Genomic DNA, 70137 nt, shown 5'->3' on the forward strand with positions numbered 1-70137 from the left:
CTTAAAATTTATATTATAACTTTAATCGACAAAGTCGCCATCTCTAACATTCTTCGTCTGGTAGACATAAACCCACGTTCTTCGCCCGCCACAAGGCAACTTTTTTAATTCAATTTTGAAGAAAGTAGGCACTAGGCAGGCATATATGACCAAAACAAATAAAAAAAGGCATAAAGATATTAAAACATGTTTTTGTTGGTAGGAACGGGACTAAATGATTATGTTATGTTCCACAGCAACTAATCAATACTTAGGTTGTCTCTAAAAATAAAAGAGAGAACCAATTTATCCTCCCATAAAATGAATCTCCGTCTGTGGGGTCTTGGTTTGGTCGTCGTCTTCTTCTTCCCCATCAAGTTCTGAAAGTAAGTGATGAGAGCCAAAGAGGATTGGAGCCGCTGAAACTGCAAAAGAAGCTAGCTTGGATTTCATTTTCTACCCAGAATCCAGAAGGCCAATGTAAATGCCATTTTTGTAAGCCTTTTCACCCATTGAATTTTCTCTATTTGATTTTTCTTTTAGTATTTCTCAATTTTTATGAATTTATCAAAGGGTATTGGGTCTTAACCATTTCCTTTTAATTTTTCAGGTTGGTTTTTTTATTTATGTAGGGGAGTTGCAGGTGCCCATTTCAGATTCATAAGAAAAAGGAACCAGTTTTCTTTTCTGGATATATTGATTCATGTAAGAAATTGCTTCTCTCAGCTCCCAACTAACATATCAATTTTGTTCAGTAAGAATGCCATGCTTAAAATTTTGTAGAAATGGTGTATGGGTCAATCCGAAATTTCGAATTTTACCTGATGGATGAACCCTTATACGACTGTTTCTTGGTAAATGCAATTGTTGGTTTTGCAAAGAACTGACCTTTATATTATAGCTCTATATGCGTGTAGATTTTCGGTTTTTCATTTTTCGTTCTCAAGGATTTGGTTGGTTTAATTTGTCAATCCTTTGGAATATAGGGAATCTCTGCACCAGTGTATTATTCCTGGATTGCCTGATGATTTGGCATTGAGATGCTTGGCAATGGTGTCTCACGGGTACCATGGATTGCTCGAAACTGTCTCCAAGACGTGGAGAGATTTATTGCACAGCTCGGACTATGCCAACTATAAAGCTAGAGAAGAATGGTGCGGCAACTGGCTGTTTGTTCTTACAGAAGGATCTAACAATGAGTGGGTTGCTTATGATCCTGAAGCTGATAGGTGGCATCCTTTGCCAAAGATTCCCACCGTTCATGGTGACTGGAAACACACTGGATTTTCAAGTATTAGTGTCTGCAACCAATTTTTCGTTATTGGAGGGTCCTATGCGCAGAATGATCCACCAGTTCCCCACAAAAAGCCTTTGATAACAAATGAGGTGATGCAGTTTGATCCGTTTAAGAAACAATGGACTAGTGTAGCAAGCATGATCACACCCCGTACTCATTTTGCATGTAGTGTTGTTTCTGATAAAATTTACGTTGCTGGGGGCCGCAACTTATCTTGCACCAGAGGGCTTGCTCTTGCCGAGGTTTATGATCCAGTGGCTAATAAGTATGTTCCTATATTTGGCACTTCAAATATGTCTGAGAACTGATGTTACTATCACTGCTTCTTTCATATTTACATATGGAAAAGTTTTTCAGTCTTCATTTCTTGCTATACTATCTTTCGCTGTTTCTTTTTTAGCAAACTACATCAGTCTTCCTTGTGGTTTGGTAAATTACCGACTTTCCTTATAGTTATCTTTACCGCTATTGTTTAAAGTGAGGCCCAACGGTATTAATAGCAGATAACATAATGTGTATGTGTGGATGCGTGTTTGTGATAATATTATAGCGAACTGATTCGATTGTGTTTCTTTCTTCTGTTGTCTTTCTTAATATGGTAATTCTTTACTGGAGTTATAACTGTTTGAAATTTTCAGATGGGAGGAGTTGCCTCCAATGCTTAATCCTCAGATGGACTGCTTAGGTTTATCATACAAGGGCAGATTTCATGTTCTCAGTGACCAAGTAGGCCTGCCGGACCAAAATACCTCCGAGGTTTTTACTCCATCCGAGGGAACATGGTGCACCGTGGAAGACATCTGGCCTTTTTCTAGGGCAATGCAATTTGCAGTTCAGGTGATCGGAGATAATCGAATTTATACTGTTGTAGACTGGGGCGAGAGCTTGATTAAAACAAGGGATACTGAAAAGGGAGAGTGGTACAACATAGGCTCAGTTCCATCGGTGATTTTTCATGATCACCCTCGGCAGCTGGAGGCTTTTGGCTACGGTTTTGCTGCCTTAAGACACGAACTTTATGTTCTGGGAGGGAAGGCTCTCAAGTGGGAACAATCTGGTGCCGGGAGGTTTGACATTGTGAAGCTGGGTGTGGTGAGGGTTTGCAACCCCTCGGTTAAGCCATTAAAATGGAGGGAAACTAAACCGATGATTGGGTCAGCTCGTGGCACCGTTATAGGGTGTGCATCCATGGAAGAAGAATCTTCAGTTTTAACACGGTAAAGTTGCATGCCGACAAGAAAAGCCTTGCCGGAAGAATGTATTCAAATTTGCCAAAGGAAGCTGCTTTGGCTTTGATTCTGTATTGCTACAAAACTGTGTACCACCAATGTGTTTTGAAACTATATAATTTAATTAAATTGAGATTTATTTTTTAACACAAATGATTATAAGTCAAAACAAGGTGATTACTGTTATGAAGTTGAAAACCTTATCAAACCAACACAAGGGAGAGTAACTACTTGAATTCACAATAAAAGTTAGTAAATACTTGAATTACGTAAATTTGAGTATGAGAAATATATTAAGCGGAATTAAAATTTACCCATCTGCACCAAATTCAGAGGCTCTATATCTTACAAACGGAATAAAAATAAATCTTAGCCAGACTTGTGGTCAGGGAAAGACTGAAATACCTACGTGAGTGTTTTTGGCCTTAAAAAATGATAGATAACCGTATCTTATTACCAGTTGTCATTCTTTTCAAAAAAAAAAATCTCAATTTGACAAAATAATTGACATAATTAATAGAACTATCCACGAGTCTGTTTTTGGAAAGAATAAAAAAACAGAAATATCCACGAGAAAGACGTTACTAAAAAATTAAAAATTAATTTCCAAATTTTCCACTTTAGACAACTTCTTGTTTGTTGGATTATTTAGACAAATTGAAAAGAGGTGTTTATTGGAAATAAATTATAAAAAAAAAATGCCAAAAGAAGGGAGCGCGAGAAGGAGTAGCCGGAGCAAGAAAAAATGCAAACGCCAGTGTTGCAAGATGGAAGTCATGCACTGAATCAAACGCCATCAACGCGCGGCAATCACTGCCCTTAAAATTCAAGATCCCACAAGAAACACAGAAACCAGCATCCCTTTTCTTCTTCTTCTTCTTTTTTCCTGCAATTACTTGCAAGATGGGAAAACGAATATGGATTCCCTGGGCGATCATGGTGCTCCACGTCGTCGCCATTCTCTTATTCACCAGAGGCTTTCTTCTCACCCGGACGGAGCTTCCATTTTACAGCAACTGCTCCGATGTTTCGCAGTCGCCTTGCTCCTACTCCGTTCCAGAAACCCAGAACCGAAACGACACCGTTGACCCGAATCAGCAGCGTTGCTGGAGCAAGCCTGCTGTTGGGCGCCTTGTAATCATCGTTTTCGACGCTCTCAGGTAAACCCCATTTCAAATTTATCAAATTTATCCAAGAAAATAATGTGGGCAATCTCAGTTTTGTTAATCTCTTTGCTTTTTTCAGGTTTGATTTTGTGGCTCCCAGTACTTTCTTTCAAGGTTAGCATTTTCAATTCTCACTCCATTAGTTGTTGCCTGCAATGCGATTGCGATTGTAAAGTCGAGTGCTTGATAAATGTTGTTGCAGAATCAAAACCATGGATGGACAAATTAAAATTTGTTCAAGACATGGCAGCCAGAAATGCGTCGTCTGCTCGGATTTTTAAAGCCATTGCTGATCCGCCAACGACGAGTTTGCAGCGTTTGAAGGTTAGCCTTTTCACTTGCTTGTTTGAAATTGCTAGAACTTCAAGATGGTTGCTTTGCACAATGCTTCATGCACCTTTTAAGTTTAGTCTTTCATGGATTATGATTCGATGTTCCATGCTTTTGTGTTTGCTTTTCTAGTCTAGCAGCAACGCATGCTTTGATATTCCGAATTTGGTGAATTTAGAGCCTGTTTGCTGGCCTCATGCCAAGGATGAATTTTAACTATATCAGTTGCTTACCTTCCAATGTTTTGTAGGGCCTGACAACCGGTGGATTGCCGACTTTTATTGATGTTGGGAACAGCTTTGGTGCTCCAGCAATAGTGGAAGATAACTTGATACATCAGGTTGCTCTCCCCCTCCCTCTCTTTCTCTCTCCCCGCCATGATTTACCTGGCATAGTTATTCCTTTTTTCAAGTTTTAGAACTTATTGTCGTAAGTCTGAAATGGGGACCAACCTGCAGTTGGCTAAAAATGGAAAGCGAGTTGTAATGATGGGGGATGATACATGGACACAGTTGTTTCCTCGTCATTTTGAAAAATCTTTTCCTTACCCCTCTTTCAATGTTAGAGATCTTGATACGGTATGCCTAACAAAAACATTTCAATTTTTAACCTTTTTCTTGAATTTAGTCGTATTTTGAATTTGATCATGGATTGAAGCAATTTGTCTTTCTGTTCCAGGTGGACAATGGCTGCATTGAGCACCTTCTTCCATTCTTGTACCAAGAAGATTGGGATGTTCTTATTGCACACTTTCTTGGTGTGGTATGGTTTGTGTGCTTGATTTTTTCAGTGATAAATAGATTTGGATATTGTGTCTATTGTCCCTCTCTGAAGAACTGCTCAAGTAACCAAGGGTTCCGTATGAGAAGCAGATTATGTTCTTCCACTGAAAGCTGTGCAGGCTCTATATAATTTATTTATTTATTTAAAACTATCTCAATTGTCAGGATCATGCTGGGCACATATTTGGGGTTGATTCTATGCAAATGATAGAAAAGTTGGAGCAATACAACAACGTCTTACTGGTAATTCTTCAAACTCACATATGGAAATTGCTTTTAGAAAGTATTCTTCATTGGATGCTTTGCTTCTATGGATATTTAATTATTGGTTACTTACTAGTTGGCTGTTACTTGGCTCCCTATGATAAATTACCCATTTTTTAATATTTTTTATGTGTTTTTTCCCTTTTCTTCCAAGATAAGTAATACAAGTATAATTTTGAACCCCGAACACGTGGGAAATATTATTGAAAATATTTTCTTTCCCCAACTTTCTGAAACCTTTGGGTCATTGTTTCAAAGTATTGAATAGTTTTAGCCTTTTAGGAACATACATTTGCTTGGTGCCCTTTGTCTTGTTCACCTAATGCAATAGGTCTAGCCCTTTATCTATCCTTCCCTAATTTCCTCACAAACTGATCAGTTTGCTTTAGAAAGTAGTTGAAGCACTGGAGAGGCAGTCTGCGCCAGGGGGCTTACATGAGAATACTCTTTTGCTTGTGATGGGCGATCATGGTCAGACTGTGAATGGAGATCATGGTGGGGGGAGTTCTGAAGAGGTACGAATTAAATGTGTTTTTCTTAAACGTTTTTGTTTGTCTTTTTGTTTTACTCATGCTAACTCAATAAAACACAATGCAGGTTGAGACATCATTATTTGCTGTGAGCTTTAAGAATCCTCCATCTCCCATACCATCAGAGTTTGATACTTCATCTTGTGAACTTGATTTGGTACCCCCTCTCTCCCAAAGCACATATATATGCTTGTGGCTTATAAATTACGTAGAAATCGTCCACCTACGAATGAGTTAATTCCTTTGCCACTCTTCTCTTATATTTTATGGAGGCTCAAGTTATTCCTTGAAAATGAAAAGAGAAACATTCAAAATGGTTGGACAAGTAAAACAGTTTAAATTTGCAAAATCTAATTTTGCCTCTTACTTACAGGGATTGATGAAACTTGATTAGATAGGTCATAAAACTAATTTGTCTTTCAGACTCTCTATAGGGTAGGAGTCCTATAAGCCTTAAGAGAATTTTAAAGAAGGTCTCTATGTTCAAATGGCATTTTTAATTAGGTTTGTATGGGTCATAATAACTCATAAGTTAATTTTTTGTTCTGAATAAATTATTTATTGTTTGGCTCCAGGATGGGAGGAATATTTGTGCAAGTACCATCCAGCAGGTTAGAATGGGTTAATATATTTGATTTGTGCGAGTTCCATCCAGCAGGTTAGAATGGGTTAATATACTTGATTTTGTCTTACTTGCCAATCACCCATCCTAAGTCAAGTCACTCTCTGCAGCTTGACTTTGCGGTGACAATATCAGCGCTGCTTGGTATCCCTTTTCCTTTTGGAAGGTGTAGTGTAAGCATCCTATCAATTTAATTTATGCCATTATGCATGCCATTGCTTATTGATTATATTGATCATGACATGACTACCTCAGCTCCTTATTCTCTTCTACAATCAATAATACCATGGGCAAGCCACAAGCCGGTACTTGATGAAAATAAAATGAAACATTCAGCGATCATGAAGTCAACATTTGTTTCCTTTATTTGAGCCAGTTCTTATATATGGACAACATTTGACCAGTTTGGTCATTTCCAGACCAAAAAATAAAAAATAAAAGACCCTAAGGTAATCTATTGGATGAAGCTGCCACTGTAGCGCAAAATGCCATGCAAACTGGGCTTTTTGTTTTTATCTTTGTGTGAGGTCAAATGATCACGTGGTTGGATTATCTGGGTTTGTTATGCATTGTTATCATGGTAGTTGGTACTCAGTTTGTAACAGCATTGCACACTGAAAATGCATTTACTTTCTGTCCAGTTGACAATGCCCGGTGATCCTTCTCAAAGCTTAACTAGCTTGAAAACTTGGATTTCTTATATCTATGTCGTCTTATATCTGTTTCAGTCCCGTTACCCGTATTGTGGAACAGCTTTCTGCATTTCCAATTTATTTTATGTAGATCTCACAATAATCAATGTACATTGGATAGTTCACCTCTATACCACTGTGTCATACTTTAGCTTTTTGTTATATGCTAGCTGTTTCACATATATTGGTTTTCCTTTCAGTATTGGGCGTGTTAATCCTCAGCTTTATGCTTTAGGAGCTGGAACATGGAATTTTGAAGATAGTGTGGGCAATTCCCAAAATCAGTCAAAGTTGGAACAATGGATGTTGAATTATGCCAATGTACTCTGCACCAATTCTTGGCAGGTATTACTTTAGCAGTTTATCTTATGTCAATGTACTGCATAAATTCTTAGATGAAAGCTTTAACCGTCCATCAGTTTATATTAAATAATTGTTGGATTCTTCTTGTTTAGGTAAAAAGATATATAGATATATATTCTGCTTTATCAGTTATTGGATTTTCCCATGAAGATTTGTTGCACATAGCAGACATGTATGCTAAAGCAGAGGAGAGATGGTCACATACTACAAAGAAGTTGCTGTCACATGAAAAGAAAAGCCACAATGAATTATTGCCTGCTCTTAAGAGGCAAATTAATTTGTTTTCTGATTTCCTAGCAAGTGTTGCCGAACTTGCACGTTCTAAATGGACTGAGTTTAATTTAAAGATGATGGGTGCTGGACTTGGCATTATGCTGATATCACTTCTTGTCCATTTCCTTGCAATTAAGAAAGTGAAGGAGGAATATGGTTTTTCTTTTACTTCATCTGGAGATTCTGGGATTTCCTTCAGTTTAATTTTTTCTTGTTTTATGGTGGTGATGCGTGCATGCAGCTTCCTCTCGAATAGTTTTATCTGTAAGTATTAGATACTGTTTATTTATGTATGGATGCACAAAATCCATGGTTAATGCTCATGTTGGCAAACTAACTTTTACTCATTGTTTTTTTCTTTAATGCAAACCTTGTGAGCAGTGGAAGAAGGAAAAGTGGCATGCTTTCTTTTGGCCACAACTGGACTAATTAAGATGCGATATTCAATCATGAAGAAGAAGATGATATTAGAAGTGAGTAGTTGTTTACCTCAGGTTTCTATTACCGTGCCCTCACTCAAGGCCCCAATTCTTTTTAATCAAATATTGCGGAAATACTGTTACAAATTTGTTATTGTATTTCTGATAGAACCATATCAAATATAGTTTCTTGTAATGATCATTTTTCGCTGATGTAATTGCAGGCATTTGTTTTCCTTCTTCTGATCACCATTTGCAGATTTACTATTGAAGTTGGATTGTCAAAGCAGGGTCCTAGTTCTGAAATTATTAATGCATATCCTTCATGGATGCTCAGGATCACTGCAGGGTTTCCAGTTTGGAATATTGTTGCTGAAGTTATACCGGCAGTTTCCCTGATTTTATTGGCATTTTTGCTGCGCAAGGCCATTACTGGAAGCTCTTCTGAGGGGATTTGGAAGTATATTATCATGGGAACTAATATAAGTTATATACTAATAGCAGTGCATTGGGCTTCAGAAAGTAACATATTCAATCTGGCCGAGGTGCTTAAGGGCATTGGAAGAAATTACATTCCTCGTCTGATATATGCCATTGGATTTGGACAATTGTTATTACTGGCATTTAATCAGCTTTTCAATAAGGGGAAATCCTCGGATTGCAGCAAAGTCTTATATATTAAAACAGTGGCCATGTTTTCTGCCTGGAGCTCAACAGTCATTCTTCTGTTGGGAAAGCAGGGGCCTTGGATTGCTTTAGCATTCATTATTGGAGGTGCGTGCTTTAGTTATTTATAGTGTCGGTGCTTTATTTTCTCTTGAATGGTTTGTTTTGGCCAATAAAATTTCCCTTGGTACTTTTGCATCCACCTTTTGGCCTTTGTTATATTATCCTTTTTTATTTCAATATTTGCTCTTTTTCTTAAAGTTTTGGTACCTGTAATAATTTTTCTTTTTACTTTTGACAGGTTATTGCATAATGAGGCTGGATAACATAGAGCTGGATGCCAAAGATGGAGGCAGTTGGAATACAATGCTTGATCCTATTCCTGTAACGCAGTGGAGCCTTTTTGCTGTGTGCCTGTTTTTCTGCACCGGTCATTGGTTTGTTGCTTGCTTCCTACTTTGTGACTTTCATGTTTTCTGATTTCTCTTATCAGCACACATTGCGTTAGTTTTGGAATCGTTTTGGTTTGGTGCCTACAAAAATAACTTTTATGATTTAATTAAGAGTTGATTTCTATATTATATTTGCATTGTTTTCAACATTTTTCGCCCTCTTATGTTTCATAACCCAAGACAAACTTTTCTTCAGGTGTGCTTTTGACGGCCTCCGATATGGTGCTGCATTTATCGGGTGAGTCACGGGTATTGGATAAGTAGTCACTTTTGACTACTTATCTTTTGAAAACGAAAGAATCCAGTAGTGATTGGCTCCCGCTTTTGCCCTAGTTAGTGTTCATAGTGCCCTGTGGTAGATTATTAAAACCCTGTGTTATTTTCAGGTTCGATGATTTCATCCTAGTTCCCCAAGCAATCCTCCTTACAATGGATACATTTGGTTTTTCTCTCATCCTTCCAATATTTGGACTTCCATTTCTTGTTGCACGCCTGGGTCAGACCGAGAAAGGGAAGAAATTTGTGCTCACACGACTATCTCTAGTAAGTTAATTGTGTTGCATATAGGTCATGTGTTTGCTATCTTTATAAGTTTTATCCTCGTAAAAGGGATTCTTTCAGTAAGATCATAGGGCTCGTGGATTGTCTAGCCAGTTTGAAAGTTAATTGGTCGTGATCGATGTCTTAGGTGTACATGATTTATGGGCTCATCATGGCTACTTCGGTCACAGCAACTATAATATGCGTTACAATGCACAGGCGGCATCTAATGGTAAGGTCGTCTTTCCAAAACAACTTACGTTAATTTTCAACGATTATTGGACACCCATAACCATATGTTTTGCTTGCAGGTATGGGGTTTATTTGCCCCGAAGTTTGTTTTCGATGTGGCGGGTCTTATCCTTACAGACACACTCGTTTGTTTGGCCTCACATTACTACTTCAGTCAAGTAGAAGACGACTCCCTACAAGATCCGTTCTCCAAAAAATAGAAACCGTACATGTAATCAACTGAAATTTTTTGTCCGCATTTATTGATTTATTGTTGTAGCAATTCATTCGAGATAAAGATGAAACCTGCATCGATACCAAATGCATACTCGTATCCGTTGATTTAAGCAGGAATACTTGCAGAAAAAAAGCTAATGAATGTGATGTTCTAACCCACTCGTTGAGCTGTATTTGCCGCTCTTCGTGCTCAAACACGACCGGACTTTAGCGTGTGCAATGGCTGCCGTGCGGTACACTACAAATTGATGGAAAATACAAAGGCGATGACTGGATGTGAAATCAATGATGCAATGAGCTTGTAAGAAGTTTGGAGGCAAGAGATTGGAAGATCTGCTTGTAAACTCAGACATGTGGAGTGCAAGGAGAACTAGATGTCGACGTTTTTGTTGGATAGTTCTGGTCTTCAATTGTAAACGTCGCCAAAAGCATCTAATGCCCCTTCTGGCCGTAACTTAGCAGCCAGAATCTCACACCCCGGAAAAAGCCGACTCGGGTTCTATTTGGAAGTGCCTCTAGTAAGACAAAACAATTTCATGTTAGCAAAAGCACCTCCAGGTCTCGCTGAGATGCTTTATTAGAAAGTACTTATGTTCAAAAGTGCGTTTGTTACAAATGCATTATTAATTATATCAAATTTTGAGCGCTTCTTGAAATAGCATTGGAAAGTGTTTTTTGAAGAAACATCTGAAAATGCTTATCCAAAAAACACTTTTATGAGCCATATGCGCTTCTAAGTTTTCTACTAAACACACTATCAGAACGTGCTTTGAGCCATTTCGAAAGCAATCCAAAATATATTTTTTGGACTCATAATAAAAAGTGCATCCAACAAAAGTGCTTATGAGAAGAAGTACTCAGTGAAAATGTATTTCCAAATGGCCCTCACTAGTCACCTTTGGGGACTTCTCTCCAACTAAGACCATCTCCAATCGACTTGACCAAAGGGTCATATGACTAAAAATAGCTCGAAATGACACAAAAATCGTCTTCAATTGAGGGCTAGGCTTTGGCTTGTGGCCCCATCGGGCCAAAACCACCAAATCAGGCCAGCGGGCTGGCCATTTCCAACCAGCCAGCCTAATGAGCCTAGCCCACTTTTTTATTTTTTGGACGAATTTTTTTTCCTACACAATTTCTTACATACTTTTCACAATTTCATACTATCTTACCTCATTTTATTTCAATTCTTCACATTCTATTCTCTTCCAATAATATTTCCTTTAATTTCAAATGGCCACCTCTTTAAATAATATTCCAATATGTCTGAAAATTTTATTTTAATATGGTAGTTTAATTTAATTAACTATATTAATTCAATTAAAATAATAAATCATATTTGGCCTATGCGCCCCTCGGTTGGACATGATTTTTTGTCAAAAGGCTATGTTTGGCCTATGCCCTTTGGCCATCTCGGTTGGAGATGGTATAAAATATGGTTTGACACTGTTCATTAAAATATAATTTCTTACAGGGCTATAAGGCTAAACATAGACTTTTAACCCTCATTCGGTTGAAGATGTCCTAAGTATCTTTTGTTCTACCTTTGACGTTGTTTGGGAATTTGTCATCTAATGCTGCCCTTGTAGCTTGCACATCACATGTTTGAAAACAACATTTGTAATTAAATTATATATTTGTGTTTCTAAATTTTATATTAGGAGAGTGATTAGGGGTAGATCGGTTAGATTAGATCCCTGTCAAAAGCAACGATGATTGAGATAAGTGTTGGATCTCTCACGGCCGGTCCGTCGGCTTATGGTGTTGTTTGGCATCGGGATTTTGGGAGTTGGAATGCCACTGTTCTTGTATGCATCCACAATTGGGATGCCACTGGCATTGGAGATGATGGCGTAACATTTTATAAGTCTAAACAAAACACATTCCCTTCCTCCTAAGTATTGTGTGTGTGTGTGTGTGTGTGTATATATATACTTGGAACCTCCCTCACCATTTACAGATATACGAGTTCCTCTCTCCTCTCTCCTCACTCACTCTTCTTCTTCCAAAGTCTCTACCATCCTTTCTCTTTGACAAAGGAACTCGTTAACATCCTTCGTCATGGTAATTACTAGGACGGAAGTACTTTTTGCTCACAAACACTTTTATTAGAAATTTATTAAATTATTTTTATAGAAACTTCAAGTGTTTTGTGAAAATATTTCGTGAACAAACTACTAAAAAGTGCTTTTGAATCCAATTGTATTTTAACTTTTTTTCTCCAAATGCTATTTGTAGCACTTTTAGCCATTCTAAAAGCACATCGACTCTAAATTTAAAGTGTCCTACCTTGCTTCTTCAACTTTAGCATTTTACTCATGCCCACACCAAAAAAAAAATATGAACATACATGGTTGTTAGTTAGAAGTTAGAACTACTACATGTTGTATGTCATTTTCTAATATTAGTTGGTTTTGATTTGTAGGACAATGAACTTGGTGCTAAAGACTTAGCCTATGAACCCTTGAAGAGGAAAGAAGGTGGATTCAAGGCCAACTATTTTATCTTTGGTAAGTGACAACTTTCGGATAACTTAACGAACATTATAATGTTATTTAGACACATAAGACTGACACACTCTTTAGTGGTATGTACAATTATATTTGAGAACCACCTATATCAGAAAGAGTGTCATTTATGTGTCTAAATAGCGTTACTCTTATGAGAAATCATGCTAATTTGAGCTCTTGCTGAATGTGTTTTGTGTGCAGCAATGATGTTCCTGGATAACATAGGCTTTGTGGCTAACATGGCCAGCCTGGTTTTATACTTCATGTTCGTCATCCACTTCGACCTCTCTGGCTCTGCAACCACCACAACAAATTACTTGGGCACCACATTCTTGCTCACCATTGTTGGAGGATTCATCTCTGATGCCTACATGAACCGCCTCAACACGACTCTACTCTTTGGCGTCATCGAGTTGCTGGTAAATCTTGTTTCCTTCCATTCTCCCAACGTACTTAATCCGATTCATCTTAAACGGAAAAACAAAAAGAACTTACGTTAATCAACAAAAATTCTCTGTGTAGGAAGTCTGTTTAAAAACATACTTGCATCGATATTGGAAAACAAATATAGATAACGCCATCGTGTTTGTTGGTAACAGGGACATCGACATATTATTGATGACTTATCACAATTCGTTCTTCAGTACAGAACAGATTGTCTGTTTCACACCTGGACTACACACAATTCGTTCTTCAGTACAGAACAGATTGTCTGTTTCACACCTGGACTACACTAATCAATACATGTATATGTTGTGTTTTGACTTGCAGGGATATATGTTGCTGATTATTCAAGCCCATGACAAAAACCTGCAACCTCTACCTTGTCTGGAATCAACCTGTGTGCATGGCACAAAAGCCCTACTGTTTTACGCTTCGATTTCCTTTGTGGCACTTGGAGGAGGCGGAATCAGAGGAGCAATCCCAGCTTTAGGAGCTGATCAATTCGACTCCAAAGATCCCAATGAGCACAAGCACATAGCCAGCTTCTTCAATTGGTTTTTGCTTAGCATAACAGTTGGAGCTGTGATTGGTGTCACATTTGTGGTGTATGTGAGCTCAAATGTTGGATGGGATATCGGATTTATCATCTCCTTGTCCTGCGCTGCTGTTGGTCTTCTCTTTGTTGCATTGGGAAAGCCATATTATCGCGTCCGAGTTCCAGGAGAGAGCCCTTTGATTAGGGTTTTAGAGGTCTCTCTCTTCCTTCCTCTCCCGTTGTTTAACTTGGCAAATATAGGGTGATTAGTAATGCCATTAACAGAGGACTGATTAATTTGAGATGACCCTTTGTGAAGGTACTGGTGGTGTCTGTAAAGAACTGGAAGGTGGAGGTACCCCAGAATTCCGATAAACTGTATGAAATACGTGCCCGCGATTCTGCTTCTAAAGCAGAGCTCATCCCTCACAGCAATCAATTCAGGCAGGTTCCTCAAACCCTTCATTTGTTATCACCACTTGTTCGCTTACGTAACTTTGGACTGTCTAAGAAGAAATTCTTGCTTATAACTTGAATATAACACGTTTCTGATAATAATTGATCACGTGACTGATATCGGTTGTAACTTGTAATACACGAACTTTTTTTATCATTAGGAACTTAGCATTAGGAGTCTCTTTGATAGTTACTTGCTGTTCAAGAAAACGTGCAAAATAAGAAAAAAAATACCAATTAACAAGATTATCAACTTTTCTTTGAGCAGATTACTAGACAAGGCAGCCGTTCTCCCTAATGGCGCGAACGCAGCAAGAAAATGGAAAGTTTGCACAGTAACACAGGTGGAAGAAGTGAAGGTTTTGGCAAGGATGATGCCTATTCTTCTAAGCACAATCCTCATGAACACATGCTTAGCCCAATTGCAAACCCTTTCAATCCAACAAGGCACCCTCATGAACACACGCATTGGCGATTTTGATGTCCCATCCGCCACAATCCCAGTGATTCCTCTAGCGTTCATGACCCTCCTTATTCCAGTCTACGAATTTGCCTTCGTTCCCCTCTTGCGCAAAATCACGGGTCACCCCTATGGCATAACCCACCTCCAGAGAGTCGGGGTGGGGCTTGTCCTCTCAGCCATCTCAATGGCCATAGCAGGACTCGTAGAAGTTAAGCGAAAACACGAGATGGTTCACCACAACCACAAAATTAGCCTCTTCTGGCTCTCTTTCCATTACGCGATCTTTGGAATCGCGGACATGTTTACACTCGTAGGGCTGATGGAATTCTTCTACAAGGAGGCACCCGCCGGCATGCGCTCTCTTTCCACTTCCTTCTCTTGGCTCTCTCTGTCCATTGGCTACTACTTGAGTACGGTTTTCGTCGAGCTCATTAACAACATCACTAGCAAGTTCACCAAGAACAAAATGGGGTGGCTGGAAGGACGCGATATGAACAAAAGCCACGCGGACTATTTCTATTGGTTCCTCGCGATCCTCAGCGTGGTTAATTTCGGAATTTATGTATGGTGTGCCCAATGGTATAAGTATAAGAATGATGTTACAGTCGACGAGGAAATGTTGCTCAAAGCCAGCGGACCTCAGTCTTTCTCTGCAAGCAGTGTAAGCTTTGTGTCCAAGGTAGAAGAAAAACAAAACGAGGCCAAGTGAAAAAAATAGGAAGCAAAGTCTACGCCCCAAGTACTAGTACAAGAAGTTCCATTCATAGATAAAATTTTGAGTTTTTGAGTGCCAAATGTAACATGACATAAAAATGAAAATTCCCAAAAGCCAAAAGCCGAAAGCCAAAAGCCAAAAGCCCTCTAGATGGAAATGTCATGGAAGTCTATTTTTATACAAGAGTAGAAGTATAAATATAGGTGGATGCATGGACCACAAGATCTTGTAATATTTGTAACTTGTAACTTGTAGTGCTCAATAGACTCAATACTTTAAGACCAATTGCATATGAGTAGTAGCTAGGAGATTGTAATTTAAGTGATTATAATCAACAATTTATTATGCATTTTAGATTATGTGTTTGATTTGCCAATCGTTTGTGAAATCAATTACCCACTGTTATGCGTTTTTATCAATGCATGATTGACATGAGATAACATCACAATGAAATTCAAAGAGTATGAAAAATTCATTTAGAATGTGGGACATGCATAAGCATTAGTATGGCCTTTAGGATAGAACTCATGATGGTCTGCATGATATTGAAATGTGAATTAATAGGATGCTAATGTTGAACATTTGAGGGTAAACGCTTGACCGTCTAGATAATTACTCATTTGCAATCAACCTCCTGAAATATCTTTTTGTTAAATTAACTCTCTTAAACTATTTGAAATTAGCCAATTAACTTCTTACTGTAAAATTTGATAAAATTTCATTTACTTTGTTATCAAATACTGGCACGACTTTATAACCAAGAGTGAATCATATGCTAGTTGTGTGCCAGTATTTAATAGCAAAGTAGATGAAATTTTCATGAATCTGATGGTCAACGATTAATGGGCTAATTTCAAAAAGCTTAAGGGGTAATTTTACCAAAAAATAGTTTAAAATGTCAATTTCAACTAAAATAATAATTCAGAGGGTGAAACGACAATTTACTCAATATTTGATAAGTATGGGGACATCATGGCTATGGAAAGATGGACAAGGATTTTCTTCCCTTTTTTTTCTCTCCCCTTCTCTCTTCTTCTTTTTGAAAACTCAAGATTCCATCGTTGTAGAGACTAATAAGAAGAAAAAAGTAGAAAGAGAAAGAAGAAAGAAAAAAAAACAAAAACTGAAGAGGGTGAGAGGAGGGGAGGGAAACAGATAGAGGAGAGAATCCCCACCAAAAAGAGGGAGTCATAGTTAGAGTGTGGTACAGCTCCCTACTAGATGTGATTGGTGATCAAATGGAGTGTCGGGGCTGCCATTCTCACTAGTCAGTCTGGATTAAAGTTAGAGCTGGCCTCAAATATCATTGAACCCCACTAAATTTAGAGGCATACATTATTTACTTAAAAAAAAGAGAAGTTAATTAGGTCAAGTTACAATGTCCCTAAATGCTCTAATTCTATCAATTTTCATTATTGACATTAGATAGTTTTAAAGTAAATTGTAGTAATGGTCTTTCAACCTTACTTAAATTAGAGTAATGGACTTTGCTCTAATTTGGTTAAAGTTGAGGGACAATTTCTCCAATTGGATTAAAGTTGAGTGATCATTGATACAATTTTTCTTATTTGATTTTTCATATTTGCCCTTGATTTAGTCTCACGTGCAAGACACGTAACTTATTTTGACGGAAGTTCTAACAGAGTTGATGAAAATGATCATAGCTACACGTTTTGATGAGTTGAGTTGAGGGACCAATAATAATTGATTTTTGGTTGATGGACCATTACTTCAATTGAGTTAATGTTGATGGACCATTACTACAATTTTATTCATAGTTTTAATAGTTCATGAAAAAGTTGAGAATGAATGAAGCATGTGTAAATTGGCCGGAGCGAGCACCGATAACCCTCCAATTAGGCACTCACAATTATTGCTTATCGATTATGGTTGTTGCCCACTTTATTAGCGGTAAGCATGAACTAAAAGGCCAAATGTAGCATATTTACCAAGAGGACAGTGACCACTACCAAATAGTGATAGAATTGAGTTCATGAAAGAAACCAGAACCAAAATACCCCATTTCTCTCCCACTTCTTCTCCGCCATTTTCTTTATTTACTTTGGAACTGCTTTTTTAAAAAAGCACTTTCACTAAAAGCACTTCTAGTAGAAGCATATTGGGTTCTTGGTGATGTTAAAGAAGTTCCAAACAGGGTTATTTGTTTTGCTAACACCTAAAGAAAGAGATTTGATTTTTTTAGCCAATGCCAACTGGTGGTTGGGTTGCTTACTACCTCAATTACGACAATATTCATCCTTTTCATATTACCAAAGTTGTTCTTCAGCCACATTCCTTGTGTTTCTCTGTCTTTCTGTCTCCCCCTTCTTTTTCTTCAGCTGAATTACATTGATAAGTAAATAAAAAATAGCTCTGGTTTAAGCTCTAGTTTTTACCATTTGTTTGTGCAATGAGATTTCCGGGGTCAGCCAGCATGAAGCTTTTCTGGGTTTTGGGGTTTATGGGGTTTGTGTTTTGCAGAAGAACAGATGGAACTCTTATTGGGGATGTGAATGTCAAACAGGAACAAGACCTGCATTATACTGAGAGTAATGTGTATGGCTATGCAACTTATGGTTATGGGGTTTCCAGCAGACCCTTAATGGTGGGTCTCACACTCATCAATGGAGCTGCTGCCAAAGGAGCAGGTTCTCTTTTTTCACCAAAAAAATGAAAGATATTTCTCCTTTTCTGCTAATAAAGATACTTGAATTTTACAGATTAGTGTGTTTTTAAAGTTTGATTCTTTGTGGAACGATTCAATGCATTCATAGGTAGTTGAAACTCCCATCTGTTTCTTAGTTAGATGCTCATGTGGCCAATTTCAGAAATTGCAAAGGAAAGGAACTGATGCCTCTATTCCTTTGTGGTTTCATGACTTTTGTTTTCTCAATGTGCAGTCTGCCTAGATGGAACATTACCTGCTTACCACATCCACCACGGATACGGGTCAGGAGCAAACAGTTGGCTCATTCAGTTAGAGGTATGCAATATCCAACGAAAATTAAGAACTGTCATACAAACTTGACAGAGTGAATTATGGCAGTTATGTTCTTAACACATCACCATCAATAGTTGTGATGAATCTGATTGAGTTATACTTCTGTTTGGTACTAACTGTTGGTACTTCTATATGGATATTTCATTAATACTCTGATCAAATTAGTTTACCATCTAAAGTTTCTCGTTCAGCGAAGATGATTTGCACTTCTTTGCCTTTCGTATGCATCTAAAGGATATATAGGAAATAGATCTTATTAAGTAACTTAGCTGATACCGACTAGTCCTTGGTATAATATTGTTTTTCTCTTTGAGTGGCTTGCCTGTAATATATGCTGGGAGCTAAGTAACATCTTTGGTTAACTTCTTTTATTGATAGGGAGGAGGATGGTGTGATACAATCAGAAACTGTGTCTACCGTAAGAAAACTCATCGCGGTTCATCAGCATATATGGAGAAGCATATACCATTTGCAGGGATACTAAGCAACAAAGCAGGAGAAAACCCTGGTTATCCATCTGTCTGCATCCTTATTTCTCTACACATGCAGCACTACATGTCCTACATGATTCTTCCCACGTCATTAGTAATCTGATATTTTTGATGGGACATAAACAATTGCAGACTTTTACAATTGGAACAGAGTTAAGGTTCGGTATTGTGATGGTGCATCTTTTGCCGGTGACAGTCACAATGAGGTTAGTGGGAGTAAATGATCATATACTTATTTATTTTTAAATTCTTGTTGAAAACCAGCACTTATTTTGCTTAATTTCTACCCGAGGTAAGGAACTCAAGTTTAATACTTGCTGTATTTACACTGGTCGCTGTGGTGCATCATATTCTTAAGATTTTTATTGTCAAACAGTTGCAAACAAAGTAGTATTTCTTATAGATGTTATGAGATAACTGAAATTATTGGTTTATTTGTTGCTCAGGCTGCCCAATTGCATTTTCGAGGACAACGTATCTGGAAAGCTGCTATGGAAGACTTGATGTCAAAGGGAATGCGCTATGCTAATCAGGTTATTGTCATTAATTTTTCGGAAAGGATATGTTTCACTCTTTTGCTAGTGTTATACATTTCACTTTGGGATTTCTAGGCTCTTCTTTCTGGATGTTCTGCTGGTGGGGTTGCAACTGTACTCCACTGTGATGAATTTCGTGGAATGTTCCCTGCAACTACTAGAGTGAAGTGCCTCAGTGATGCTGGACTGTTTCTTGACGTGTAAGAATCCATTTTTCAACCAATTTTGGCATGCCTGATACCTTTTGGTTCTTACTCAGATAATAATCTTGTTATCTGAAATTGCAGAGTTGATGTATCTGGTAGTCGCACTTTGAGAAGTATGTTTAGAAGAGTGGTTAGTCTACAGGTATTATCCATTTAATATGAAATCTATCCACCTTCAAATGTGCTTCATGGATTGAAACTTCTATGACTAATAGACATGCAATTATTTTGCAGGGGGTGCAAAAGAATCTCCCATGGAGTTGTACCAATCGCCTCCACCCGACTTTGGTAGGTTCTTTTCTTGCATTTAATCCTTAAGACGAACTTTATTTTCTATATAGATTATACAAAGAACCCAATTTTAGAGTGAGGTATCCCTTCTCTTTTTAGTCTTGATCATTAATGACGCAACACGAAGCAATGAAAGGGTTACCAGCGTAATCCCTTGTAGAACAAAGTTACTGGAGTCCACCAGTTGATACAAATCCAAAGGATAATTTGATTAATTGATTGAAAGATGTCTACATGATTACAAAGCCATGGCTCTTAAATAAGCCTTTTACAACCTCTTGGAAAACTCAAAAGACTTAGGAAATTAAAATGAAAATAACTGACATATAATAAAGCCCTTGAAACCCCAAAAGACTCCATTTATTAGTAGGCTGCTGTCTTCATGACTTTCTGCAAAAGATGGCTCAAGCCACTTTTGTGGGAGAATTAAACACCTTTTCTACGACCGCACCAGAAATGAAAGTAGCGTTCATTCAAGAAGAAAGGTTCAAAACATCAACTTTTGAGATATGACCGTAGCAAATAATCTATTAACACGTGAATTACCAATTCTCTAATCACTTTTCTTTATTGCTCGCCGCTTCCTTTTTTTAGTTTTGTTGCACGCGAAATAATCGGATTTCTGTCCTACATCAGACTCCTCCACTTGAAAGGAACTCGACCTCGAGTTCGTCTTGAAACGGTCTTGATAGCTAGTAGATAACTCCCTTGTTAAGAAAATAAGTTCTTCAACTTGAGAAGCCCAACTTTCCGTATACTTGGGTGGAATAATCATGAAATTAATTCCATAAATAAGATTGAAATATGGCAATTGGGAATCAAAATATTCTTCCTTACCCAATTCTCTTGTTTGGTCAACAATAGAATTTAGATCCAATTTACTAGACTCATGATTCTCCAAAGTCATGACAGATTTTGATTCACTCATACCTTGAATTTCTTGAGCCTCCACTTCTGAGTTGTCATGTTTCCGGAGATCTTCATCAACAAGATTTTCACCAAGGAAAATTACTTGTTCTTTTTCTTCCACCTTGGCCTCCACCGTTTCTTGGCATAATGATATATCATTCTCCATCACTTTAGCTTCTTTTATGATGATTGGTTGACCAGTCTTTTCCAAATACAATTCGTATAAATCGGAAAAGAATTGCTTAACAATTAGTCGCTTCAACCAACGCCAAGTTTGGATAGGACACTTACCTTGTTGTCGCCTAGATTCTTGCATATGATCACACCATAAACCCATGTCACCATCTAAACAAGAAGCAACCATCTTCACCATCTCTCTTTCTGGAATTGGTTGTGTCTTGAAAAGTTTTTCTACATCCTCAACCCACAAGAGAAAACCTTCAATGCAATCACTTCCCAAGAAAATAGGAATATCTTCAACATCAACTATATGAGATTGGCTCGAGGCAATTCCCTTTGTGCACACCACATCTATTGTAACAACCTCATGATCAACGTCACTTAAGGTATATCTTTTCCCACGATCGATTGCTATTAGAACATAGCAAATAGGATAATCAACAATGCCAAGACGGGAGAAACCCGCTCTGTTACCAATTGACGCAGCACGAAGCAATGAAAGGGTTACCAGCGTAATCCCTTATAGAACAAAGTTACTGGAGTCCACCAGTTGATACAAATCCAAAGGATAATTTGATTAATTGATTGAAAGATGTCTAAATGATTACAAAGCCATGGCTTAAATAAGCCTTTTACAACCTCTTGGAAAACTCAAAAGACTTAGGAAATTAAAATGAAAATAACTGACATATAATAAAGCCCTTGAAACCCCAAAAGACTCCATTTATTAGTAGGCTGATGTCTTCATGACTTTCTGCAAAAGATGGCTCAAGCCACTTTTGTGGGAGAATTAAACACCTCTTCTACGACCGCACCAGAAATGAAAGTAGCGTTCATTCAACAAGAATGATTCAAAACATCAACTTTTGAGATATGACCGTAGCAAATAATCTATTAACACGTGAATTACCAATTCTCCAATCACATTTCTTTATTGCTCGCCGCTTCCTTCTTTTAGTTTTGTTGCACGTGAAATAATCGGATTTCTGTCCTACATCAATTAACTTCGTTGTTCAAATTTCAGTGCTTTTTCCCCCAGCACTTAATTGCAAGTGTCAAGACTCCCCTTTTTCTGGTCAATGCAGCTTATGATACATGGCAGGTGCGTTCTTAATTTCTTATCCTCGCATTCCTTTCTGATTCATGTGGTGGATGGATACCTATCTTACAGTAGAATCGTGGTACGCTGATGAATGAACGACCATCCTGAATCTTTCTCCCTACTCAGATCCAGGCCAGTTTAGCTCCACGAACAGCAGACCCTAACGGCCATTGGCATGCGTGCGCAAAAACTAATGGACGTTGTGCTGCATGGCAGATGAACTTTTTGCAAGGTGATTCCATTACTTTAATTATGCTTTGTGTTCCAGATGATGATTTAGTTATGCTGAATGCTTGGTGTTTCGGAACAGAATTCGGTTCTATCTTTTCTTTCTTCAAATTATCAGGTTTCCGGATTCAAATGCTCAAAGCTGTAAGTGGATTCTCGAGGGCTGGTAAAAATGGTTTGTTCATAAATTCTTGCTTTTCTCATTGCCAGACTGAGAGAAAAGATACCTGGTTTTCTCAAAATTCTCCTCTTATTGGAAATAAGGTATGCCCTATTGTGCACTTTAAACTAAGTTAAATAAAGACTATCTATGGATTTGCTGTCATTTCTTTTTCACATTATTTTGGTTACACTTAAGAGTCTGTCTTGATCTCATATGCAATCAATTATCTGCAGGGGATAGCAAAATCAGTCGGAAACTGGTATTTCGATCGGTATAGTATCAACAAAGCTATAGATTGTCCGTACCCTTGTGACAAGACCTGCCATAATCTGGTGTTTAAGTGAAAATTTCTGTATATCATCTCTATTTGTCTTCTCTCCCCAATTTATATTGCCAACGGCGTGTAATGTAACATTTTACCTTCCAGACCGAGTCATTGCTATGAAGCTCGAAGAGCGATCAACATGTTCATGTATCGTTTTTATGATCCAATATATAAATGTAATCCTCTTGATTAAATTCCAGTTATAATTTGACATCCAGTTGAAGAAAACGCGATGAGTAACAATTTCTCAAAACAAAATTCATCCCAAAAAAAATATTTGTCATGAGAAATACATGAAACAAAAGGGAGAAGATAGAAGTTCATTACAACTTACATACTAGCTAGTTGAGTGTTCATATCAAACTAAGTGGTGCACAAATTCCATATGATAAAATTTCTAAATATAGTCACCTAAAACTGCCTATCTGCTCTTACTTAACTGATCCTTTGCTTTTGCTCAATACTTTCGTCCACTTTTGGCCTTGTGTTCATAAGAACCTGAAATTAAGACGTAGAAGGATTTCAAAATAGTAATCAGCCACTAGAAAGAGTTTTACGATTTGTAAACTGCAGTGAGGATGCAGTACTACTCAACTAACAGTAACAGAAGCCTCACCTTTCGAAGCATGGCGTTTTCATTGACAAGCGTAGAGATCTTTTCTTCCAACTTTGAATTCCTATCATCCAATTCTTTGGCTCTTGATTCCAGATCGTTGACGTAAACCTTTTTCCTCTCCCGGGCTTGTTGAGCAGACACCCTGTTCCTTAGCAATCTGTAAGTTTGAGTGGACATGTTTCGATCAGTTTTAATTGGAATTGATATATATTTTGGAAATGTTAGCTGCAACCTGATAAGTCACTACAAATGGTTTCATTTAGCCTTTTAAACTGACTTGAGAACCAAGAAACTTGGACAAACTAAAGATGAGTTTGTATATAGAAGCCATTGATTGATAATATAGGAATTCCGAACCCCTACATTTATTATTTATAGTACCTCTTCAGTCGCCTGTACTCCTTATCGACCGGATTTCGGCCTCGGCGGCGCTTGGCCGGAAAGCCAGACTGGGCATCTGGGTTGTTGTTGTTACTGGTGGCTTTGGCGATTGTAGAGGCCGCATTATTAATACTATTATTAGGAGGGGGCAACGCCTCCACGTCCGGAACCGTGAACATATCTTCATCGCTCTCTTCTGGAACATTATCACCATCATCATCATCATCATCCAATGACCAAAACCAAGGAACGTCTATTAATTAAGACAGAATTAATATTCAAAATTAAATATATAAAAAAACAAAAACAAAATAATTAGGCATGGAAATGTAAATAAAGCAAAGCAAAAAAGCCCCAACCCTCGGATTAATCTATCTTCTCAACTGTAAATACATTGAAATTGTTAATAATTTGATAGGTGCTTCTCCAGAAACTTGTTCTATGACTTAGACAAGGATTTTTTTTTTTTTTTTTTTTTTGTCAAACGCAATTATTTATAAGCGTTCCAAATGTAAGAAAGCATTAGGTATTCTAAAATTAAACAGTCCCAAACAAACGTATATATTCTCAACTGGATTAGTACATTGGAATATTTTATATGAATTTAATTAATGTAACATTAATAATTTAATATGGAGGAAAAGAATGTGCAACATTTAGTTTGACAAAGTATAAGCAAACCTAGTTTGTTACTGCTCTTGGTGTTACTATGAAGAAGAAGAGAAGGATGAGGAGGCCTCGAGGAAGAAGAACCAGATGGCTGCTGTACTTGCTGTAGTTGCTCCAAACTGGAGGAGGAGGAGGAGATGGATAACATGGGGTTTTTGGCTTCACCATCTCCTGCTCTGATTGGGACTGACATGGCTGGCTGATGAGCTCTCTCTCTCTCTGGATGATGAGCTTATATATGAAATGATACATATATATTGACTATATATGCGTCTTAAGTAGTTGCGTGTGTGCGCGTTTACATTAGTTGACAGGGTTGTGAGTAGAAGGAAGGGGTTTGGTTGAGGAGCGAACACGTTGATGTAAAGATAGCCGCACGACACACGTCTTCCTAGACAACATACAACCAACCATTTTCATTTGTCCAAGACCTCCCTCCCTACAACGTCCGTAAACCCTAAAAGCAAACACAACAAAAATCTATTTATTTTTCTAGGTTAAATACATTCTTCAAACTTGATATTCTTTCTTCTTCCCTTTTATCTTTTTTCTGTTCTTAATGTACTACTTCAACAATATAATTTTTAAAAAAAATTGGTAAACAAAATATTATATGGTATGTTATTATTTTGAGACGAAACACGACTGATGAAGCTAAGGTATTATATTATAGAAACTAAAACCAAACAAAAGAAATCCAAATAGAACTTTCTATGTTGTCATTGCAATTTGTATGCCCTTTGAGAAAAATAAGAACATCATATTATGAGCTGTAATTCATTTGGGAAACACATTTTGTATCATTTCTCACACACTCCTTTTTATTTTTAGTTTAATTTAGTAGTAAAAAATAAAAAAAGATGTGCGGAAGAAGGTCAAAATAAACGTGTGAAAATAATCTTTCATTCGTTTTCATAAACGTGTAGTTTAGTTTTCCTTACAAGAATTATTCATGCCAAAAATGTTGAATTAGTCGGGAGTATTTCTTTTAGCAATTTGATTATCCTCATTTCCATTTCAACTACATCCAACAAACTGTGTTCCTTCATATATTTTAAATGATCATACACGTGTAATTCAATATCTGAGTGGATAAAGTATTGAGTTTCTACTTATGCATTCTGGATTTGAAACTCTCCCTTCCCTAACTTAGTTTTTTTTTTTTTTTTTTTTGAAAGGAGGAACAAACAACCAGCACAGGAAAGCCTACCAGGAGGCTAACACCACAAGGGCAAACAACACAGAAAGAAATGAGAGGGGATACACCACACAGACGCTCCAGCAAAGAGCGTCACCCCCCCACCATCAAAACAAAATTAAGGAGGGCAAGGAAAACCATCCTTATTCAAAACGAAGACCAAAGAAGATGGGGGCCTGTGAACCCAAACCCGAGAACCCATCTCCGAAAAACCCCGCGACGCCAGAAAGTCAGCGGCTCCATTGGCTGATCTTGGCACCCAAGACCAGCGACAGAACTGAAAAGCATCACTCTCCACCTTAACTCTCGTCAGGACAGGAAAGGCTTTCCAACTGCCAACCTCAACTTCACCGGAGAGCCAATCAATAGACTCCCGAGAATCCGATTCCACAATAACCGACTGAAAGCCCAACGAGGACCCCAACTTACAGCCACGCAGCAAAGCCGTCGCTTTAGCCACAGCTACAGAGGGAGCAGACAAGGCAAATCGCTCAGCTGCCACAAACTGTCCAGAAGCGTCACGAATGACCACTCCAGCAAAACCCGAATGAGACGAAAGAGACCAACTAGCATCTACATTAATTTTAACGAAAGAAGCATGAGGAGGGATCCAAAGAGGATTAGGAACACAACGGGCAGAGGGCCGAGCAGCACCTGCTCCCGACCATCCCATGGCGTCCCAGTAGGCCCCGATAGCGGAAGACACCCCCAACAGGACCTTAAAAGGGTGAATGGGAACCTGATTAAAAACAAACTCGCATCTGGTTCGCCAAATAAACCAAACAGTAAACGCAACATAGGAGCAGACCCATTTCCGAGCCTCCGCGCCATCCGGGAAGCGAACAAGGACCTCCATCAACCAGTCCGCCCAAGAAGAAATGCTTTCGCCTTCAATTCGATAATTAAGGGCGCCACCAAACCAGATGGCCTTCACCCACGGACAAAGAAGAAAGATATGTTCGATTGTCTCATCTTGACTATTACAGATTGGGCAAATGGGAGAATGGGAAATCCTTCTCCGAAACAAAATCTCTCTAGTAGCCAAACCCCGGTGTAGAGAAAGCCAAAAGAAAAAGCGAATTTTAGCAAGAGCGGGCAGATTCCAGACCTGATTCCATAGATTTTTAGGAATGATTCGAGTCCGGGGCAGCCGATGATCCCGTGAAGCAATAGACCCCAACTGCAACCAACGATATCCCGACTTCACCGAGTAACTGCCATTCTTGCTAGCATCCCAAACTAATCTATCCTTATACCTGGAATCACCAAGAGGCAGACCTTTGATAGCTAGTTGGGCCTCCTCAGAGAGAAACGGCAGCAAAAAGTCAAAATCCCAAACCAACGACTCCTGGCAAATCATAGAGTTAACACGCAGATTTGGAGAAACAGCCACATCCCCGAGCGCCTCCGGATGACCAAGAGGTAAGGAGGGGAGCCAGCGATCCACCCAAACCCTAACGTCACGCCCTCCCATAATTTGCCAATGCGCCCGCTTCCGCAACACTTCCCTCCCCACCAAGAGACTTGACCAAGCCCAAGAGGTCCGACCGCCTTTAGCAGCATCCCAAAAGGAACAATTCGGGAAATAGCGAGCTTTAACTACTCGGGCCCACAAATAGCGAGCTTTGACTCCCCCACCCCCCCCCCCCCGGGGGCCTTAAATGATCATACAACTTTGAATGTAGCCAATTTTTTGCAAAGATGACTTTTGAAGAAATATAGACTGTTTTTGTCATTGAAATACATTGTGAGATAAACCTAAGGAAAAAATGTGTACATATTCCAAGTAGTGGATTGTTTCAGTGGTTATGATTTTTCTCCCCTCCCTCAGTGTTGATTAGTAAAAAATATTGCTTGTAATTAGAAAAAAAAAGTGTACTATGTTTTTTTCTTCTTATAATAAAGGCATCCTTAGATGAGAAAGACTCAACTAATTAAGATTCCATAATCACGTCTTTCCCTTTCAAGCTTCAGCCAATCATGTTGGCCCAGTCTTCTTGTACTCATCCATTTACCCATCTAGGTCAAAAAGTTGGAATGCTTGCTTTCTTGCTTTACAGACCGGCTTGTAATACAGACCGCAAATTCAACCAGCTCCCAAAACTAATCTCGCATCTTGCATTTCCTACATACTTCTACACTGTATCAGTTCACACGAAATAATACAGACGATGTCGCACTCTATTTTTCTCCTCCTGCACTCTTCTTTTTTTTTTACTCTTTTAGCCTTTGAACTGAATATAAATCAAAAGAAAAACAGTTGAGGGAAACAAGGGGATGAAAGTAAAAGAAGACACTAACTTACGATAACATTTCCAACTTCAGGATTGGTCTAATGAGCATTTTCATATATCTAGTTCTGGGCCTCAATCTTATGTTGAGATCCATAATGAATAATATTATCAATTGGACGGACCATGCTCTAATGGGATTGGGTTATTTGGAAAAACTGAAATTAATTTGCAATGGGCCATATATGGACAGCCAGGGGAGGTATGTTTTAACCATGTGCTTACTTTGAGAGCTGAATTGAGATCTAGGGCAACATGATTCATGAGCATACAAACGCCAAGTCATACAGTGACGGAGTCAGAATTTCTTATAAGGAAAGGCCTCTACAATGTAAAAGAAAAAAAGGGGTAGTAGGCATATTTATTCTCGTCGAGTTTTCATATTTTGAAATCATTGCATGACAATCTCACCATGTTTACCATTGAAAGAATTCTTAGAATCAATAAAAAAATTTACAAACCCTAACATTCAAGTAAGAGCTGGTAGAATAGAGTAAAAACGAATAAAAATTTTAGGCAATGATAGAGATTTACAAATCTTATTGTTGCTTATTGAATGGATTTGTAATTTTTTATCAGTTGAATGGATTTGGAATTTGGAATGACAAAAATATGAAATTTTGAGAATGAGATAGGGAATAGCTCTCGAATCTCTGGGTTCCACTGGAAAAAAAAATTAGATTAAAGTGTTAGGCCAGATAATGATTGAATTTATTTTAAGTGTTGAACAATAATAGGGTTTTAGAGGAAGGAGAAATAGTTATAATATACATATGTATATAGGTATAGATATAAATATATTTTTTCAAGATCAGAATATGCCCAGAATCACCATGGTCCCTTGGTGCCTCCATTATACTAGACTTGGAATTATGCAAAGATGGAGAATTACTTACCTATCATGTGATCAGATATGAGATAGAGAGTAGTTAGATACAAAGGGTATTGAAAACCGTTGCCTCTTAAGTTTTCTTCGTCAAAATGTGTGATATTAAAAGGAATCTACCATACAATCAGAAATGTATTTCATCGTGATGAAAATGTTGCAGACACAAAGGATGTATTATCAGTAACATACCCGATTTTCTTGTGACATTGACACAACATGTTTGCCAATCGCGAGGACAACTGGACGAGAGCCTTTCCAAATTCCAATTGCAAAGGGGATTGACGTCTTGCCCTACAGCACACGAGAGGAGAAATTTTTCAAAGTTCCGGTCACACGTGACATCTGGTGTTCCAACAAATGAAAATTAGACACATGGCTCTTCCTTTGTTCAATTAAATTGCATTCTTAAAAACCAAAGAGACAAGAAAGTCTGTCAAACTTCCATTGCCGTTAATAAACGAACCAGATTTAGTTTCAGACAGTTTAAATGCAGGTTATCAACAATTGCTTCAGATTTAGTTTCAGACAGTTTCTTTGAGTTGTACTGTCATTTTCCTTGGTTGGGTTATTTTGGCCCCTTTATGAAATTAGATAAAAACCTCATTTTACAGACAGATCAGTGCAAATAGGCCACCATGCATGCCTTGTCAAGCCAAATCATTCAATACTCCTTGCTTGATTTCATGAAAATCAGCATATGAAAACCAGAAGAAGAAAAACAAAAAACCCATAAATACCCATAAAAAGAATAAGAAATTACTCAAAGAAGCTTCGGAGAACTGAGAAATTAACAATGGAGGAGGAGGAGGCCATTGCACATCGCAGCAATCTGGACGATTTGAATTCGCTTTTCCTCTTTTTTAGACGGCAGAGATGAAGACGGAGTTTGACGGAGTTTAGCGAAGTTTCTCTTTTCTAGTTTGCGGGGGCCCACTATCTTAGAAACTATCAAAATGCAATTTAATTGAAACATGGAATAGCCACGTGAATTTTCATTCGTTAGAACACCAGGTGTTATATGTGATTGGAACCTGGAAAAATTTCTCCCACAGGAGCAACTCTAAAAGTATAAACCCTAATGTACAAGTAGGTCAATATTAATTAAGGAATGCTTAGGTCATCTCTAACTGATGACTGTCCATATGACTCGTTTTAGCCTTTTAGCCCTCCAAGATCTTCAAAGATATTAATATTTCAATGAACAGTACAGAACCATATTTGCCTCCATCTCCAACCGAGGGCCAAAGGGCTAGAGGGCTCGTTTTAGCCATGTCACAAAAAATCATCTCCAACCAAGGGCCATAGGGCCAAACATAATTTATTATTTAAAAACTACAACTTAAATGTTGTTTAAGTTTCATGTTGTTAAATGTTTTTTTATGTTGGTTAATGTTATTTAATGTTGTTTCATAATGTTTAATGTTGTTCATGTTACTTAATTTAATTTAATGTTGTATAATGGCTTAGGAAGTTATAGGAAAAAAATAGAATTTAAAATAAATGAAACAATTTTTGTGAAATAGAAGTTATAGGAAAAAATGGAATTTAAAAAAAAAATATGAAACAAATTTTGTAAAATAAAAGTTATAGGAAAAAAAATATGAAAAATAGAAGTTATAGGAAAAATTTTGTAAATAAAAAATAATAAAAAAATTGTAAAAAAAAAAATTCAAAGCATTCATGTCGGTTATTTAGTATAAATGTATTACTGTCGGTTATAACCGACAGTAATACATTCATATTAAGTCATATGAATGTAAAATCGACAGGAAACCCGACACATTTAAAAAAAACTGGCCAGCCCGGGGTGGCTGGCTGGCTGGAAGTGGCCAGCCCTCTCTGATTCCGTGGGGCCCTATCAGATTCCACAGTCCTCTGGCCTGGCCCTCGGTTAGAGACGGTTTTCGGACTATTTTCGACCCTCTGGCCCTCTGGACCCTTCGGTTGGAGATACCTTAATCACTTGCATTCCTTTTGGGTAATTGTAAAATGTGGTTACAATATAAGATAGATATAAAGCAATTAAAGGCCAGGAGGGGTGAGTGGTCCATGCCTTCTTCAAATATTTGTTGAGAAAACAAAAGGTGCATGGAGGGTCTCTTTTTCTCCACATGCCTTGGGTCAGTTCAACGTGGGGTTCTTTGCCCTACCCGACCTTCAATCCCCCTTCCGCACTCGCACAAGCTTTTGGAATTTGCTTTTATATCCATCCTCTCCTCTCATTCATCTCTCCCAAATAATAATGTGTGCACTAGTGTTTTGCATGTTTTCTTTTCTTATGTCGCATTGTTTTATATACTATAAAAGCAATATTCCTAATTCTTATATGTTACGGGGAGGGGGATTTAATAAAAAATGATATTCTTATTATTTATTTTACCATTATTTGTATTATCACTCTAATATAGATGGAACCTACATGTGATTGTGGATCAATTTAGTTAAGTGCACTGATCTAGCCAATTTAATTAAGTCCAGATCTTCTTGATTTTCTGTATTAAGCATGCGAGAATAATATTAAAATACTTATCATAACCCCGAATTCTTTCAAAATTTCAAAATGTCAACTAAATATAATCATATATCTATCTTTTTTCTTTTCTTTTCTTTTTACCCAAATCGTATAGAAGTTGATCACTTACAAATAATACAAGATGTTGTGGTCCATGCATCATACCATGACATTGCCATCTATAGGGCTTTTGGCTTTTGGGAATTTTCATTTTTATGTCACGTAACATTTAATACTCAAAACTCAATATTTCTCTACGAATGGAACTATAGTACTAGTACTTGGGGCATACACTTTGCTTCCTAACTTTTCACTTGGCCTCATTTTGTTTTTATCTCTCCCATTACATGATTAGTTTTGGAATAAAAAAGATAAGAACATAGTTGGTAATAAATCATATTCTACAAATCCTCATATTTATTTAGAATGTTAAAACTTTGAGTCTTGACCCACTCATCTTCCTCATATTTATTTAGAATACAGAAACTTGAGTCTTGATCCATCCATCCATGAACACAACCAGATTCATATATAATAAATTGGTTGATTTGTCTATCTGTTCATAGCTAGGCTGGCAAGCCAATCAACAACTTCACATTCTCTGTTGCATAAGAATATTTGGTTGCTTTCAACTCAAAAGATGGTTGTTAATTAACACTTTATCATATATTATATCTGATCTGAAACACTTGATGTCGATCATTCTCTCAGATGGCAACTAATTAAAGTTTAAACATTTGGAAAATAGTACTTTGAGGGAGAAAAAATCATTAAGTAGAAGGCCATGATCACATTTTGTGATAACATGCCAAAGACTATTACCTATAAAACTTTGAAATCTATAATTTATGGTCTATCACTACTTAAAAACAACGAGGCTACAAGCTGTCATGTAGAATGGTTGCCAGGTAGACTTGGTTTGTACAACCCATCTGAAATGGTATGTCTTCTTCACTATTTATCCATATATAGTTATTAGGGCAGGGATTGTTTGGTACCAAATACCAAATATTTAGTTGATAATCTTAGTGCATCATTTATAGTAAACTTTTATCATGTATGCACGTACCAATAGCTATTTTAGATATTAATACAAACACTGTTTGGTTTCTTATAAGTTTTTCTTCTTTATTTGCAAAGTATAGTCCATCGTATTTGTAAAAGTAACTTATAAATTATGATTCTTCATCTGTCAAGAGAAATAATGTGTTATATATAAAGAGACAAATATTTTTTTATTGATACACCTGAAATACCAAATCTAAAGCGGATTTGTTCGTGCCACCATGTATACATAGAAGAAAGGATATTCAATATTTAAAATATCTCGATTATGAAAGATTATATGCTTATTTTAATAGATTAAGGGTGGGAGGAATGAGTTGTCTTTTGGGATTAGTGTGGTAATACAATCCTAATACTATAGTAATAATATATTAATTTATATGCATACATCATACATGCCATGACTAGCTCATGTGGCCGCCAATCTGTCAAGTGCTTTTGTAAACATATATTATACATGCTCTTTATCCTTCCTTCAGTCATTTCTCTTTGCCTCTGTTTCTTCAGACTCAAACTGCAAAGCAAAAGCACTTACTGCAAAGGAAAAGCACTTCTCCTCTTTTTCTTGTCGATTCTCATCCCATAGCCATGTCTACTGAGACTGGTGTTGTACCTGTGCCTGCTGATGATCAGGTAAACCTGCTTAAATTTCACAACCTATATTGTTAGTTCTTTCTTTAATCAGATGCTGTCACCTCCCAGTATGGGCACCTTGCTACGACTTCACTCCAGTCGCTAGCCCATCCTTCGGATCCCTCAAATGAAAATTCTCGTAAAATCGAGTTCCAAATTTGAATAGTTTTGTTTGCGATTCTTTGTGGTTTCAGTAGTTAATTATTGGTGAAAACATCTTGAATATTTGCTTTAAAGTTGTTTGAAGAGCACTCGTCCACAACACACAAACATCTATGGTTGTATAGTGATATTTTGATGCTTAGGGGTAATATATATGTGTTTATATCTAGGGAATTTTGTTTCCTTGGTTTATCATTTTTGGCAGGTCTGTAGCTCTCTATCTTCAACCGATGTAAAACACACCGGTTTTTCTTCACAGGTTTGTTTTCTCCTTGAGCACCATTTTTCTGTCTCTTGATTCTCTTTTGATTTATTCAATCTGATGGCTAGTAATAAAGTAGAGAGAAGTGCTAAGGGCATGGGGAGAAAAAGGGTGCAAAAATAAATGCCATGTACAATATTAAGTGTGCGGTTCCACTACTAATTATATTGAGACCTTTTAAGATAAAACTCCGCACTTAATATGCAAGTTAGGATCAATATCGGCATGACTACTAGTGAACCAGTGATCTGTCTCTCTGAAATCTTGGACACCAAAATCATCATTAACTAAGGCTGCAGAAACAGTTTTTCTTAGATATGCTTGATGTTCTTTTACCAATCTGTTATTATGATTTGAAATTAGTTGTTGATATCATATTGTGTTATGGCAGCCAATTGTGGAAAAAGTTCATGAAGAAACAGATGCAGTTAATGGGAGTGATAGTCCTCCTCCACCCAAACCTGATGAGAAGAAGGATGAAAAGGAAGAGCTTGTAGCAGAGAGCTCTGTTGGTTCAGAGGTTTCTGCAACCAAGGTTGAAGAAACACCAGTGGACAACGATAACCAGACAGAGACTCCTGTCGTTGTTGAGGCTGAGAAGATTGATGATGATGTTCCGGTCGAAGCTGCCTCGAAAGAGATTGAAAGTTCTGATAAGGAGCCAGAGCAATCATCCACAAAAGACTCAGCCAGTGAAGCTGTTGAAGCAGTTGAAAGTGTACCAGTGGAGAAACCAGCAGTTGAGTCAGTTGAAGATAAACCAGTGGAGAAAAAAGAAGAGAAGGCAGAAGCTATTGAAGCAGATGAGAAGCCAACTAGTGGAACAGCTGAAGCAGTTGAGAAAGAAGCAGATGAGAAGCCATCTAGCGAAAAAACTGAAGAAGTTGAGAAAGAGGTAGATGAGAAAAAGGCAGTGGAGAATGTAGCAATTGAAGAAGTTGACAAAGAAGCAGAGAAGGATCAACCTATTGAAGCAGTTGAGAAGGAAGCAGAGAAGGATCAAGCTATTGAAGCAGTTGAGAAAGAAGCCGAAAAGATGGAAGTAATTGAAGAAGCAGATGAGAAAAAACCAGTGGAGAATGTAGCAGCAACTGAAGAAGTTGAGAAAGAAGCAGATGAGAAAAAACCGGTGGAGATTGTAGCAACTGAAGAAGTTGAGAAAGAAGCAGAGAAGAATCAAACTATTGAAACAGTTGAGAAAGAACCCGAAAAGAAGGAAGCAATCGAAGTAGATGATGAGAAGAAACCAGATATTGAAGTAGTTGAGAAACAGATAGATGATGGGAAGCCAAATGTTGAAGCTTTCGAGGCTAACTCATCAACTGAAGAAGCAGCTGATCAGCCAGCGGAGGAGCCTGTCAAAACTTCTCTTGTCAAAGGTTCAGAATCTGTAAATGAAGTAGTGGAGGGCAAGCAACATGAACAGTTGAAAGATTTATTAGAGATGGAAAGAAATGTTGAGAAGGAACTCAAACCTGAAGAAAATGCTGCCACTGATAGCTCTGTGCCAACCGTTGAGGAAGCACAGACAATTGAGAAAGAAGCCGAGAAAGACGCTGCAGTTACTAATGTAGAAAAGCCGGTTGCTGAGAAGACCGAAAAAGAAGCAGGACAAAATGCTGCAGAGAAGGATGAGGAGAAGAAGATTGAAAAAACAGAACAAGAAACTGAAGGGAATATTGAGAAGACTGGTGAAAATGTTACACAAGTTGCTGATAGAGATTTAGTCACGGCGAAAGAGGTAGTATTGGAGAAAGAGGAAGAGTACAAGGACATTAAAGAGCATGAAGTTGTAGTTGAGCCTTCTGCTGCCATTGTTGAACAGGAAAGCAAATTGGAGAAAACCGAAGAAGCGAAAAATGAGCCCGCTGCCGAGAGTCTTGAGGCCTCCAAAGAGGAGGCCAGGCAAGAGGTTGCAGTAAAAGCACAAAAGCAGTCAGGTGGGATCATTTCCAAGGTGAAGCAGTCCATTGTGAAGGTGAAAAAAGCGATTATTGGGAAATCTCCAAGCTCAAAAGTGCTTTCACCAGCACCAGAAGCCAAAGCAGATGAACAAGTCAGTGTCAAGTAGTTCTTTTGGTCAGGTGAAAGATAGTTTTTATGGATTTTATTCACCGTGTAGCTGATTGTTTTGGTGTTTCTTCATATGAGGGCAGAGACCATGCGTTTTGTTTTGTGTGGGATTTGCAAAGATTTTTTTTTTTCTTGTTTTTTTCAGTTCTTCTGATTGTAGGCACAATTGCTATTAGTTGTGTTTGTTATGGTGAGTCTTTTGTGTGAAATGTAATTGAACATTATATTGATTTGTTTATTAAATTTCTTAAGTTGTAATGTTGTAGCTTACATTAAGTTACATTTTTATAGTCTTTTTGTGACGAGGGAGAACAAATTGTGACATAATGTTGTATTGAAAAGGAAATGAAATGATAATCTTAAAACATCAAAATTTGTAATCCATCGAGAAAAACCTCAAGTCGTTGAATAATAATATAAATAATTGTAAAAGCTAAGTCGCTTTACAAACTACGTCAAATCTTAGTGTGGTTAAAAACACTAATTAAGCGAAACACAAAAAATAACAGAATATTTAAAGATAACCCTCACAACTCAATGTTTTAAACCAATAGACAGTATAACTTGGCCTTAAAAACTGTTTATTATGAAAAGTAGCATATTTCACTCTTCTTGTTATTCTCTTTGAACTAACGTACTATAAACTTATATTGGGAAATCAACTTACATGACAAGACTACACCACTATCTTGAAGTTCGTACCATATGAGTATTCTCATATTAGAGCTTTATAGCCCAAATTTACAAAAGATTGGATCTTGATTCTAGGCTTACACCTGCGAAATTGCTGCTTAATTCTCTCATTATTAAACATATACAACCTTTCTCTTTGATCACATGTATATTGAACGACTACTTAACCAGGCCACATTGAAAGTAATCCTAAGAATAGGGTTATAAATGAGTTGAGCTAAATTGTATATCACTGACACAAGCTGTTCACAAATTTTTCAAGGGGTGTACTATCCACACACCCTATTTTACTTCTCACACATCCCTTGATAATTTCTGTCCGTTGATCTTTTTCAATTCATCCAATCTGACGATTGAAAATTAAAAAGGAGTATGAGAAGTAAAATGAGGTGTATGGATATCACACCCCATTTTACAAACCGAGTATATAAAAGTTTAAGCTTGATTTCTTTCTTATTGAGTCAAACTAAGCTTTAGCTTATTTCTTATGTTTTTTCATAAGCTGAACTTAGATGAGCAAAAAACGAGCCAAATCCAATGCAAGCTCGAATTGTTTCATGCGGATTTACAGGCCTATCCAAAAATACATTGAGCTTTCTAAATTGGGTTGAAAGCCTAAAATGAGTTCTACTTGGGCTGACTTTAGAGTCACATTTCCCATTTTACTTGTACACAAATTGATCAAGGAGTTTCAAGAAATTAAGAATGGGAGAATTAAGCAGCAATTTCGGCCAGTTGACCCGCCAATGTTTTTGCTACTTTGCACTCGTCTGAATTCTCAACTTATAAATTAAAATAATTTAGAATAAATAATGTCATATCAAAACTGAGAGGAATAGTTTTGATGATAGTCGTGATTGTAGAATAAATAAGGAAAGGGTCTCCTGACTATGCATGAAGAGAATACCACAAAGCAAGGCTAGAAAAGGGATCATATTCAGTGGCGGATGCACATTGGGACCAAGGTTTTTCCAAGATCACTCGGTGTTCAGAAAATATACATATGAAGGTCTTACGAGAACCCTTCGAAAGTAAGGTATGACTCCGTTTTTGGCCCACCAAGTGTTTGATGTTTGCTAGGCATATCTCGACAACACTCAGCAGGTTGCGTCGAGAGTACCCAACAAATTCTCGCGATAATATTCATCATATTGCTTTGGCAGATGCCAATATTTGTTGACATATATACAACACAGTTTGGCTGACGACACAAGCTCACTACGTGTCAATATATGTCGACAGATGTGCAACATGATCCCGACTATATTTTTATTAAAAAACAAAACTTAAGCCTTTAACACTGAGCAGGGTCGGCCCTGAGATTTCAGAGGCCCTGTGCGAAAGTGAATTGGAGGCCCTAAAAAGCACTAAGAATTTTATTGTTCAAAAAAATAATTTTATATTTCAATTGAGCTTCTATAAATTCTAATAGCACAAACAAATTTAACAAATCAACAAATGGAAAGGTGACGTATTGTTTTTCCTTAACTATTTAGAGGGTCAGGGTTCGAATTTTCATATTATTGTGTGGAATTTTTTATTGTGGAAGCTTATGCATTTAATAAAAATAAACTAAAAATATGATGGAGACAAGTTTCGAACCCATTTCCTAGGCCGCTGTAAAAAAGCAATAATACCACTTGGGTTAAGACTCAAGTTTGTAATATTCATATACATGCTACTATATACCCCCTCAGGATCGGCACTGACACTAAGACTCTCCAATCTCTGAATTCTAGATTCGCCACTGATCGCGTTGTGCCCTCACTCCAGCGAGGCAGTAAATAAATCAGCCACGGGAAGAAGACAATGCGTCGGTGGGGCTACTCATCAACTCAAATAATACTCTGGTATATTTGACTGAGAAGGAAAAGGACTAGAAAAGAAAGTGAGATTAAGCTCTATATATATCTAGATTAGTAGGAATTGGAGTGATTAAATGAAAAATTAGCAATGGCATCAAACACACATGATAGTACGATACAGCTTGGAATTGGAAGAGAGAATAAAGTTGCAAAGAAAAGAGAGGTTCTTCGGTGCCCCAATTGCCCATGCATGACCTTTATTGGGTTCATAAATTGTGGGAGCCTTAAGAAGAAAAGAAATGGATAAGATAGAAAATGACATTTTGTGGGTGACAATGGGGGCAGTGGTAATTAGATGTTGGGAGCTATGGCCAAGGCCAGTTTGGAACAATTTGAAAGTGAGAGAGTAGCTATCTCTATATATGGTGAGCATTCGAAAATAATTACCCCCTTATAAATAAAAGAATCATTAATTTCTTTATAAAATATTATTAATTTTTCGTTACTAACGAATTACAGTTTGAAACATGGTGAGTTTCTATGGTTTTCGTTAATATATGGTGAGTTTCTATGGTATATGGAATTTAGAAGTGTTTTTTTTTTTATATATATATAAGCACCTAACTCCTTGTCTATATAAATGAGTCAAATCACAATTAGAAATGTGTTTTCTTTTGTACGATTTTTAGTGAATTATTAGTCTATATGTATCAGATTGTAATCGGCAATTAAGAAGCAATGAAAAAGTTGAGCAACATTGATATAAAAATATGTAAGTATAAATATATATATATATATATATTGTTATATACAGTATATACCCGTATGTATATGCTTGAGATGTACACAAAGTAATTAAGATCAATGTCATTGAAGTAAGAAAAAGATATATGTATGGCAGAGGCACGCTGTGCCAGACCGAACCAACATATAGGGGGAACAACCTTTTCTTATACCCTTCTTGCTTGGTTGTTACAAACCCAAATCTCCTATCCCTCACTCCCTCTCCCTTTGAACCCTAAACCTTTCTTCAAGACCAAGCTTGCCTACCTGTCCCCCACCCACCCCAAAATAAATAAACAAATTTAATTTAGGTGCCCTTAAAATTACTTGCCAAAATCATCCCAACATTTGAATGGTGGAGAGGGTTTTGGGGCATGAATCTAACTCCACTCGTCTTTGAAATCCAGACTTGCACTTCACGTCTGTGACATGTATGATAAAAACAATTTAATACATTTAGATAAACTATGACTTGAGAAAGATTTCCTCGGTCACATCAATAGATAACCTATGACTTGTATAAAAAGACGATCACGATGTTCGAATGTTGGAACAAAACAACTAACGATTGTTGGAAATATGTTATCTCGTTGATAATGATGATGCATATGAGGTCATCGTTAGGGCATATGTGTACATGTGCATATATGATATGTCTAAAAGGAATTATGCTAATGTCAGTTGCGCATGACATTATCAGCCTCTAATGTATGTAGCAATTGTGGAGCCTTCAAATGCTAGCGTAACATGTGATTGATACTTGCATGCAACCCCTTTATTTTGAGATTGTACGACCATAAACAAAGTTCATGAGTATGAACTAGAAGGTCACGGCCGGCACCTCTCAAACTAATGGGATGATTACAAAAACATAATAACTGGTCAAGCATGTGTGAGGGCTAGAATTGAAACAACCAATGATTTGTGGAAGCACGTAGTGATCTTTAAAAAAAAAATTAATGTTACTCATTTCAGTTCACATAGCTAATCCTATATTATTCTGCACGTGTATTAGATACTCATGTAGACCATGACTACGTCTCTGAAAGGCCAAGACATGAACCCAACTTTATCAAACATGCAATCAACTAAATTCCGCCCAATAAACCCACCACTTTCTCTCTACTCTATCTCTATTTCTCTTTCTCTTTCTCACTCGTTTGCAAAACTAAGTCTTTGAATTGAAGCAATTTATCAAACACCTCAATCGAAACTCCTACGACTTTGGCACTTTTTATAACTTTCAAACCTTCATGTTACATCTTTGTCTCCCCTCGTCCCTCCAGTTCATTCTTTTTGCTTTAACCTCCCTTTACCCCTAGCTTTTACCTCTTGCATTATTACAACAACCAATACCAAATAGCACACGTGTTGCTCTAACTAAACGGAATGCTAATAGTGTGCATCAAATATCTAAGTATTATCATACATACATGTGACTTTAATACTAATACGCTCGAGTCTTTTAGATCTAAGAAACTTGATACATCAAAAAGTTCAACGAGCCAATAAAATTTGAGGTTCAGTTTTACGTTAAATTTGTATGTCAAGTAAGAAATGGGTTCAATTTTATGTTAAATTTGTATGTCAAGTGAGAAATATAATTAAGGGAGAGGGTGTTGCCAACGCCAAGAAGAAATATAAGGTGGTAGATGATGATTCTATGTTTTGTCTGATGGGTGGAAGGAAAGCAATCACTTCACTTTATTATACATATGTGTGTGTGTATTAATTAACTAATCGTTTATTAGTATCTCTGATGCAAGGACTCAAATTTTATATTTGAGTCTAAATATAAGGCAAAACATCTCCAATGCAAATGAGACTTTTCATATTAGAGTTTTGAGGCAAAGTGAGATCCAAATTTATGTTTCCATATGAGATTTAAGTCACCAAGAAAAATGAGATTTAAGTTTTGAGTCCAATCATCTCCAATGTACATAACTAAATTGTTAAAATTCAAAGGGAACATTTTTGTTCACCACCATGAATTATGGTGTATGCTCATCATACGCTTAATCATCTGCCAAGTGTCATTTCACTTAACCTTGGTTAATTTTTTTTTTCAAAATTGAAAAATGAACATTTATTATGAAATTTAACCAAAGTTAAGTGAAAAGACATGTGACAAATGATTAGATGTATGGTAAGCATACACCATAGTTATGGTGGTGAGCAAAAATGCTCTCAAACACAAATATGAGTTTTGAGTCCAATGTTTTCTTCTCCAATGCAAAGACTCAAATCTTAAAACTCAAAATGAGCCTTAAAGTTTAAGTCTTTGCATTGACGAAGAAAATCAAAATACATAAGTCCACCACCTTTTTGAAATCCAAATATGAAAGTGTAAGTCTAAAATTTGAGTCTTTGCATTGGAGACACTCTCATTACTAATATCTAAGAGGATTTTTTGGGTGGCTCTTCAACATGAGTCTATGCCTGAGGGGAGCAATGTGAAGGGAATAAGATTGTGCATGGCCGCTGAAGGCTGTCCCAAAAAACCTGTTTATCCCGTATTAACAAACTAATATGTTTATTAGGTGTAATTAATCACAAAATATAATATAGTTAAGAACACATCCTAAAAGATAATTTAAATTTTTAATTAAAAAAAAGAGAAAAAGGGCAAGAAGGCAGATCATCTGGTCTCCAAAGAAGAGATTGTTACTTTAATAACTGTTTGTTTGTTTCCAATAAGATACTAGGCAAACTGCCTTTGCTTCCTCTTCTTTCCTTCATGTTCTTTTATTCTTATTTCTTAATTATAAAGGGCTAGGGTTCTTCAGAATAAAGAAACAGTTGTCTGCCCATGAAGTTCTTTGGTTTGGTTGGTCCATTGTGTCTGGATAGAGCTCTAGATTAGTATATAAGCTCTTAAATTTGTTTAACATAATGTCTAATACACAATTATTATTGAGAAGGGAGACATATTATCCAGTCCAAGTGGTCTATGGCCCTATATATGGATGCCATCGTTTAAGTACCAAAAAAAAATAATTTGTATGATGCTAAAATATTACCATGTGATATAATCAGTTAATATGTGATATACAACGATTTTATATAATAATTTTTTAAATATATCATACGATAAATTGTATTTCCTTGAATTAGATATACTACGTGACAATATTCTAGTACTAAACAATAATTTCTCAATACCTTCTCTTCTCTCTAACTTAATTTCATGTCAACATAATTACATACCTTCAGTAAAATGACCCAACTACTTTGCAGAAAAAATTAACCCCCCAAATTTATTGGCATCCACTTATGGACTCACAACTGTACAGCTGCAGTAGAAGAGCCCTGCAAACTGAGTATCACACATGAACTAATTAAAAGCCTCAGTATTTAATCATGTTGATGGGGGGCTTTCAAAAAATTGTACAATCTGGACGTGGGACATCTAATGTGATTAAATTAACATTTATCTAATCTCCAACTTTATAATCAAGGAGGGCCTGCATGCAATTTGATTGGAAAGCATGTATGATTAATTACACAGACATAAAACCAGAAATTAAAAAGAAAAATGAGAAAAATACTTCACTTGGCGGGAAGATGGTCATTGGTCAGTAAATTACCCAAGACCAGAAGTAGACAAGTTTTCTATATTAGGTAAAAGAAGATTATATTAAAGTTGATTCCTTTAATTGAATACTAATAACTTTGTCCACCTTTAGGAGCCTCGATAGGTTGTTCAGTTTTAATTAAAATTTTAATTCAATTATCAAGTAATGTTAAGAGAAAAATTTAGGTATGGTTGTCTGACTACATTATTGGTAGAAATCTTTCACAAAAACATAAATGTCTTGTATTTTAGATATATTGACTTGATATTAGTTTCATATGTTGTGACCGTGCGAGAGTCGTCCTAATTAGACAACATCACCGGAGTTTTTGGCGTTAAATAGAGAAGAAAAAAAAAATCCACATGGGATATGATGCATGGACATGTGGTGGGCCACCGTGGTAGCCAAATGTGCCAAAGTGACCAGACTCTTCTGCTCAAGTTATGACTTTGTTCAGTTTGTTTGGGATCTGGCTCCCTCTCCTTTTCCGGTGTAGTTTGTGTGTGTGTATATATATTATATACACACAGATTCATGGCCTAAGATAGCGGCTTTTTATGTATTTTCTCTCTGAAGTTTCTCAACACATCTGATAGAAAATGGGAAGAGCTGCTGCAGCTCATTCATCATCTTCTTCAATAGATAGCAGCAACTATCCTGATCATCATCGTCCTAGCACTACTGCCTCTTCATCTTCTTCCTCTCTTTCTCGGAAAATCAATGGAAATTCCAGAGCAGATTTGAGCACTGATCTGAGACTTGGCCTGAGCATCTCTCCCTCTCATCACAGTGACTTGCCTTCCACTTCAACCCCAAGGTATATAGGAAAAAACCAACCCAATGCATGATTCTATTTTTTTTTTCTGCTGAAGAACAAGAAGAAATTAAAGGAAAATAATTCATGGGTTTTTTGGCAAAATTAATTCTTCATTCTTCCCAGCCAAAGAAGTTCTCATCTTGATTGATTTTTGTATACATACATACATATACATATACATATACATATATATATATATATATATATCAACCTATCGTATCGACGAGTAACTCTGTTTTAGACTCCCATTGCCCCTTGAAAAGGTAAACGTCTTTGATCTTTCTGTATGCATGTGTATATATATCTATGTACGCATGGATGTATAGATGTTATGATTGAAAGTTGATAGACATATTTTACAGGGAGCAAGCATTGATAAACTGGCCACCAATCAAATCTATCTTGAGGAGCACACTTGCAGGGAGAGCAGCAGACAACAGGCGCCATCCCTCCCTATTTGTGAAAGTCTATTTGGAGGGCATTCCAATTGGTAGAAAATTGAATTTGTTTGACCATGATGGTTATTCTGCTTTGATTTCAACGCTTTGCCTCATGTTCAAGACCACCATTCTATGTAAGTTATCAACACACATTTTAGGATTTCCTTGGGTTCATATTTTTAATTTGGCTACCATTTTGGAAGCAGGTCCTGAGGAAAATCATGTTCATTCAGACAAATATCATGTACTGACTTATCAAGATCAAGAAGGGGACTGGATGCTGGTTGGAGATGTGCCTTGGGAGTAAGCACGCATAACCCTAGGGAGGCCAGTTTGGTAAACGAATGGTTATTAAACAGGCGCTTAATAACTCTATTTTTGTTACCAACTTTCGCCTCTCCTCCTCCGTTTTAATTTTCTTAATATATACTTGTGTCCTTCTCATATTTTGGCTTTGATACACAGGATATTCTTGACCACCGTGAAAAGATTGAAGATCACTAGAGCAGACAGATGTTGAATTATATTTTGGTCATCCTCAGAGACTCAGATACAGTTTTGTTGTCGTGGTGGTTTATAACTTCGTACTCAAAGAAATTCAGAACTAATATACATATTTTGGGCTACATCCAATCTTGTGTAAATTATCAAATATGTAACAGTTGCAGTTTCTTTTATTCAAGCAATATTATATTCTAATTTAGATAGGGAGATTGGAACTTCAATGTGAGAGAATAGCACATTATTCTAGCTAACTTAGCTACACTTGTACGTGTCCGCATAACAGTTAAGTTGTATATGTTTATACTTCTAGTATTTCACTCCTTTTTACTGTCTCTTCAAAATCCACATCAAACCCAATTATTCCTGAAGTAAAAGTGAAGGGAAAAATTGGGGCTTTTGAACAAATTATTGATAAGAGGGTGGGGGGAAATTTGTTAATATGGGACCATGGTTGGTCTCCATTTTTTCTTATGCACTTCCTTTGTTTCCTCTTCTGTGCTTTTCACATTGTTAGGTGGGAATTAATGTGGTTTCAAAGTCCCTTGTTGTCACAACAAGATGCCTTTTAGTTCTTGTGATGATGAATGATAATTAGCAACTATGTTCCTCATCGAAGAAATGACTTGTTACACGTGTTCGTGCTTGTTCGTGAGCTTAGACGTGCACGCCATCATGCTTGTGACTCCTATCCTTTTGATTGCAGAAACTCGGATCAATTCAAAGATGGATGATAAAGTTATGAGCATCATAATTTTGATCCTAATAATGTTAAGACGTGCAAACATTGACCACCCAATTTCTTGAAACGTCGTGGTGGTGTCTCAAAAAGCAATTGGATGCTAAACCCTATTCCTCGTAACCTCAACAGTTAGAATCTATATTGTAATTCCTTGTATATCTATTTCTTTTGCGACGTATATGCAACTAGGAATAGTTGGATTCTCTCCGGCAACTCAATTAAAGTTCGTTGTCCACAAAATCATTGTATTTGTGCTTGTTATATTCTTGGCAGGCCAACTTAATTAGTCCAGAAGTTGTAATGTTATTAGGTGAGCCAACCACTAGGTTACATTTACATCATGAGTAGTACTCAGGGAACCTAAATTGGAATCAGGGGAAAACTGGCAAATGGATAATGGGGCACTACTCTCTTTGGCTATCTCCAATGAAGAGAGCTAAAGGTCCAAAAGCAAAAAAATGAACTGATTTGTTCAGAAACTTATCTCCAATCAATAGTTGGACTATAGTTCTATGGAGCATATCATGTCATTATTTGGCCATAAGGGCATAGGTTGGTCAAATGAAGCCTCCCTCTTAGCCCCTTTTTTTTTTGCATCCCAACTCCTCATGTTGTAATAATTGATTCAAATTTAACGGCTAGATCAGAAAAATTAACCAATAAATTTAAAGTATAAATATAAAACTAATAAATTATTGAGATAGCTATGTTTAGCTCTTCGGTTGAAGATGATATATGAGTATGGTCTACCACTGTTCATTTAAAAATAATTTTTCACATGCTATAATTGTTGATGGATTTATGTCAACTTTTTCTGTTGGAAATGACCTTATTGACTACAACTGTATGACCACCAAGCTTAGAAAGGTTAACTACCAAGTCATCCTCATCAGTGATGTCATGTTGGAAATCTACTGTAATCCTTACCAGCTAACATCATCACTTGCAAACTTATATGTCACTTATTTCATATCAATTTCTTTGATCGGGCCTTGGGTGTCCCCGTTCTATGGAACCATTTTGATATCCGTTTGTCACTACTCTCTTATCTTGTGACAACTTATGTAAGAGAGAGAGAGAGAGAGAGAGAGAGAGAGAGAGAGAGAGAGAGGTGTAAACACAAGGGCTATATGCAAGCTTTTCCCATAACTTGAACATTAAAAGATGTGAATTTGGTGGGTTACAATAGAGTCAACACGATTTGATTAGTTCTCATTGGGGTGTGATATTCACACACCCCATTTTACTTCTCACACACCTTTTTAATTTTCGGTCGTCAGATCGGATGAATTGAAGAAGATCAACGGACATGAATTATCAAGGGGTGTGTGAGAAGTAAAATGGGGTGTGTGGATAGCACACCCCTTCTCATTTAGAGTATCGCTTTTTTAGAAAGAAAAAAAAAACTTAGCTCTACTATGTAGTGGTATTTCTCTTTACTTGTAAATGAGAGGTTTTATGTTCAAATCTCGAAAGATCGGAACCAATTTATTCACCCATCCCCTATACACCGTTGCAATGAAAAAACCCTCACAAACTTTTTTTCAAAAAAAATAGAAATGAAAGAGGCGGTGACTTTTTTATAAATAAGTTTAACTTTGGTGGCACTCACTATTTCTACATAATTTTTTTTAATACACAATATTATTTACATTCAGGGAGGATGAGCTAAGCCTGACAATGAGTTAGCCATAATAATTTGGTTCGAATTTGCCTTTAGCAATAATCAAACCAAATACCTTTCACTTACAAGTAAAGTGAAATACCACTAGATTATAGTATTAAGTGACATTGTTTCTAGCTAGATAGGTCAACTTTTTTTTTTTTAATTTTTTTAATTTTTTATTATTGATAACAAAAAAACAAGTTACACCTAGTTAAGGGGGACATAAACCTTACCCTCAAAAAACAGAGACAACAAAAAAGATATATTTATTTGTTCTTCAGCTAAACTTTGGTGGGTCAACTGTTTATTCATACATTAGTTCTCATTTAGAGTATCGTTTTTTTTTTACGATAAACAGTTGACCCCTCAAAAAACATGAGTGCCACCAAAGTTTAACTTATTTACGATATTATCACTAAACTTCACCTGAATTTTTTCTTTGATCAATCCCAATCGTGTCATGTATGATATATTTATTTGTTCTTATTACTACAAATTTTTATTAAGTGTTTTTTTAATTATTTTTTTTATCTTAAGAGTTTTTTTATTAAAGGTCCCTTAAAAAACATACCAACAAAAAATACAGGGTTTCTTCTTTAGGAAAACTAATGAAAATAGCTTCAAATATTTACATTTTAATAAAAAATTATTTACTAACTTTATTTAATAATAAGGACAAAAGAATTAAAAAAAACACATGAAAACCCAACTTGCGCTAGACGCGTCCCCCCTCCCAACCCCCTTCCACTCTCCACTTTTTCTCCCATTGTAAGCTACGTTAATAGATTCTTTATTATTATTATTGTTATTATTATTATTTTGCTTAGAATAAGAAAAAGACTTCAAATTGAATTACATTCTCTAGTTTTATTTTTGTTGTGTTGTTTCCCAATAGTAGTTAAGATGACAAAAGATTTTTCAATATGCTTGAAACACGGGATGGTACACCACATGTCTCTATACAAGTTGTGAGATTCTTGTGTTAAGAAATTAATAACATAAAAAATAAAATTTCTCACCACTTACAAAATAACACATGGTATACTACTTGTATTCCGGGCATAAGGAAAATTTTCTCCAAGATAACAACCAAGCTCAAGAAATTGGATGGAGAGCTACATTTATTATTGTAGGTACGCAAAAAAAAAATGAGGAAATTTTAATTTGGTAATTGAAAACAGTTTTTTAAATATAATTATTGAGAACATAATCTTCTCAAGGTTTTGATTTAAATGATCATTTTTGGGTTCATCGTTTTCGGCGCAATGGGTGCTTTTACAAGACCAAAAAGGGTCTAAGTTTCAAACCTTATGAAATTGAACTAAGAATTAAACACTAGTTATAAAACTTGACCAATAAGTAGATAATATTCATGAAACTAGATGACACACCCCGACCAGGAATGTCCACTAGGACTCCGAATCGAGCTGTGTTGGCTGACACCTGGAAGGTGACGAAGCCATAAAGTGTGATGATGTGGAAAAATTGTGAATAAATTTAAACCTAAAAGTGTCTAAATACCAAAGTGCACTAGTGAGCGGAAATAAACCCACTTCACACGTGACGTTAGAGCATAAGTAAGTACAGAAGAGTGAATTAAGAATCGTACCCTCGAAATAATCTCCAATACTAAGAATCGCCACAAATCTTCGACGATAAGAAAGCTCTGCTGATAAAACCTGGAGGGTGAAGACAAGACAAGGGTGAGTGACCTTGTAAGTAAGATTTTAATAGAAACCATATAAAACATTATAACCCCTCGCTTCAACACCTGTATAATTTCCAGAAAAATCATAATATACCACAACACAACATGTCATCAATAATATCAAATAATCATGCGATTAATAACTCATATTAGTACGCAAGTCGGAGTCACCTAGGGTGACCTGTACGACTTACCCATATCTCATCACATATGCTAGGTCATCACATATGCTAGCTCATCACATATTTCATCACATATGCTAGCTCATCACATATGCTAGCTCATAAATCGGGAGTCACCTCTAGTGACCTGTACGACTTATCCATATCTCATCACATATGCAAGCTCATAAGTCGGGAATAACCTCTAGTGACATGTACGACTTATCCATATCTCATCACATATGCTAGCTCATAAGTCGGGAGTCATCTCTAGTGACCTGTACGACTTATCCATATCTCATCTATCAATCTAGCCAGAGTCACCTATAGTGACCTATATGGCATATTCATATCTCATCAATCAATCTAGCTGGAGTCACCTATAGTGACCTATACGGCATTACGCCGGCACACAAATTGGAACCACTGTAGTGGTCTGTACAATAAGACTGGGTGTAAATGAATACGCTCAAGTGCTACGATCACGTGAAGAGTCACATACGAGTCGGAACCACCTATAGTGGTCTGACGACAGGCATGTGCACCTACCTTGAATTCAAGGTGAGTGTATGGTGCAAGAGGTGAACATTACGTGAAGGACTGTGCCCTGGCCACGGGCGGAAGCACTAACACCGGGATGCAGGTTTATGAGCTTTAAATGCATCTAATACAACATGTACGATTCATAAGCAACCTGTACGATAATGCCGGAGTTGCCTACGATTGCAACCTGCACGACAATGTCGGAGTTGCTTAAAACATAAATGTAGTCATACCATAACCCCATCAATTCAACTAATACTGTATACTTACCTGAACTTACTTGTGTGTCCTGCGTTCACCTTTGCACTTCGGAGCGTTCACAATAATTATGTGCAAGGAATATACATATGGAAATACTAGGATGTAAGTCTAAAATTCAACATATCATAATATTTTCAGATATATAAACATATAAACAAATGGTCTAGAATGTATAAACTGTAATGCCCCATTCCCAAACTAGGCTATTGTCTCGATTATTCATTCTCATTTATTATATGGCTGCATCTAACGTCTCGTTAGACTACCTACGTACCCTAAACCGGGATCAAGCCATTTGTAGTGCGCAATAGTATTTCAAAGCATTCACAGTAATCATAAGCAATAATCAATTTATAAACATTTATGAGATTGTCAATCATATATATATATATATATATAAACCCTTTCTACTGTATAGTATATATATATATATATATATATATACTATACAGTAGAAAGGAAATGACCCACTCACCTGAGGTCCATGCTACGACTCCTTAGCATGCATATCAAGACATCACGAACCATCGTCGCCTATAACCAATTATTGTATCACATCTCAGAGTTCTGACCGATAAAATACATAATTTACATAAAACGCATCCCTACGTACTTCAATTCGAAAGATTTGCATCACGAATTTCCGATCCGTGCTTCCAAAGATCCATATTATACCTCTAGAATAACATCCTAAGGTTTCATTATGATCCAATGGTCGGATCTCCGCCAATTACCAAAATCAAGTGGCGGTCAACATTTTTATTTTATGAACTTACAAATCCAATTCGGGAAGATCCGTACGTCATATTCCCGATCCGTAAGTTCTTATGGTTCTCAAATATTACGTATTATAACATATTAAACTTTGGTGACGATCCAACGGTCGGATCGTCGAGTCATATAATGACCTATTAACGTAACATAAAGAATTTAGATTCCAACAATCAACCTATGTCATACAACTACCAAAACTGAATTCAAGGCATCTAATTAGCCTAAGAATAACATCGACGACCTCCTGGCCACGCACCAAGTGTGGCGGTCGGCCGCCCCGACTCGCCGGAAAATTCAACTATTTCTAAAAATTCTCAAAAATTACAAAAATGAAGATCTCAAAGAATAGAGCAAACTTTATACCTATGGACAAGGCCAATTTGGCCAGAAAAAGCTCCAATTTTGCTAAAATCGTACAAAACCCTAGAATTGGGTGTGATTCAATTCGACCTCCAAACTTGCTCCAACGCCTCCACCATTGCTTGGGCTTTGTTCCTAAGTTCTAGGGGAGTGTTTTGGTAGTGATAATTGAATGAAATTGTTTCAGGTTTGGTGGATCTCGAGCAATCTTTCCCGCGGCACCCATGGTGGTTTTTCCACCAAACTTCAACCAAATTCCTTTAAATTTTGGATGGAAATGGAAGAGGGAGTGCTAGGGTGGTGTTTCCAGGTAGTGGTTCAAGACAATTCACTGGAAATTGACCGGAAAATGAATGAATTTAGCCGTGAAGCTTGGCCAGGTCGTGCGGGTCAAGAAGAAGACCCGATTTCCCCTCCTGCTCACCTTCCCTCCTTTCCCTCATTTCTCTCCTCTTTGGTTGGTCAGTCTCATCCATCCCTTCTTTCTGATTGGGCAGTAACCCTCTCATTCTCCTCTGATTCTTCTTCTTCCCGGTTCCCCCTTCTCAGCCACACCCATGTGGCCCAATCATTTAGTAAAAATAATATAATATTCTTAGAATAAATTATTTCTTCAAAATACATTCGGTTCGTAACTCCATAAAACTTTAATTGTAACTCCAAATTTACTTCTGCTTGCGTTTACGCGTTCGTATCGTCGAATACTTCAGGAATACACTAAAAGAATATTAACTACGTTTCACTACGCGTTGGTCAATGAAAACCAACACCTTCACTTCTAGGGCATTTTTGTAATTTCACACTTTAAAAATTATAAAAACTATAATTTTTAGGGATGGCCTGTCACACTAGATCAATAAACAGACACTATTTATAAAACTTGACCAATAATTAGACACTATTCATGAAACTAGATCAATAAATAGACACTATTTATAAAACTAAACCAATAAGTACATATTATTTATGAAACAAAAACAAGAAGTAGACAGTGTTTCCAAAACTAAACCAATAGGTGGAAACTATTTATGAAACTGAACTGTACAATATTTTATGAAACTGGACTTAGAGCTAGACAATATTTTATGAAACATGATCAAGAACTAGACACATTTATGAAAGTGGACCAATAAATAGACATTATTTATTAAATTGGACCAATAAATAGTGTAGTACTGTTCAGTTTTATAAACAGTGTCTGTAATGGACGCACGAATCTTGTGTGTCAGGTTTTTTTTTTAAAATTTTTTAATTAAAATTGTGTCATTTTCATTAAAATTTAAGTTATTTTGTCATTTTATTAAAATTTAAAGGTTTTTTCATTATTATTTATTTATTTTTTCATTAAATAAAGTTATAGCATGATTTTTTGTTAAAATAAACTTAGCCCAAATCATTTTCATGAAAGTTCCCTTGTTCTTTTAACATTTGGCTTGTAGATAATAAAAAAAGGAACTTTCATGAAAAAGGCTTAGACTAAGTTTATCTTAATAAAAAAATCATGATATAACTTTATTTAATGAAAAAGACTTAAATTTTAATGAAAAACTCTTAAATTTTAATTAAAAAAAACAAAAAACTTAAATTTTAATGAAAAAGACATAATTTTAATATTAAAAAAAAAAACTGACGCATGAACTCGCGCGCTCCTCACACAAGGGTGGACACTTAGAACTGAAAACCGAAACCGAAACACGAACCAAATCGAACCCACCAAACGGTTTGGTTTTGGGGTTTTGAAATGGTTTCGGTTTTGAAATGGTTTCGGTTTTGAAACCAAACCGCAACATAGAAAACAGTTTGGTTTCAGTTTTGGCTTTTGAAAATCGCACCGGAACCGAACCGCACCGCAAATATTAATAAACATTTAATTAAATGTCCATATTATATTTCATGTTTTAATTGGTTGTTTGTTAGAATCCATACACTTAGTATAGGACTCAACTACACTAGAATATCATTATTCATCACTTTCTTTCGTTCATTAACTTGAAGGGCATTTGTTATTTTATACCATCAAACACACATATATGTACAAGGGTGGACTAATCTTGTTATCAAGAGTCGAACAATGATCTTATAAAGTCAACTCATTTGAAGCATGATATCACATATTCTAGTATCAAAGTTCATGTTTAATGAATTCAAATTTATTCAACTTGTTTTATGATAAACATTGTAAGGGACACTCTTTTGTTGCACAAACATGTTTTAATATCACAACTACATGCAACATGCTAATTGTTTACATAACAAATGTCTTTTTCCTATTGCTATTGGGAAATGCTTATTAATATGTTAAATTGCAAATTGTACATTTTTTCTTAAAAACCAAACCGAAACCATTTGAAACCACATCGAACCGAACCAAACAGTTTGGTTTCATTTTGGTTTTGGCTTCAAAACCGCACTGAACCGAACATCAAAAATTTCGATTTTGGTTTCGGTTTCACTCAAAACCGTATCGAACCAAACCGTGCCCACCCCTAACACAAACTGTTTTTAAAACTTACTACACAGTTTATAAAACTTAATGGTATTACACTGTTTATTAAACTTACTACACTATTTATGAAACTTAGTTGTACTACACTGTTTATGAAACTTAACGATACTACACTGTTTATAAAACTTAACGGTAGATGTGCGTCCCATATTTTCAAGTTCTTTCACCAGAATGTAAGAAAAAGATTATAAAAAAAAAACATGATCGTCCACGCAGTTAAAGTCATGCATGGCTAATAACTCAATACCATTACTAGAAAAATGGGTGATGAGTCCAATAATGTTGTCAACAATGTTGCCCCACCCTTACCCCCAACCATCCAAACCCACACCTGATCGACTCCCTTCCCACCATACTGCCCCAAATGTGGTTCTGAATCGAACAAAATCCACTTCAATTTGAAATTTTAATTTTAGAGGAATAAAATATGCTTGGATTATGTCAAAAGGTTATGCAACTGAATGATTGGTCAGATGCTCTTTGCATGCGCCTTTAGTTAAGTTATTTTTGTTTTTTATTTTTTGTTTTCTTTCTTTTGTCTTTGTCATTAAATAAAGTTATAGGATTGTTTTTTTTTTGTTAAAACTCAAGAGGCTAATTAATCCAGAACTGGCGGGTGTGACCGGCATCGGCCCAATCCAATGAATTGCTGGGCTAATTGATCAGAAGACGTCGGGTTCAAACGTACCCGCAACTTGAGAGCCCGTCAATAAAATACGGAAGAAGGCATTTGGAAGGGTATTTTCGGCAAGTAAAGACAAGCAGAAGGAACCTCAGAGACTCGAGCCAAAGAGAAGAAAGCGAAGAGTCGGGTCGGGCATGTCAGCCGCTCCGAAATCCAGTAAACTGAAGAAATCAAAAAATTGGTGCAAGGAGGGAGAAAGAGAAGAGAAAGCCATGAAAGGCCAGCTGTCGGCTTCCTCCAGAGGCCCTGTCAAGTTCAGAATGTGAGTTTCTTACTTCTTATTGTTCTATTTTTATCGAATTTTCTGAAGATTTTGATTGTCCTTTTCAAATTCCTGGAAAGTTTTTCTTTTTCGTGGGAAAGATGAAAATTTTCCGGGAAAATTTCGATTATGTTGACAAATTTCACAATGGGGCAGGCCAACAGCTCAGAATTTGGTACCAATTCGCTTGGACCTCGACATCGACGGCCAAAGGTTCAAAGACTGCTTCACTTGGAACCCATCTGGTAGTTCTTTGGATTTTTCTTATTTATTTGTGTTTTTTTTTTTTTTTCAAATTTTGAAACTTGGGGTTTGATGTTTGATGAATTTGGTGACAGACCCTGACTCGGAGATTGTGGTGTTCGCGAAAAGGACAGCGAAAGACTTGAAGCTTCCTCCGGGTTTCATCACAGTCATTGCTTCGGCCATTCAGGTTGGCATTTCAACCACGTCTAATTTCCCCATCAGATTTTGTATTATATGCGTAATGGGACTGATTAGTTATTACCTTGTTTTCTGATATCAGTCACAAATTGTTGAATTTCGATCACTTGAGGGGCAAGACATGTACACCGGCGAGAGGATTGTTCCGATTAAGGTTAACTTTTATCATATTATGGCATGGTTATCTACAATGGAAAGTAACAACCTTTCCATTTTTTTAATATTATTGATGTTCTATTCTCAGCTTGATCTTCGAGTGAACCGCACTGTCATTAGGGACCAGTTTTTATGGGTAAGCTTCAAAGAGTTCTGCTATCTTATCATTTCAATGCCCTGCTCTTACAATGTGGGTTTGTACATGTTCAATGGATTTCAGGACTTGAACAACTTTGAAAGTGATCCTGAAGAGTTTGCTAAAACTTTCTGCGCGGACTTAGGTATTCAAGACCCTGAAGTTGGGGTAAGACATCGTACTCTGTAAAGAATTTAAGAACTTTTGAATGATTGCAAATTTGGTTGACCCTTAAGTTCAATTAATTTTGGTCAAGGCTTTAGTTTGTGTCGAGTTGGAACATTAATGTCTTTTCAGTTTGCTAAAATAAGATATTCTCTTTTTGCAGCCTGCAATTGCCTTTTCAATTAGAGAACAACTGTATGAGGTTAGATTTTGTTGCTTCTTTGATTTTTCTTTTCATTTATGCTACCTTATGAGTTAAATTTCGCAAGTTATGTCAATGAACACTTTAATCTGTACTCATTTACTATGGTCCTTTTGTATTTCATCTTCTAGATTGTAGTTCAAAGTGTAGCTTCAGTAAGAGAAACCAGAATTAACAAGAAGGGACGCCGTGGAGCTGAGTATACTCCAGTCAGGTTTGTGGTTTTTTTTTCAAAATAAAAGTTTTTTCCCCTTTCCTGGCTGTTGTGCACAATTTACGTAATTAAGTAAGATAGGAAGAAAATAAATGGTAAAGCCTACATGCTATTATATAATTTGTGTGTGATTAATTCACCTATCTCTCTCTCTCTCTCTCTCTCAGTAAAGTAGGTAGTACTGGATTGGACCTGGTGAAGTTATTTGGTCACAGATCTAGTGTTGTTCGGTATGTCTCTTACCACACTAACTTTTTGATTTTTGATTTTTTTTTGCTGCAATTGGAAAGTTTCATGGTGTATGTTAAATAAACTAAAATACCGTGATTGCTGTTCATTGGATTTTATGGATGAATTGTGGCCATTTTTTGGTAGGCAACTCTTCTCCTATAAGTTGTTCTTGTTTTGGCAATAGTTTCTAGGGGCATGATTCTTTTAGCATTCAACCTGGTAGTTAGTTTCTTCACGAGAGTACAGCCACCCTTTTTACTGGCCTCCCAAAGACCAAGACCGTATACTTTCTATAGCTTCTTTTGCCTTAATACTCCCGGAATAGCTACACTATCGAACTGTAATTTTCTTACTCCTGTCTTGATCTACTTTGAGGAGGAAAATGCTTGACCAAAAAGACTATGGCCTCTATTCTGTACCTATAAATTAGTACTGTCATACTTATTTCAATAAATGAAGGATTTGGTCGTCTGCATATTGCTACTTACTAAAATCTGCTATTAACAACTCTGTAAGTTTAATGTATTGAAATCCTCCATAGAAACAGGAAGATGAAACTAAAGCCTGTTTGGTAACCATTTCAGTTTTCGTTTCAGTTTTCACCTTTTTGTTAGGAACAGAGGGAAATATATGGGAGGAAAAAAAGGATGAATGGTGGTTGGAACTGGAAGAAATGTGCATAGAAGAGTACTCAAAATGAAGACTAAAAACTAAAAACCTAAAACAATGTTTAGGAGGTTTTCTTTTTCTAGTTTTTGTTTCTTACATTCTCCTTCATTTCTCTCTCCTCCCTCCACCCTTTTTCATTCCTCATTCCTCCATATATGCATTTCTTCTATCCCTATCAAGAAAAACTAAACTACAAATGAAATGGCAATCAACCAAACTCTTCATTGTATACATTGTTTCAGCATGTGAATGTTAACCTTTCGAGATACATATAGATGTTAAGTCCTACACACATATCCAAATTCACCCTCTTAAGTGAGGTTGTACCAAATTGCTCGATCAGTCTTAAGAGTTTGTCCTATGATAGCTTCCCCTATATTATGTGTTCAATATCAAGTGTTTATTCACCCTCCAGCTTTGGAACATCATTTTATCTAATGACAGCCCTCTGGTTGATATGATTTAATTCGGTGCCTTGTGTTTAACATTTTTTTTATTCATAGAGTTGTTAGAAAAAGTGAAACTTGAAATACTGATAGTGGTTTTGCCACTTTGCTCCCAAATGTATCAGGAAAAGAAAGGAGTGGGACGTATATGAACCCATCGTTGATCTTCTATCAACCGAGGAAGTGGAGGCCCTTCAAGCGAAAGAAGAAAGGATTGCTCGGTGAATTAAACAGCTGTGAGGGTTTCAATTTTTGTTCTATAGGGCGCCCGGCACCTATAGGCGACTAGAAAGGAGTCAGAAATCTGTGACTGACGTACTTTGAAGTAGGGTACCTGTAGTTGACTAGCTAGATGTCTGTCTAATTTCTCTACATGGTAAAGAAATTCGTCGTTTTGACTCTAATTCTGGTTCTATAATAAGTTCATTGCTCATACCCTGCAAAGTGAACTCCATATATGTGGAATTCTTCCTTACAACACCATTGTATAGAACCAACCTCTCAAATCCGTTTGTCCCGTGATCTGCATGTTAAGAGTTGGATGTGAGATGTCGGTTGTATACAACAGTTGTAGGCATTCCCAAACTCACTTTGTGCATTCAAATGCTTAGTAATGCATGTTTTCTTGGCTTATAGTCTTCATTACAATCTTTAGGATATGATCCTCTTTTCTCCACTTGCCACAATAGGATCATTTGATCTTTGAAGGAAGAAAAAGACAGATCCCCTAATTAGTAATTATTCAGATCCATCCAAGTTTTAGTGATGATTGAAAAAGAAGGTGGTTGGTGGTACTTTTTTATTCCGACAATTTGATATTCTAAAATTATTATATGAAAATGATGATTCTAATTCGAGTGCAAATAAGGGTAAACACACTGCCTTGATCAATTAGAATAACCCGTACCTGCAATGTCGGTCACGTTCACCGGTGTGAAAGTAGTGACGATCCAAAGCCCCAATCATGGCTTATGGAGCCTACCCATATCTCAAATTTCCTTGCTTTGACTCCTGAAATCAATCAAATCAAATTTTAGGTCGATTTGTGTGGCCTTCTTGTAATGCCACCGACTAAAAGATATCAAATACTGTTAACTGCCTGACACAAACAGTTTGGAGGACGGCATTGTTGTACTGGATGTGTCCTTTTGATCGACAGATCTTTCCAACTGGTACATTTTCTTTGTTCCACCAGTTTCCTCCACAAATTGTGCTTCACTGTTAGCTCCTCCATTATTTGTTTTGGACGGATTGTACAGACTTATTTAATATCGTGTGCTGTTGGCCTGTTTACACCATTTTATTTTTCAATCTGTGATAACAAATGCATGTGTCACTTTATTTGTTTAGTCTTGTTTGCTTGAGAAATGATTAGAACAACAACAAATCATTTTCTTATTATATGGAATCGGCTGTATGAATTTTCGAACATTACTGTGCTCGGTTTTATTCAACATTTTCGGTTTGCCCCTTGCTTTAAAAATGAGTAATAAAGAAAAAATATGTCATGACTCTCGTCTTCTATTTTATATCTCCATCAAACTACTCGTCCAAAACGTCCATGTCATTAAATCATGGAGAACTTAAAGCTTCTTCAAGCTCTTGGGTTAGATAGGTCAAGAGTTCGGTTTCTTTTGGTATACCAAAAAATAATCTCAGCTTTGAATTCTCCCTGCATTAAAAGTTCAAAACCAATGTTAGGCAATCATGGACGTAAGTTTTGACCTTACTTGGTAATCCTTTCGTTTTAGTTTTCAACTTTCCTTTTTATTGTTTCTGAAAATGACAAAATAAAAACTTGTTTTTTACCAAGTACAAGAAGCATGATAAATATTTTATTGTGCATAGAACACAGATGATATACCACATGTCATTAAATAGATAGAGAGAAGTTTTATCTTTTAAGCTGTTAATTTTTTAACCCTAAGTATTTCACCACTTTTATAATAACATTTAGTGCACCACCCGTGTATCCGGCACAGTGAAAAATCTCTAAAGAAGCACAACATATACATATTTATTACAAAAGCAATGTGTTGGATTCTGTTAAACCGCTGAAAAAAGTAGTTGGAAGCTTTTTGATATTTTCATTAGAATTCCATGCACCTTGTTAGATTTCTCCTACTAATTTATACGGTTTTACAGAAACAGGGTAAAGGATATTTAGTATTCAGTTACCCATACAAAAAAAAAAAAGATCTATAATATCTTCAAATTAAGATATTATATATTAATTTTCTAACCAATAAAATAGACTACAGAGCAAAACAAGTCAGTTGACAACGCAAAATTTGGATTTTGTTTTTGGGTTATAATCGATGAATCAGAAGTCGACTTACTAAAATAGGATGCTAAAGTGGTGGTATCGCCCACCTATCACATATATTATTTTGTTTAAATTTTTATATAATTTCTTGTGATTAGTTTGACATACTACCACCTTAGTGTCTTCATTTCACGTAATTCACCTTAAAATTGAGAATGTGCAAGCTTTCTTACTTGAGGATCACGAAGAAGAGATAAGGGTACTAGTTACAAGAGAAACAAGAAGAAGAAGATAAGTAGAAAATGAAAATATTTTTCTAAAGTTTAATATTAATAATCTCAATGTGATGTTTTATCACATGGATTGCGTTTTCATTAATTTAACAGATTACAAACTAAACAAAAAACTTTCTTATAATGGGGCCAATTCTACAATTAAAAGCCTCACAAATCCCCCCTCCTCCTCTTTTTTTTTGAGTTGGGACTTTTTCTAGCCACCATAGAGTTTGAGTACAAAAGCACCATCCCTCCCAGCACATCCCTATCTACAAGTAATTATATCTTGCACACCAGATCTGGAAGAATGAGAACCAAAATGTTGCAAGCTAGCTTTGACCCAAATTGTATGCACATATCTGCTAATTGCTGACGTTGGTCTCTCTTCCTTTTTTTTATGGTTGTTTTTTGAGATAGATATTGGCATCAATGACTGATAGCCATAGCTATCTATACATGTTAAGAAGTGATGCTGCAGGCTGAGACCTTGGACTTGTCCAGGATAGACCACATCACCTGAACATCTTCATATGCGCATGCCATCACTTCTCCATGCAGAGCCATCACACTACTTTCACTCCCTGTTCAAAGTAAATTATGGAACAAAACATCACTCAGTCTGTTCCATAAATGATAATTCACATCGGTTAACACACAAAAGAGAGAGTAGTAGTGTTCTCTTGCCAGACTTACATTATCAGATTGCGAATTCAAACCCCGTAAATTCTCACGGGAATATATTAACCCTTGATTCAGATTCACAGTCTGACAAGAGAGCCTGACAAGAGAAGTACATAGGAGAGGAGCAATATATGTTTGTATATACCTTGAAGCTGAGACTTCTTCTGGTCTCTCCCTCCTGGCTGCTGGTTGAAGAAAGTGCAAGCTTTCCTGAATGGAGTTGTAATGGTTTTCTTCCACGAAGCCATTTATGCTTCAAAATTTGGTGTTCTCAAATGAAAATGTCACGTTTAGAATACAGTAATCTGAACGAAGATGACGACTAAAATCTCTCTCAAGCCTAGCTAGCTTTTTATGCAAGAGCTGTGTGAGGAGGATGGCACAATAATTATATAAGATAATATATATATATATATATAGGAGTGGAGTGAAGGAGAGGGGCAAGATCCGTGAGATGGGCCTTTTGGAGATTAGAGGATCATCACTCTTTTATTTTTATATTTTTGTTTTTTGGTTTTTGTATTTTCTTATCTCATTATCTCAACAAGGTCGCCAACTGCACCAAAGCACATGGCGCACGCTCCCAAACAGACGTCCCTCTCTTCCCCTTTAGACTCTCTACACGTGAATCCCTTTACTTTTCTGAATGTGACGTATATTTTAGGATTTGCTTTGCCCATCTTACTCTTGCTCTTCTTCTTCTTCTCTTTCTCTCTTCGTTTGTCATATAAGTTATGAAATTGCCTTTTCATGGCCCTAATTGACTTTTGGTCACTTTACTATTACATTACATAGCATTACAATCCTTATGTTGATCATTTGCATGCTTATAGTCTATGTCCCCCTATATATGTATACAATTATTCATACGAAAAAAAATTTAAGAATAAACTTCTCGTCACACGATATGATGAGTGACATACATTATTTAGTTAAAACTTAACATGTGTGATAAGTTTTTGTTGCATTACAATCTTTCTGTTTGATAAACTGGCCTATATGATTCCCACAATGTATGCAATTTAACCAATTTGCTTGCTCCTTTCTTTACCTGGTAATTGAGAAAGTTTGGGCTGGGACTTCTTTGTCACTTGGGCTGGCACTTTCTTATCACTTGGCAATACCATCTAATTAAACCATAACATGTGTTACAAGTTTTTGTTAAGAATTTCAAATTCTTTAGTACATGTTATGAATTAATTGGACAGCGTTTGTCACTTATCTTCACATAACATAAAAACTCACGTCCAAATAATTTTTACATAAAACTGTCAAGCACATGCATGGATAATTCACATGCACATGCATGGATAATTCACATGCATTATTTGTCCCGTTAAAACATAATATGTGTTACAAACTTTTATTATATATAATATAGATGTTATGTTTAATTGAAGAATCATTCAGCATTCATCGTGCCTCATTGTGGTGAAGTTCCTAAGTTCCTATCTCAATGGTTTTTTTTCATGTCAGTCTGTCACATGCATATTCAGTCTGTGGACTACTCTCCCATTGGTTTGTTGCTTCAATTAATCTTTATAACTAATCTGTAAAATTTGTGAGTGACTGACTGATGACTGAGCCAATGCCCCCAACCCAATGCTGCAAATTCTTGACCTAGCAATATGGAATATACATGACTATGGGATAGGCCTAGTTATCCATTATTATCTTCCACTTATGTGACTACCACATGCAATGGTAGGCACACAGACTGACCAAGACAGCCAAATCCATTTGCAGTCTTTATATATTCATATATGCGTCAATGAGACTTTTCATGTATTCTCTGCCACATCATATATTTGACACAATATTTTACAAATGTTAGCATGAAAATTGACGTTAAACTAGAATGTAGCAGAAAGTTCATAGAGAGTCACACTCTGAGAATCTCCATAACATTTCTCATGCGCTCACATACCCAACCATGTGTGCTCCAACAAAAAGAAAAAACTATGCTGTTTACTTATAACTAATTAAACCCATTAATGTATGTACAAATCCAGTTTACATAATCAAATCGATCCATCCTGGCATCAAACCGTACTTGGATTAATATTAAAACCTCATTAGTGATGCTTTGATTCTAATCATGAGTTGACAAAAGCATTCACACACTTCCTAATTCCTATATGGGAACATATAATGTAATTAGTTTTATATTAATTACTTGCATTATCAAATTTGACTAATTGCAGTCTCAAGGCAGCAGCAATATTTGCCATATTAGCGGGCACATGATCTTCTTTACATAATGTGTTTTTCTAGTAAACCAAGACGGTCATGTTGCTAACATTGTAAGTAAGAAAAGGGATTCTTAATTTTAATTAAGGAGGGTTTTGCCTTCCTTGGACTCTCGACAACCCCAGAGTTTAAACTAATCAATAGTCTAATGGTTAATCGATATAGAAACTTAGAATGCTCTGTTATGTCTGAACACTTATTCTGGTGTAAAAAAAATCGTGCAGTGTGAAAGTCATCCCCCTTTGATGTCTATTGATTTGTTTAGCTTGTTTATTGCATCCCACATGCTCTCAATGATAGTTTGCCCTTGATAAAATATATACTTATGATTGTGGTTTATATATAAGTGGATCTTTTGATTAAATAATAACTGCCATGGATGATTGGGGGGCAGTTTTCACATGTAAACAGACTGCATGTTTCTGCACTAATTGATGGTTGGTTTTTTTTTTTTTTTTTTTTTTTTTTTTTTTTTTCCGAGAACTTTTCAATAGTGGTTTTCGGTTTTGGTTTGCTACTTTATATACGAGAATGTATATTTGCACGTAGAGAGATTTTTTTTTGTAGATACATCATAGTTTATATGTCCTCGCAATTTTTATTATTGTAATGTTATCAAGAATAAGTTTTTCTTATGCAAGGAATAATGAATAATCCTTTAATTTTTTACATGTAACGAGCCGAACGATGTTAATTTATAGGCATGTCATTTTCTCTTCTTGGGTTCTTTTCCTTTTCCTTTAAAGATGCATGTCCTTTTTTTTGCTTGGCCCTTTTCTCTGATTAGTCTCTAAAGAAGAACAAGACGACCCACATAATAATTGAGTGGGAACAGACAACGACACAAAGATTATGGCGACAATTAGTGGTGGTGGGGGTGATGTGCAAAGGAAAGGAGATGAGGTCTAAGTTTTTGTAAGTGAATGAGATCGGGATGCATCTGATCGAGTGGGGATTTGGATTTTGCAAAGTGCAGGATTATACGGACAGAAACCTAACTACTCAAACAAACACAATTAATCCGGCCTAACCCGATCCAAGTTCGTGTAAATACGGTACTAGTACACAAGTCTTAGTTGGTTTCATTTGCCTCAACTTTTAGGCTATCAGATTGTGAATGGAAGCGGCTCCCACATTACCATCATATTTGGAATTTGTTTCCATCAATGTCCATCCCTCTTAGTTCCCACTTGGGCTGATCTTTATTCTAAATTAACTCTTAATTAAGCTTAATCAATTATTTAACTAGCACATAAGGATAAGGTGTGTTACTAGTCTACTCTTATCATAACACGTATATTTGTTTAGTATTATTATACTTTAGGTTTATAAAATATTAATATTATCGTTTATTTGTATTATAATATGCAAATTAGTAACACATTATTAAGTTGATCCAAAGAAAAAAGTAACACTTTAATTATGACGGTGTTATCACCAAAATAACTTCTCAATTTGTTGGTCTTCATGCATGCAATAAGAGTTTGATTAAATTATTCATATTTCATTGAATAAACTAGTTGCCTATGGATATAAAACATTTAGTTTAGGATTCCATATGATAACATATATATAGAGAACAGTTTTAATACAAGAGCATGCGTAAACCTAAAAACTAGAAGGATTTTAATTTATATTTTAATTCAATCTAATAAACATATTATTTAGTCTTGCAAAACTCATATATAGTAACTGACCAATACTGATCAAATTACATAATTGTGCATGATTATTACTAATCTATTCTCTTAGTAAGTTAACCATACAAATTGAAAATCTAAAACAAATTAAAAAGTCTTCAAACAACAATTGAGAGAGATGTTGTTAGAGAAAGAGGCACATATAGACATCAGCCTTTTTTTTGTTTTTTTCTACACCTCTATTGATATCTGATATAATGATTTTCTTCTCCATCTTATTTAATATAAAACAAAAAACAATTGAGAGATATAAAGGAATTTTAGGGGGTCATTGGCCCCTGGTCACAACGAGTCTCCTCATTTCCTGGAACAGCGATTCTAGCTATGGATTAAGCAAACAATCTAGCTAGTTATTATAGGGTTTTCGCCTTACTATTGGCTGTGTTGAAATTTCCTAAAATTATTTGGTGGGTTCAAACTCAAAGTGTCCAGTAATTAGGCAAATAATTAAGCGTTTAGGCTTAATATTAGAAGTGCTGCGATTTTTAAATCGTATCTGTGCATGCAGAACTCTAGGGTTTATGCTTAGGGTTCTGTCACGTGGCGCAAGTATACAACGTTATCATGTTGTTTTTTAACTGCTAAACCCTAAAACAGTAGATTTCAAAGCCAACAGGGTTTTCATCATTCAAAGGAATAATAACATGACGACGACCAGTAAAAGGCCGTGGACTGGATTCTCTTCAAATGTTCAAACTTTTGAACTTTGAAGCCCCTCTTTCCACTGAGCGATCCATTAATTAAATTAAAATTTCTGAAAACTAAAGAATCTTTGGCAAGTCCAACAGAATTGTAGTCTGAATGAACTTAATTAATAGCATAATTGCAAAGCCACTGCCCAAGCTAATGGTTCTGAGTTCTGATCTGACCTCAACCGTGTAGATTAATCTGTATAGTGTAGTGATTGGTCAGCTGATTTAGAACCCCACTAGAATTAATATTTTACCAAAACTTTGAGCAGCATTGTGAACCGTAGTTTAGTTTCATGGGGTGACAATTTGACCAAAAATAACAATAAAAGGGACGTCTCCAAGACTCCATCATAGAGAAAAAGGGTCATTTTTGTTTTAGAATTTAAACTCATGACCTTTTTAGAGCAAAATAAAGACGGTATATGTTATTAGATCAAATGGTCATTTACATAAAATATAAAGTTTTAATGGAGTAAACAAAGAGTAAATAACAGATTGTAACTCAAGCGATTAAGAATGTTTGAATGTTTATTGTACAGTCGATTTGATGTGTATGAACTTCCTTATCCCCGTATTGCTTTGTATGAAAAAAGAAAGTTGACAAACGAAAGATTATCAGAATATGTGTGAAATATCATACCCTATTTTGAACGCTTGAAGTGAAGCAACATTATCCCATACCATGTTCTTCTGTCTTTGCCAATTTCCCTACAGGCTGTGGGTTATGTAACCTCTTGGCCCAATGAATTGTACTCAGCATTAGCCTTACTATTGGGGAATCACCCACTTGGGAATTGGTGGGTTATATTTTGTTTTGGATTGCCGAAAGGTTGGGGTTCAGGTTGGGCCATGCATCGGCCAGAGTTCTTCGTGATAATGTTTCCCAACCACTTCACATTTTAATTTTTTTGTAAGTTTTTTCGTTTAAGGTTCTCTAACGGAATCTTATTTTGGTTAAAAATATGTTCTAAAACTTTTTTATGCGTCTGTTATATGGTATAACGGTCTAGTAGTATTTATTTTCACTTGTAAGTGAAATGTCTTATGTTCAATTCTCGTCAAAAGATAATTTGAATCACATTATTATGGCTAATCCATCGTGAGACTGAATCCACTCATCCACTCCTTAATGTAGGTATTTAAAATAAAAATAAAAAAAACTTTTCTATGCTTCTTAACCTTGTTTGGTCTAGTAGTATTCATTTTCACTTGTAAGTGAAATGCCTTATGTTCAATTCTCGCGAAAAGAGAATTTGAACCACATTATTATGGCTAATCCATCGTGAGACTGAATCCACTCATCCACTCCTTAATGTAGGTATTTGAAATAAAAATAAAAATAAACTTTTCTATGCATCTTAACCTTGTTTGGTCATGAGTCATAACCATTCATATAGTATTATTATAGGAGAAATTAGGTTCACATCCTTCTTTTTGCTACTCCATTGATTAAAATCCTATTCATTTTCAATTTTTGATCAAAGTCCTTGGGTATTAATAACATCATTAATTATTTGAATAAAAAAATATTTTTATTTTTAAATATATTCCTTTAGTGTTAAATTTTTTTTTAAATTAGTATATTTATATTTATGGCTAAATTTTTTATCATATATTTTTATTTTTAGTTTGTACCTATTTTTAATTTGTACCCATATATTAGTTTCTTTTTGTACCCATATTTTTTAAAGTTTTATTTGTGTTTGTACCTATGTGTATACCGTTACGTGACATTGTATATTTAATCAATGATAGAAATATTACATATGGTATATTTATGTTTTATGCCTAAACTTTGTATCATAGATTTATATTTTTAGCTTGTACCCACTTTTAATTTGCAACATTTTTTTTTAATTTGTAGTATTTTCTTTTTAGTTTTATTTTGTACCCATGGATTAATTTCTTTTAGCGCCTATATTTTTTTAAAATTCATTTGTACTCATAATTTTTTAATCTTTTATCTGTACCCTAATTTATTTATAATGTACCCATTCTTCTTTATTAATGTACCACTTTGTTATATGTGAAATGTACCAATTTTTTTGTAAAATGTACCAATTTTTTTAACACTATGGATACATTCTTTTGCCATTTATTATTTCTTATTTTTACATAGTTTTTATCAAGGGCGAAGCTACAGAGGAGCAAGGAGGGGCAGCCTCCCCTCCTCTCGCCGGAAAACAAGCCAAGGAGCAGTGGTTCCACCCCTCTGGTCTCGTTGGAAGTTCTAGGTTTACTGCAGTTATGGTTTCCTTGTTGCTGCGCAGCTCTGTTGTGCATGAGGGTTTTAAATTTTTTTTGGAAAGGCCAAGACAAAACAACGGCGTTTAGGTCCTGGTTAAATTTTTTTAGAAAATTCCCATTAGTGGGATGGAACCGTTTCATTGGCTAGTTAATTTTTTTTTTAAAGTTCCCACTTTTGAAACCAATCAGATAGCAGCAGCAAGAAGCTGTGCCCCCAAAATTGGAATTCAATTTTTTGCCCTTTCAAAAAGTCGAAAGATCTCTCCAAACCACAAACTGTAAATCTATATATGCCTACAAGGGTTCCAACTTGTCTCAAGAAAAGAGATTTTATTAAAAAAAAATATAAGTGGAGTTTACTTTTGAGAGAATTATTTCAAATTTGGAACTTCATTCATACAAACATATGTACTGACTACTAGTTTGTCATTCTAAATAGTTCAAACTTGAATAACACAATATATTTTGAAACTTTCAAGGTTTTGAGATATATTCCTAGTCCTATTTCAATTTCAATTTCAATTTTGAGACAACATATGTTGTTTCACTCTGTATTCCAGGCACACTGAAGAACCTCTTCATATACAATAAGAGTGGTTATGTTTGTATCAGGAGCCGTTTCGATTACATGGTCCGACAGTCGGACACGAAATTTCTGCGTTAATAGTGGATGAAAAATTTGCAAATTAATCACTAAATTTCAGACACCTATTTTCTTAATGAAAAAGGATTGGGATAGAATATTACTTTAGGTTATCCCCTTCCAAAAATATTGACATCTTGCTCATGATTCCTTTGGATGGATATCTGATTTTTTTGGGTCTTTTTGTGTATACTACAAGACAACAGGGCTGCTGTTGTGCCTTCTTGTTTTTGCTTTTATTGATAATAAGTTAATTATACAACTTTTTCATAACATAAAATTTTATAGACAACAATTATAACTTGTCTATATTGATAAGTTATGAACGACACTAATATTGTTTACTATCTAAAAGGGTTTGGTTGTCTAAATTTTTTTTGAGATCGTTTATCCTTTTAAATTTCGCCCATCCCCTCCACGATTGCTGGCTTCTCCACTGGTTTTTATCCATTTATTCAATCAAAATGTTTGAATTTTTTTATTGTAACCGTTTCTAATAATATTATAATGAGGGATTTTAAATTTATAGGATTATAAATCTCATAAAATATCAAACAATTAATGTCAAAACTATAAAAATATAAATATTAATTGTAATATAATGAGGTGTACAAAGTCAATGGACTTTGATCAAACTTTGAATACCATTAAGATTTTAGTAAAAGAATGCTAAGAATTAGGGACCGCATTCAAAATATCTCATTACTATATATTATATTAACATCCCACAAATTGTTGAATAAACTCCACATACTTAATACACCCCACATTTACTTTTTCAATTAAAAATTATCTTTATACACCCCACATACCTCTCCATAATACCCTCACACCCCACATTCTCAAAACACACATTATATTTCTATATACACCCCAATTTCTTCAAATTTTATAATACTCATTTTTAATTTTGATGGATTGAATCTAGATACCCTGCTGTTCCCAAGCTAATTACTTCTATGATTGACTTGTTTTTCGTTTCCAGTTTGAGAGAATATTATCATTAACTGATTTGGACGCTAACACTTATCTTAAATTTTTTTTATCTTTGTGCAGATTGGCAAATCTTATGTCACTTCCAAACTTAAGATCTTATGTAACTTTTCTATAACAAAAGAAATATAAAAAAGAATTATCGAAAGTTTCAAGTTGTTGGCATTGCAATTCACAGAGCTAGTTCAAAGGCATAAGTTCTGAAGTTTTTCAACATAGTAAATGCCGGGATGTGATAAAATGTGTGGTTGGAGAGAAAATAATTTCTTGCAGTCACAATGATCAATAGCATTGGCATATTCATAGACATTTTGTTAGGGTTTTCTCAATCAATGTGTTTGTAGTTTCATTAGTTAGGATATTGTTCAACAATGGAGGGTGGGAGGGTTTTGATAATTGAAGAAGATAAATAATACGCTAAAAGTGATGTGGGTGTATTTGGAATTTTTTTTTTTAAAACTTAATAAGGTTTAAATTGTCATTGCATAGTAGAATACATAAGTAATTTAATATTGATTTTTTTTGTGGGGTGCATTCAACAATATGTGAGGTGCTACTGAAAAAAACCTAACTTCATATAGCGAACTTGTGATTTATATATCTTTGTCTCGTGTCAATTAACGCAAAGTTAAAAAATAGGCACACGTACTACCTGAAGTTATAATTGTGAATGTTAATTTTTAGGTTTTTTTATTAGCACCCCACATATTATTGAATGCACCCCACAAAAAATTCAATATTAAATTACTTATTTATTCTACTATGCAATGACAATTTCAACCTTATTAAGTTTAAAAAAAATTAAAAAAAAATTCCTAATACACCCACATCACTTTTAGCGTATTATTTATCTTCTTCAATTATCAAAACCCTCCCACCCTCCATTGTTGAACAATATCCTAACTAATGAAACTACAAACACATTGATTGAGAAAACCCTAACAAAATGTCTATGAATATACCAATGTTATTGATCACTGTGACTGCAAGAAATTATTTTCTCTCCAACCACACATTTTATCACATCTCGGCATTTACTATGTTGAAAAACTTCAGAACTTATGCCTTTGAACCAGCTCTGTGAATTGCAATGCCAACAACTTGAAACTTTCGATAATTCTTTTTTATTTTTTATTTCTTTTGTTATAGAAAAGTTACATAAGATCTTGAGTTTGGATAATTCTTGAGTTTGGAAGTGACATAAGATTTACCAATCTGCACAAAGATAAAAAATTTAAGATACGTGTTAGCGTCCAAATCGGTTAATGATAATATTCTCTCAAGCTGGAAAGAAAAAACAAGTCAATCATAGAAATAATTAGCCTGGGAACAGAAGGGTATCTAGATTCAATCCATCAAAATTAAAAATGAGTATTATAAAATTTGAAGAAATTGGGGTGTATGTAGAAATATAATGTGTGTTTTGAGAATGTGGGGTGTAAGGGTATTATGGAGAGGTATGTGGGGTGTATAAAGATAATTTTTAATTGAAAAAGTAAATGTGGGGTGTATTAAGTATGTAGGGTTTATTCAACAATTTGTGGGGTGTTAATATAATAAGCCTAATTTTTAATAGATAGAGATTAACTGTCACTAACTATATTAAAAGGGTGCAAATTAAATATCCGAAAGACAATTCACTCAAGTGATTCTTTTAGGGCTCGTTTGAGAAGTACTTTTAAATAACTGAAAGTGTTTTTAGAGAAAATATTATTTGGATCCAAAAGCATTTGAAGTGTTTCCTGTAAAAATTATGTGTTTTTTGCAAGAAACACTTCAAGATTAGCATGCATTTTTACAAAGGATAAGCTAGGCAAGATGCCAGGCTAAAATACTAAAAAGTAAATTCTCTCTCTCACACACATTTGGGTTCTGTTTCTTTTCTGCAACTATATGGAAGGAGGATTCTTTACCCTAGTCCTTTTTACCATGTGCATCTTTAAGGCTTCAAACCCTTAAGCTATGTCCACCTTTATTATTTAGTTCCTTTGGTATTTGCTGGAGTATTGTAACTCACTAAGGGCTGGTGTGGAAAAGGTTTTTGAATAAATGAAAATGTTTTTAAAG

The 70137-nt window shown here is 35.9% G+C and overlaps 8 protein-coding genes and 1 long non-coding RNA gene across 14 annotated transcripts; 7 read left to right on the top strand and 2 right to left on the bottom strand.

Moving 5' to 3' along the window:
• The first annotated feature begins 200 nt into the window (after positions 1 to 200).
• On the top strand, positions 201 to 2658 carry LOC103423913 (F-box/kelch-repeat protein At1g16250-like). The gene is made up of 4 exons (XM_008361988.4): positions 201 to 474; positions 590 to 684; positions 966 to 1541; positions 1915 to 2658. Coding segments are annotated over exons 2-4 (1161 nt in total). The 5' UTR covers positions 201 to 474; positions 590 to 682; the 3' UTR covers positions 2498 to 2658.
• A 523-nt stretch (positions 2659 to 3181) lies between these two features.
• On the top strand, positions 3182 to 10157 carry LOC103423912 (uncharacterized). The gene is made up of 20 exons (XM_008361987.4): positions 3182 to 3665; positions 3751 to 3785; positions 3874 to 3995; positions 4252 to 4341; positions 4460 to 4579; positions 4680 to 4763; positions 4949 to 5026; positions 5437 to 5562; positions 5645 to 5734; positions 6153 to 6188; positions 6310 to 6365; positions 7092 to 7236; positions 7347 to 7791; positions 7909 to 8000; positions 8171 to 8720; positions 8914 to 9049; positions 9261 to 9302; positions 9451 to 9607; positions 9753 to 9836; positions 9916 to 10157. The coding sequence occupies exons 1-20, from the start codon at positions 3409 to 3411 to the stop codon at positions 10054 to 10056; spliced, it is 2886 nt and encodes a 961-aa protein (XP_008360209.1). The 5' UTR covers positions 3182 to 3408; the 3' UTR covers positions 10057 to 10157.
• Positions 10158 to 13094: 2937 nt separating this feature from the next.
• On the top strand, positions 13095 to 15480 carry LOC103423916 (protein NRT1/ PTR FAMILY 4.5-like). Its single transcript, XM_070810799.1, has 3 exons — positions 13095 to 13776; positions 13881 to 14005; positions 14286 to 15480. The coding sequence occupies exons 1-3, from the start codon at positions 13201 to 13203 to the stop codon at positions 15187 to 15189; spliced, it is 1605 nt and encodes a 534-aa protein (XP_070666900.1). The 5' UTR covers positions 13095 to 13200; the 3' UTR covers positions 15190 to 15480.
• Positions 15481 to 17140: 1660 nt separating this feature from the next.
• On the top strand, positions 17141 to 22821 carry LOC103423911 (pectin acetylesterase 10-like). 4 transcript variants are annotated; one of them, XM_070810800.1, is made up of 12 exons: positions 17141 to 17843; positions 18096 to 18178; positions 18575 to 18704; positions 18820 to 18893; positions 19134 to 19220; positions 19299 to 19423; positions 19511 to 19571; positions 19664 to 19717; positions 21834 to 21911; positions 22038 to 22143; positions 22222 to 22403; positions 22536 to 22821. In XM_070810800.1, the coding sequence occupies exons 1-12, from the start codon at positions 17606 to 17608 to the stop codon at positions 22644 to 22646; spliced, it is 1329 nt and encodes a 442-aa protein (XP_070666901.1). In that variant the 5' UTR covers positions 17141 to 17605; the 3' UTR covers positions 22647 to 22821. The 4 variants fall into 4 exon arrangements, with proteins under 4 accessions (XP_070666901.1, XP_070666903.1, XP_070666902.1 ...); XM_070810802.1 differs by having other exon boundaries at positions 22258 to 22403; XM_070810801.1 differs by having other exon boundaries at positions 17171 to 17843; positions 21849 to 21911.
• A 49-nt stretch (positions 22822 to 22870) lies between these two features.
• Positions 22871 to 24510, bottom strand: BZIP8 (transcription factor HY5-like). The gene is given in 5 exon segments (NM_001293960.1): positions 22871 to 23073; positions 23075 to 23125; positions 23244 to 23400; positions 23625 to 23877; positions 24306 to 24510. Coding segments are annotated over 5 exon segments (612 nt in total). The 5' UTR covers positions 24442 to 24510; the 3' UTR covers positions 22871 to 23058.
• A 7916-nt stretch (positions 24511 to 32426) lies between these two features.
• Positions 32427 to 35636, top strand: LOC103452548 (uncharacterized). 3 transcript variants are annotated; one of them, XM_029091336.2, is made up of 3 exons: positions 32427 to 32881; positions 33249 to 33302; positions 33697 to 35636. In XM_029091336.2, the coding sequence occupies exons 1-3, from the start codon at positions 32837 to 32839 to the stop codon at positions 35374 to 35376; spliced, it is 1779 nt and encodes a 592-aa protein (XP_028947169.1). In that variant the 5' UTR covers positions 32427 to 32836; the 3' UTR covers positions 35377 to 35636. The 3 variants fall into 3 exon arrangements, with proteins under 3 accessions (XP_028947169.1, XP_028947170.1, XP_070666712.1); XM_029091337.2 differs by lacking the exon at positions 33249 to 33302 and having other exon boundaries at positions 32535 to 32881; XM_070810611.1 differs by lacking the exon at positions 32427 to 32881 and having other exon boundaries at positions 32924 to 33302.
• Positions 35637 to 42668: 7032 nt separating this feature from the next.
• LOC114820749 (auxin-responsive protein IAA31-like) lies at positions 42669 to 44327 on the top strand. The gene is made up of 4 exons (XM_029091987.2): positions 42669 to 43051; positions 43414 to 43625; positions 43698 to 43794; positions 43957 to 44327. Exons 1-4 carry the CDS (start codon positions 42834 to 42836, stop codon positions 44009 to 44011), a joined length of 582 nt encoding a protein of 193 aa, XP_028947820.1. The 5' UTR covers positions 42669 to 42833; the 3' UTR covers positions 44012 to 44327.
• A 9124-nt stretch (positions 44328 to 53451) lies between these two features.
• LOC103416368 (chromatin structure-remodeling complex protein BSH) lies at positions 53452 to 56756 on the top strand. The gene is made up of 10 exons (XM_008354622.4): positions 53452 to 53660; positions 53817 to 53905; positions 53999 to 54093; positions 54187 to 54258; positions 54349 to 54396; positions 54481 to 54564; positions 54725 to 54763; positions 54895 to 54977; positions 55145 to 55207; positions 56449 to 56756. The coding sequence occupies exons 1-10, from the start codon at positions 53533 to 53535 to the stop codon at positions 56546 to 56548; spliced, it is 801 nt and encodes a 266-aa protein (XP_008352844.1). The 5' UTR covers positions 53452 to 53532; the 3' UTR covers positions 56549 to 56756.
• A 2144-nt stretch (positions 56757 to 58900) lies between these two features.
• LOC139190706 (uncharacterized) lies at positions 58901 to 59959 on the bottom strand. The gene is made up of 2 exons (XR_011575053.1): positions 59691 to 59959; positions 58901 to 59445 (listed from the first exon to the last, which is right to left on the bottom strand). It is a non-coding gene; the product is annotated as an uncharacterized lncRNA (long non-coding RNA).
• Positions 59960 to 70137: the final 10178 nt, after the last annotated feature.

The sequence above is a fragment of the Malus domestica genome, chromosome 13 (genome assembly GCF_042453785.1).
Source record: "Malus domestica chromosome 13, GDT2T_hap1".
Lineage (NCBI taxonomy): Eukaryota > Viridiplantae > Streptophyta > Magnoliopsida > Rosales > Rosaceae > Malus > Malus domestica.

Bases quoted from the DNA above. Each gene is read 5' to 3' on its own strand.
- LOC103423913 (XM_008361988.4), top strand. The intron at 1,542-1,914 runs GTATGTTCCTAT...TGAAATTTTCAG, and splicing joins TATGATCCAGTGGCTAATAA to ATGGGAGGAGTTGCCTCCAA.
- LOC103416368 (XM_008354622.4), top strand. From the start codon at position 53,533: ATGTCAGCCGCTCCGAAATCCAGTAAACTGAAGAAATCAAAAAATTGG. The intron at 54,397-54,480 runs GTAAGCTTCAAA...AATGGATTTCAG, and splicing joins TTAGGGACCAGTTTTTATGG to GACTTGAACAACTTTGAAAG. The intron at 55,208-56,448 runs GTATGTCTCTTA...CAAATGTATCAG, and splicing joins CACAGATCTAGTGTTGTTCG to GAAAAGAAAGGAGTGGGACG.
- LOC114820749 (XM_029091987.2), top strand. From the start codon at position 42,834: ATGGGAAGAGCTGCTGCAGCTCATTCATCATCTTCTTCAATAGATAGC. The intron at 43,052-43,413 runs GTATATAGGAAA...CATATTTTACAG, and splicing joins CCTTCCACTTCAACCCCAAG to GGAGCAAGCATTGATAAACT. The intron at 43,795-43,956 runs GTAAGCACGCAT...TTTGATACACAG, and splicing joins GTTGGAGATGTGCCTTGGGA to GATATTCTTGACCACCGTGA.
- LOC103452548 (XM_070810611.1), top strand. From the start codon at position 33,198: ATGTGTTTATATCTAGGGAATTTTGTTTCCTTGGTTTATCATTTTTGG. The intron at 33,303-33,696 runs GTTTGTTTTCTC...GTGTTATGGCAG, and splicing joins ACACCGGTTTTTCTTCACAG to CCAATTGTGGAAAAAGTTCA.
- LOC103423916 (XM_070810799.1), top strand. From the start codon at position 13,201: ATGACTTATCACAATTCGTTCTTCAGTACAGAACAGATTGTCTGTTTC. The intron at 13,777-13,880 runs GTCTCTCTCTTC...CCCTTTGTGAAG, and splicing joins CTTTGATTAGGGTTTTAGAG to GTACTGGTGGTGTCTGTAAA. The intron at 14,006-14,285 runs GCAGGTTCCTCA...TTCTTTGAGCAG, and splicing joins CCTCACAGCAATCAATTCAG to ATTACTAGACAAGGCAGCCG.
- LOC103423911 (XM_070810800.1), top strand. From the start codon at position 17,606: ATGAGATTTCCGGGGTCAGCCAGCATGAAGCTTTTCTGGGTTTTGGGG. The intron at 19,221-19,298 runs GTTATTGTCATT...TGGGATTTCTAG, and splicing joins GAATGCGCTATGCTAATCAG to GCTCTTCTTTCTGGATGTTC. The intron at 19,424-19,510 runs GTAAGAATCCAT...CTGAAATTGCAG, and splicing joins GCTGGACTGTTTCTTGACGT to AGTTGATGTATCTGGTAGTC.
- LOC103423912 (XM_008361987.4), top strand. From the start codon at position 3,409: ATGGGAAAACGAATATGGATTCCCTGGGCGATCATGGTGCTCCACGTC. The intron at 7,792-7,908 runs GTAAGTATTAGA...CCTTGTGAGCAG, and splicing joins CCTCTCGAATAGTTTTATCT to TGGAAGAAGGAAAAGTGGCA. The intron at 8,001-8,170 runs GTGAGTAGTTGT...ATGTAATTGCAG, and splicing joins AGAAGAAGATGATATTAGAA to GCATTTGTTTTCCTTCTTCT.